This window comes from Helianthus annuus, chromosome 10, assembly GCF_002127325.2.
Source record: "Helianthus annuus cultivar XRQ/B chromosome 10, HanXRQr2.0-SUNRISE, whole genome shotgun sequence".
Lineage (NCBI taxonomy): Eukaryota > Viridiplantae > Streptophyta > Magnoliopsida > Asterales > Asteraceae > Helianthus > Helianthus annuus.
In genome coordinates this window covers 9,788,999-9,861,087 of record NC_035442.2, presented here as the reverse complement: position 1 = coordinate 9,861,087, position 72,089 = coordinate 9,788,999, and the positions used below count along the sequence as shown (strand labels likewise).

General features: G+C 36.9%; 1 protein-coding gene and 5 long non-coding RNA genes across 8 annotated transcripts; 3 read left to right on the top strand and 3 right to left on the bottom strand.

Moving 5' to 3' along the window:
- Positions 1-1,224: 1,224 nt before the first annotated feature.
- On the bottom strand, positions 1,225-9,781 carry LOC110883953 (WD repeat-containing protein WDS homolog). Its single transcript, XM_022131618.2, has 5 exons — positions 9,579-9,781; positions 6,036-6,775; positions 5,762-5,863; positions 2,198-2,833; positions 1,225-1,612 (listed from the first exon to the last, which is right to left on the bottom strand). The coding sequence occupies exons 2-5, from the start codon at positions 6,675-6,677 to the stop codon at positions 1,433-1,435; spliced, it is 1,560 nt and encodes a 519-aa protein (XP_021987310.1). The 5' UTR covers positions 6,678-6,775; positions 9,579-9,781; the 3' UTR covers positions 1,225-1,432.
- Positions 9,782-20,778: 10,997 nt separating this feature from the next.
- Positions 20,779-22,660, top strand: LOC110880691. Its single transcript, XR_002559414.2, has 3 exons — positions 20,779-20,895; positions 21,609-21,693; positions 22,465-22,660. It is a non-coding gene; the product is annotated as an uncharacterized LOC110880691 (long non-coding RNA).
- Positions 22,661-44,619: 21,959 nt separating this feature from the next.
- LOC110880692 lies at positions 44,620-45,315 on the top strand. Its single transcript, XR_002559415.2, has 3 exons — positions 44,620-44,703; positions 45,190-45,213; positions 45,250-45,315. It is a non-coding gene; the product is annotated as an uncharacterized LOC110880692 (long non-coding RNA).
- A 2,211-nt stretch (positions 45,316-47,526) lies between these two features.
- On the bottom strand, positions 47,527-47,737 carry LOC110880694. Its single transcript, XR_002559416.2, has 2 exons — positions 47,644-47,737; positions 47,527-47,556 (listed from the first exon to the last, which is right to left on the bottom strand). It is a non-coding gene; the product is annotated as an uncharacterized LOC110880694 (long non-coding RNA).
- An 11,361-nt stretch (positions 47,738-59,098) lies between these two features.
- Positions 59,099-60,604, top strand: LOC110880696. The gene is made up of 4 exons (XR_002559419.2): positions 59,099-59,302; positions 59,404-59,601; positions 60,054-60,137; positions 60,357-60,604. It is a non-coding gene; the product is annotated as an uncharacterized LOC110880696 (long non-coding RNA).
- Positions 60,605-62,797: 2,193 nt separating this feature from the next.
- Positions 62,798-70,841, bottom strand: LOC110880697. Of its 3 annotated transcripts, XR_002559420.2 has the most exons (4): positions 70,704-70,841; positions 70,157-70,222; positions 63,578-63,643; positions 62,798-62,945 (listed from the first exon to the last, which is right to left on the bottom strand). It is a non-coding gene; the product is annotated as an uncharacterized LOC110880697 (long non-coding RNA). The 3 variants fall into 3 exon arrangements; XR_002559421.2 differs by lacking the exons at positions 70,157-70,222; positions 70,704-70,841 and adding an exon at positions 64,125-64,262; XR_002559422.2 differs by lacking the exons at positions 62,798-62,945; positions 63,578-63,643 and adding an exon at positions 69,377-69,524.
- Positions 70,842-72,089: the final 1,248 nt, after the last annotated feature.

Genomic DNA, 72,089 nt, shown 5'->3' with positions numbered 1-72,089 from the left:
GGGAATGAAGAAAAGGATGTTTGGTTGGTCAATGGAATGGAATCACCCATTCTAAAAGGCATTCCATTACCTCAAAATCATTCCTTCCACCCCCCATGTTTTTTTTCCATTCCATTCCCTCTTGCACCATTCATCAACAACACCACAACCCACCACCTTCGCCAAAACCCACCACCACCACCACCCACTACCGAGGCCATCGCCGCCACCCGCCACCACCAGCACCCACCACCGAGGCCATCGCCGCCACCCGCCACCACCTCACCCGACAGCTACCGCCGCCGCCGCCACCCACTCGTCACCGTTATCGCCCACAATCGTGACCAACCGCCAACGCCACTCGCCGCAACCGCCCACCACCATCGTCAACGCCACCACCACCGTCACCACCAACCGCCGTCGTCGCCACCACCCACTGCCACCTCTGCTGCCACCCACCACCAACAGCCACCTTGCCGCCACCACCACTCGTCGTCACCGCCACTCGCCGCCACCACCACCACCACCACCCATCGCCACCACCGACACCCACCACCGCCACCTATAACCACCCACAATTACTACCACTGACCACCACCACCACCACCACTTATTTTATTACTCCGTTTTTTTTTTTTTTTTTTTTTTTTTTTTTTTTTTTTTGCCTACCGAACAATACACAATAATAATTCATTTCATTCACACATGGTAACCAAACAAGACATGGAATGGTAATGGTCCATTGCATTCCATCGTCCATTCCATTACCTCGTTCATTCAATTCCTTCGTCCATTCCATTACCCCATACCAAACAGACGCTCGGCCTAAAGAATGCCGGAGCAACCTACCAGAGGGCTATGACGGCCATCTTCCATGAGATGATGTATAGACTATGTGGATGACATAGTAGTCAAATCCAAGACAAGGGTCAATCACATAGAAGTCCCCCCGATTAGTCTTCGAGAGGTAAAATCAAACTCATGGGTTGGTTAAGCTGAGTGAACTGCCTAGGCGGTTGACTAGGCCTTTGCCTTGGCATATAGCCATGTTGGCCTTGATTTGGTGGAGACGGGCGAACCCGCTGAGACTGTGGTAAGGTTAGGGTAGTGATTTTGAATGATGGATAAGAAGTGAATGACATGGCGCCGATGTGGAGGATCATGGTGACCATGAGGGTCATGACCACACCCTATAGCCTTAGTCGAAAACAACATAAAAATCATATAAATCAAAATCAACATATATACAGAAATAACTGAACTTACATTCACATAAACTACTCATATAAGAAAATATCAACCCTACAAAATCAAAAACTTATTTATTAAACTATAAAACAAACAAAAAGATGCAACAAACTATGAACCAAAATGCAAGAAGTCAAAACAGATTGCTGCACAAATACTATGTATCAACAAAAAACATAAAGAAAACAAAACATGTTTTGACCAACTATAATCCTTTGCTACATGCCTTCTCTGACTGCGGGCCCCATATGCGAATCGTTTGATCATCGCTGGCAGATGCTAGCATTTGATGTCTCTTGGGGTTCCAGCTCACACAGTTTACCGTCATTGAATGGCCGGAAAGCACCTCGACTGGATCAGAAATACGCCTATTCCAAATATAAACCTGCAGGTCGGGCAAGGGGTCAAACGGTCAATGCAGGTAATTCGGATTTGACCGAAAAGGCAAAAACACTTTTGTGTCCAAAAGGTTTAAAATGCCATTTTCGTCCCTGAGGTTTGGCCAGTTTTGCGACTTTCGTCCAAAGGTTTATTTTTCCGCGTATGGATCCAAAAGGTTTGAAATCTTGCCATTTTCATCCGGCTAGTTAACTCCATCCATTTTTCTTCGTTAAGTCAGGGCTATTTCCGTCTTTATTGTTAACTTAAAGGGCAATTCGGTCTTTCACTTTATGTACAAGCATTTAGCATAATGTACAAGTATTCAAAAGACCGAATTGCCCTTTAAGTTAACAAAAAAGACGAAAATACCCATGACTTAACAAAGAAAAATGAATGGAGTTAACAAGCCAGATGAAAATGGCAAGATTTCAAACCTTTTGGATCCAGATGCGAAAAAACAAACCTTTGGGCCAAAGTTGCAAAACTGGCCAAACCTCAGGGACGAAAATGGCATTTTACTCAAAAATAAATTTCGGAGGTTTTATGCGAATCCGACATGCGGGGGTGGGGGTAGGGTACAGAGGCATACCTGTGAATTCTCACTGCCACTAGCAATAAACATCCCATTCGCGCCACCAAAGCAAGAACGTATCACATACTTATGTTGCCGATGCCCTTTATACCTCAACGGTTTTTCAAAGCACCCTTCAACATCCCACATATGAATCTCTTGACTGTTTAAACTAACAATCAGATATTTACTATCTCCCGAAACCGAAAGAGACGTTATCGGATGCTCTTCGGAAATAACCCGTTCGGTATTCATGCCCACGTTTAATATCCGAATATCACGATCTGAAAAGATACTAATCAAATACTCTCCGTTCGGGGTAACCGCGATATCCGAAATTTTCGGCATCCTTATTCCTCTCCACGCCTTTATCTCATTCCCTTCACAATCCCACATGCATATGCCCTTTTTCGGGTCGGAACTACCGCAAACGAGTCGGTTTGAGTCCGGGAACCACGCACAAGAGCTGACTAGGAACCCGTTGTCGCCAAACGTGTGCTTACATGTACCGGTTTCTACGTCCCAAAGCCTAAGGACTTCTGAGTTGCCACATGTCAATAGCATTGTGTCATCTGGGCTCCATGCTACGAAAGAAACGGGATTTTGGTGACTTTTTAATGTATGTTCTAGAACCAATTTGGAATCTTCTAGTACCTGCATCAACAAAATTTCAATCATACGGTTTAATAAACGAGGTACTTTCGTGTTTTCTGCTTACTTGTTTCCTTAAATGCATAACTATAAGGACTTCCCACATGATTAAAAATATAAACAATTTGACTATATATATTTAAGAACATAATCCCTGCGTAAGAAAAGTTGACCCCTCTCCAAGATGATATCATAAAGGTTAAAGAGAAACGATATGTCAGACCTTTGTATTAATATTAAATTATGGATAGATAATTAGATATTAGTCTTCAAATTAACAGAAGTATTTTAATTAGGCAGGAGTTTCATATTGAGATTAAGAGGAGGGTGTGCAGTTATTTTAATTAGTTTCAATATATTTGATTATCATGATTCAATAAATAGGGGTTAGGAGTTAGGAATATTATGTATTCAGATTCATTTAATTAAAAAATACAGAAAATCAATCTGCTGTTCGTTTGTTTTCATTACAATACTAACAATCAGCGGCGCGGGTACATTGCAAACATCGAATGGATTAGTCCAAGCGTTATGTAATGCATTAACCAAATGAAAATTTCAAAGTTGAGGTGTAAAAATGGAGTAATAGCACAAGGTGTAAAAACGTAAAGTTTAAAACTTGACGGGGAGGTGCAAGGAATAAAAATGCAAAGTTTGAAACTAGAGGGGTTGGTGGCGTTAAAAATGGAGTAACAGTCTGTGCAGGGAGTAAAAATGCAAAGTTTAAAACTTGAGGGGTTGGTGGCGTTAAATATAGAGTAACAGTCTGTGCAAGGAGTAAAAACGCAAACTTTAAAAGTTGAGGGGGTTGGTGACGGAATTCAAACTTGAGGGTTAAAAGGCAAATTTCAAAGGTTGAGGGGGTGTAAAATGAAGTAATAGTGCATGGGTTAAAAATGAAAATTTTAAAAGTTGTTATAAAATTGTAAAATGGAGTAATTATCTAGGGGTTAAAATCGTAATTTTCAAAAGTTGAAGGGTGTAAATACAAAGTAATACTATAGAGGTTAAAATTGAAAGTTTTTAAAATGAAGGGTGTTGGTGGTAAATTCCACCGACGTGTTTTAAGAGATACAAGAATTTGCACTTGGGTCCTATCACAATGTAGTCAAGATTTAAAGTATAATGAAATTTCAGTTTTCCTAAATCAGATCAAGAGACTGCTCATGTTTAAACATCAAATAATCACGGTTAACCGAATTAAAATTTCGTAAAGGAGATTTAAGTTATAACATGGATGTCTACTCATTGGTTGTAAACTTGTAATGTTGTATTAGGGTTGAAAATATTCAAAATATATGAACAAGTTTCTGCAGTGTGTCAGATTGGTCGTTAGTGTCGAACCGAACACATATGTCTCACCTGAATCGGCAGTTGGAGGCACTCAAGCCACTATGAGATTAAGTGCCCAACTCCCTTGTTGTGCATACTTAAGAAGTTTAAATTTCCTGAACAATTGAACAACAATCAGTTTCCTAAAACTGGTACATGAAAAAAGATAATATGAAACAATATATTATGCATTCATATTTTATCCCAGTTTTGGAGAACTTGATTACAGTCATTTATTTACCGGTTATACGTCATGTGGGCCAATAACACAAGAGCAACAAGAAGTTGTAAGTAATAGTTGAAGTAGATATTATATGCTTGTTTCAAACTACTGTTTTGGAGATATGGAATAAAAGAATTCAAGACGAAAAGAAGTGGCATTTCCATTTATGCATATATTCATTCAGGATTTCATGTAATTATCTATATAATATATATAATCAAATTTAATGCTTTTCAGAACACATTTACTGTTAAATGAGAAATACTTGTTTTGAATTCCAGAAGATAAGCTGCCCTAAAGCTTATACTGTTGACAGTTTTACGGTCAAGAAGACGATTGATATTTTGGGATTAATTAGTTTTTTAACATGATTCATTAAGTAACAATAAGATTTAACGATATGAGAAGAACGTGTTATATCTATCAGTACACTTGTTTTGTTCCTGATTCTCTAGAGGTAGTTTAAAATTAGAGTAAATTACTTTTTGAGTCCCTTTGTTTTAGTGATTTTAACCACTTGAGTCCAAAATCAAAAAGTTCAACGTCCTGAGTCCCTAACCGTTCATTTTATAACGTTTAGAGTCCAATTTTGTTCATTTTATAACGTTTTGGGTCCAGTTTTATTAAAAAAAATTGGACTCAAAGGGTTAAAATTTGGACTCAAAAGGACTGAAATGGTTATAAAAAAAAAGCGTTTAGGGACTCGGAACGTTAAACATTTTGATTTTGGACTCAAATGGTTAAAACCACTAGTTATAAAAAAAAGAGCGTTTAGGGACTCAGAACGTTAAACATTTTGATTTTGGACTCAAATGGTTAAAACCACTAAAACACAAGGACTCAAAAATTAATTTACTCTTCAAATAAATAATCCATAATTCTCAACTGACATGAGAAGAACCGGATTCCATTAAGAAACCCCGTTAAACAAATGCTGCAGATACCAGGTCTAGAACTCTAGATAGCATGTTGATAATATTGCAGGTTCTCTTAGAACAAACATTTACCAACGTGTTACGTGTCAGTATAACATATAAGCAACTTGCGTCAGTAAACATGGATAGTAATTAGTATTTAACATCCATCATTCACTCATTCTTCATAAGCACAAAGGTATCACACGATGGAACGATGAAAGCCCCCCTATAATACAACATACAATAGTATAACCAAACAGGTAAGTCAAGTATCAAAAGAGGACGATTGGTAGTTTCCATGATATCAACAAAAAGTACACGTGGAATGTTCTCCGCACAGTCAAACAACTGATTATAATGAGCAAATACGAGATTTTGTTTGTTTTTCCTTGTTTCTATTTTTAACATATAATTCAACAATTGTCCACATATCAATTTTGTCAAGGATGTAATATTTACCTTCCATATAATGGCTGTACAATCACTTGATGAAGATGCTAAATAGTTCCCATTGTTAGAGAACTGAACAAACCACACTTCATTCTTGTGGGCAGACAAAATCTGAAACATTTGCAAAGAAAAATTAATTCACACACACAAGTTAATACTAAATATCCCCTGATTAAATTTACATAATATTTGGGACAATCTATCATGTGAGACCATTTAAAAATAATTAAACAATATAAATTTTTATCATATAACAAGTGGTTTATAGATTGAACTTACACACCTGGACAGTTTCCGTCGGGAGTTGATCCCGACCACATCGATGATCCTTATAGATTGATACTGGATCAAGAGAATTGTGGTAGATGCAAGAATTAACTTGAGATGCAGCCACCGTTTCAACCAAGTGTTCCAATCGTTTATCAGGCACGGTGATAGGTGGTGGAATCACTTGTTCCAATTCATTTATAAGATATTTTCTCAATTCTTGAAAACCGTTGTCGTCATGAACTTTATTCGTACCGAGTGAAAGCAGACCAAAAGCAAGCATGTGCACTTTCTCTCTGCCCACTTTCAATTTTGAAATCTGTTTACGCAAAAGGGATAAAGCTAAAGAATCGTCGCCTTGGCCCAAACACTCCACAAAGTACTGTTTAGAAACAAGAAATAACGCAGTGTCCCTTTGTTCATCTGTCAGTTCTTTTATCCCGTAAAGGTTATCGATACAACCCTCCCAATCAGCACCAACGACCAACGATTCAAGCAGCTTAAATTCAGAAGATTTGTACGAAATCCCGGATTCTGACTCCAAACAACTTGCAGATTTGTCATAGCCTAACGAATACAGACACTGAATAAGAATCCTTACAAATTCATGTTTTTTTATTACTCCTTTAGAACCAATCATTGTCGTTGAATTCTCCATTAATGAACAAATTCTTTCTATTGTCCAAGATTCTCATACCACCCACTTGCCACTAACCAAAACACGTAGCAACTCAACTGCCATTATGATAATAAAAACTGCATAAAAAATAAAACAACCTATGAGAGATTTATTTAATATCTATATTAGGTAACATGCAAATAGCTCATATTTTGTAATTATATGACAAAATTTAAGATTGAGTTAAATACCATTTTAGTCCCTGTGGTTTGGGCCATTTTGCCAGTTTAGTCCAAATGTTTCATTTTTCGCATGTGGATCCAAAAAGGTTTCACCGTTGCCATTTTAGTCCACCGGGTTAACTTCATCCATTTTTTTGTTAACGAGAAGGGCAATTCAGTCATTTTATATGTAATTTTGTTAACTAGTAGGGCAATTTGGCCATATAAAATGACCGAATTGCCCTTCTCGTTAACAGAAAAAATGGATGAAGTTAACCCAGTGGACTAAAATGGCAACGGTGAAACCTTTTTGGACCCATAGGCGAAAAATGAAACCTTTGGACTAAACTGGCAAAATGGCCCAAACCACAGGGACTAAAATGGCATTTAACTCTTTAGGATTATAATTTTACGAAAAAGGTTACCAAAAGATTGTTTGTTCGTCAGCGATATTGGAATGTATATCAGGCTACGGTTTCTAGTCATAGTTATTAAAGGCGGTAGGCGCACTCAAGGCGCATAGGCCTCGCCTGGGGCTTAGGCGCAAAGCGCAAAAAAAGCGAGGGCCTAAGAAAAATAAAGCGCATAATGAAAAAGAATTAAAAATATATTATGTATTAGAAAAAGAATATTATTCTTCAAACAAAATAAACAAAATCTATTATATAACACTTTATATCATCTATTTAGTACCAAAAGTTCTAAAATATTAGTGTATTAGGGTAGACAAGTAGTTTTCCATAGATAAAAGTAGAAATCTGGCTAGAATCTTGTCAGAATTTAGAGAATTTGGACGGAATGTGTGCCTGAACCGACAACTCAAGAATTAAAGCGCAATTTCCTCGACTTAAAGCGCAACTGCCTCGCCTCGCCTGAAAAATGGGCCTAGGCGCAAGAGGCGATGGCTTTTAACAACTATGTTTCTAGTATGAGCCTACATGCCCATTAGGTTTATTGAATTTCCTGGTAATGTCTATTAATGGTAAAAGTAGCATATCCAGTCATGCAATTCAGTGTTTCATATTTTTACAAACAATAATCGGTTAAACGGAGTTTTCATCTTCGGTTATATTTCTCTGAATTCTACAAACATTTCGCATCAGAATCAAACAAATATTTGGTAACATAAAGCTAGGTTAACCTAAATCCATAACTTTTGGAACGATACACTTAACTTTGAATACGAAAACATAATATTAGATTTTAATAAAACAAAACGATCATCATGGAGATATGGTACACATGTTGAATCCAGAAGATTCTGACTGAAGCAATAATACATGTTGAATCAAATATATTCTGATTAAAACAATAATTCCCCTCAGGGGCGGAACTTATGTATATTGAGCCGTAGCACGGGCTACGGCTCAACCTTTTATTGGTAGTGTAAAATAATTTTTTTTTTCGGTTTTTATACCAAGAATACCCTTGAATAACTACGAGGACACCCCTAAAAAAAGTTTGTAAGCTCAAATCATTTGAAAATAATAAGCCCAGATCCCAATTGCCCAATATGTTAGCCCAAATCAATTGAAGATCATAAATAATAAGCCCAATTGCCCAATATGTTAGCCCAAAATAATAAAAGATTGTAAATAATTGCCCAATTGCCCTGAAGTTTTAATGCACGGCAAGGCACAACTACGAGGATACCAATCAATTGAAAAGTCTGTGGCTCGTGACTCGCTCGAAAAAAGTTCGAAAAAAGCTCGGTTCGAAGTCAGCTCGGTTTTAAACGAGCTGAAACGAGCAGGCTCGGCTCGGTTTGTAAACGAGCCAAGCCCGAGCCAAGGTAGGTTCGATTCGTGGCTCGCTCGATAGTTGGCTCGTTAGCTCGCTCGTTCAAATTAAACTCAAATTATATATGTTTGTGTATTCTAATATATTTAAGAAATGTTTAATTAGTAACATGGTTATTTTTTTATCGAAAGAAATAGATTGTTAAGCTATAGTCATAATTAATAATATTGATTTAAAAAATTATATATATATTAGGGTAAGTAACATAGAATCTTTTCTTATTCGTTTATATATAGTTTGCACAAAATTACTATTCTATTAGCCTAAATAATGTTCTATTGATTGTTTTTTGGTTTTATGTATATCATTATGTGTAAAAAAATACAAAAATATAATTTTTTAAAGAAATGAGCCGGCTCAACGAGCCACGAGTTGGCTCGAGCTTTTGACAAGCCGAGCCTGAGCACAACTTTCCAACTCTCTAAGAAAAATAAGCTGGCTCGGCTCGATTCGATTTTCAAATGAGCCGAGTCTGAGCCCACCCTGGTTCGGTTCGGCTCGGCTCGTTTATTGTCGTTTTTTTAATATTGTAAGATTGCATGGTGAAATTTTTTTTTGGGATACCCCTGAGTTAATGTTCTAGTTCCGCCACTGATTCCCCTAACACATACACATTATTCATGTGTCAACATCCTATAAGGCTATAATCAGCTACTGTAAAATCTACTTACATTATAAATTTAATATTTCAATCACTGAGGATATAAATCATATAGTCAACCAGCTGAAATTCATCCTGATACAGTTATAAGATTGAAATCAATAGATAGCGTTGACCTAATGTTCGTTCCTACTTACGTTAATCAATTCTACTAAAAATTCAAACAATCACCGAAAAAACGAACCGATAAATTGACAATAAATACATCGATCAATGAAACGAATGATAACACGTGAAAATTGAATTGATTTGAGGTACCTTTGGTCGATTGAATTGCGATTAACGTGCGAAATTGCGGATTATCGGTGAATTCAATGTCGCGATAGCTGAATCAGTGAAATTAGTGAAACCCTAGGTGAAATTGGGTGACGAAAATCCGGTGGATTAAGGTGAGATCGGTGACTGAGAGCGTGGAGACGGAGGTTAATCTGAATTTTGTTTGTAACCTTTCATTTTTCAGATGCGTTTTAATTTATTTTATTTGGATAATTTTCGGTGACAACTGACAAGGACGTATAACGTTTTTAACTTACGCTCATTCCCTCATTAACTTAACGAGGGATAAGAAAAGAAAGTAAAAGTGAGAAAGGAAAGGACGAGAAAGGAAAATAAAAGATGTCTTTCCCATCATTTCCCCTCAAATCGGAAAGAAAGAAAAACTAAAGAATTTAGCCTAGTTTTCCTTTCATTTCCTATATTTTCCTTCCTTAAAGGAAACTCGGGAACACGACATGTTTTATTTTCCTTTATTTTCCTCTCTTAAATGAATCTTAAATGAAACTCTGGAACACAAAATATTTTTACTTTCTTTTTGTTTCTTTTCCTTTCCTCTATTACTAAACTCTGGAACACAATGTTAGTGATACAGGGGGTGTTTGGCCCAGTTCTTTTATTTAATAAGCTATTTTTAAGTGTTTGAATTAGCTTATATTCTACAAGTTGATAATTAATAATTAATCTTTAGTTGTTTGTTAAGTTATTTTGTATTATAGGAAGGGGTATAATATCATTATGTGTAATGAGTAAAAAACCATCTTCTTCAAATAAGCTAAAAAACCATGTTCCCATAAGCTTCTTGGAATTAGCTTATATAAGCTAATAAGCATAAGCTTAAAAAGCTAAACCAAACACCTATTGGTGCTTATTTTGTTAAAATAAGCTAAAAAGGCTATAAGTTTACATAAAAAAGCTAGGCCAAACACCCCCTAAGACCACCCGTAGTTGGGCGGTATTTTTGAAAAAAATTGAAAAAAAAAGCCCCCCCCCCCTCCCATTACACTAAGCGTTTTGGGGCATTATTTTTGAAAAAAAAATTGCCCAAGCGTTATATGTAAAACGCCTACAATGGTTTGTGGAATGGTTGACTGGGTTTGACCCACCAATGAGAAACTAGTATGTTTTTTTTAATGATTGGAAGGGGCATTATTTGGGCATTATTCCCACTACGCCACTTTTGCAATAACGCCCCATGCTGACTGGACTGCCACGTGTCGAATAATGCCCCATGGTGGGGGCATTATTTGGCACTACACATGGTCTAAGACCGCCCGTAGTGGGGCGTTTTTTTTTTTAAAATTCAAAAATAACGCTCCAAAACGCCCCGCCTACCATTACGGTAGGCGTTTTTGGGTGTTATTCTCGAGAAAATTTGTTGCCGGCGTTTTAATTAAAACGCTTGTTCCATTCTTGACCAACCAATCAACAACCACAACGGCTAGTTAACGGCTAGCTGATTTATTTATTTATTTATTTTAAACCTTTTTCCCATATGTATATATATATATATACAAACACAATCAAAACTCATTCATTTTCAACCAAAACTCTCAAAAACTCTCTAAAAAAATACAACTATTTTATAAAAAACTTGATGGATTCTCCTAGTTCTTCATCCATGGTAAATTTTTACTACAACGAGTATTTTGCGGATGGCGATGGTTCGACCGATGAAGAGCTTGAGCAAGAGGCGGTTACGAGTGCTTGTCAACTAGCGGTGAGATATGTCAAGCATTCTCGTCGCCCCCAAGCAGAAAAAAATAAAAGAGGTTATATTGAACGAGACCGACGCGCGGCACACAATCGTTTGATGAAAGATTATTTTGATGAGGCGCCGACATTTTCGAACGAATTTTTTAGGCGTCGTTTCCGAATGAGTAAGCGGTTGTTTCTACGCATAGTCAACGACTTGGAAGCCAACTACGTTTATTTTAAACAAAAACCGGATGCGAGAGGAGCACTTGGATTTACCGGTATCCAAAAGTGTACGTCGGTGTTACGAATCCTTGCTTATGGTAACACTACCGACATCAACGACGAGTATCTAAAAATGGCGGAGAAAACAACACGAGACAGCTTGGAGCATTTTTGTCGCGGTACAATTCTTATACTTTACTTTTATTTTTTTTTTAAACGACGACTATGTTTACAATTATTTTTTTTTTGAAGCTTATGTTTGTCTATATTTTTTTATAAAGGTATAATTAATGTGTACGGTGCGCGTTATCTTAGAACGCCCACATGGGACGACCTTCAAAAGATCTACGAGGTACATAATGTTGAGCATGGTTTGCCTGGTATGATCGGGAGCATAGATTGCATGCATTGGCGTTGGGATAACTGCCCGATTGCATGGCGAGGCCAACACACACGTGGTGACCAAAAAGAACCCACTATTATTCTTCAGGCGGTTGCTTCACAGGACCTTTGGGTTTGGTCGGCTTATTTTGGCGTGGTCGGGTCATGCAATGATATCAATGTTTTTGAACAATCTCCCTTGTTAGAGAAGTGGATTTCTGGCAAAGCTCCAAAAGCGTCGTTTTACGCAAATGGAAACTACTACCCTCATGGATATTATTTGAGCGACGGAATTTATCCCAGGTATTCGATTTTCGTGAAGACGTATAGTGATCCTATTGATGAAAAAAGAGCATACTTTAAAAAGGTTCAAGAGTCTTCACGAAAAGACATTGAGAGATGCTTTGGGGTTCTTAAACAACGCTGGCAATATTTGAGAAATCCTTGTCGTGCATGGAGCAAGCAAAAAATGAGAGATGCTATGTACGCTTGTATAATCATGCACAACATGATTTTGGAAGACGAAGGAAAGGCGATATGCCAGAATTATGTGCCAGAAGCCGTTGAAGAGGAGCATCCACATGCGACAATGGAAGAAAGAGTGAATAATGCGCGAGAGTTGCGTTACGAACCGTACCATTCCCAGCTAATGGTTGATTTGGTACACCATGCATGGTCGGTTCGGTATGTACCACCTGAGGGAGAGGAAGAAACGGAGGACGAGGAAGATGAAGTTGGCGAGGGTGAAGAAAGCGAAGACGAAAACTAGTGTTTTTTTTTTGTTTTTTTTTAATTTAATCGGATATTTTTTTTTATTTCTAGTATTGTATTTTTTTTTTAATTTAATGAAGTATTTAAAGTTAAAAAAAAATAATTGTGAAATGATTAAATGGGGGTTATTGACATAATGCCCCACTACGCTACTTTTGCTATAATGCCCCAACGCTGACTAGGATGCTACGTGTCGGATAATGCCCCATGGTGGGGGCATTATGTTGGTTCACCACTACACATGGTCTAAGTATGACTATTTTATGTTTCAACCTGCATAATATTGATTCATATAGGGTTGATTTCGTGGTGAAACTGGAATTGGAATTTGCGAAGGAATTAAATATTTATTTCAAATTTAGGTTTTTTTGTTTTATAGAATAATATAGGATTTGAATGAAATTGGAACGTGGTATTTAAGTGTTTATAAATTATATATCTAGGTCTAAGCCAGCCCATTTTTACAATTCAATAACATAACTAGGATAAAGACCCGCGTGCGTTGCGTCGCGGGGCTTTTTGAGTTGAACACATAATATGATGCTAAAGAACCATAGCAAAAAGCACACATATTTATAAATTTCAGTTCGCGCAAACTGTAATCAAGTGCAGGTCAATGAAATGGGCTAGATCAAAAAATATTAATGTTACAAAATCATAACAAAAACTAAGAATAAATTTATAAACTGTAGGGTTCTTGCAAATAGGGATGAGCTCGGTACCGACCGGTACCGAAAATTCCCAAAAGTGGGTACCGGTACCGAAAATTCCCAAAAGTGGGTACCGGTACCGAATATACCCAGTACGGTACGGTTCGGTAGCGGTATTTGAGGGTAAAAACCGGTAAATACTGGTACCGTACTGTATCGGTACCGAAATATCTCAAAAGTCAGTACCGAATCGGTACCAAAAGTGTACCCGGTTCGGTAAATTCGGTACCGGTACCGGTTCGGTACATAGTAGAAAATCATCTTACAAAGCATAATGCACACAATACAACTCCTATTGCACAACATTGTTGAAAAATGATAGTATATAAATATGTAGTTATATGTTATTAACGGACGATGTAGTATGATGCAATAGGAGTTGCATCTAGTAACTTTGGAGTAGTTATAACTTATAAGCATGGTTTTTAACCAAGATCAGAGGCGGATCCAGCCCACTCAGGAACCCAATGTGTTAGGAAAAAACGGAAAAAATTAGTGAGAACTTCGTAGAATTTAGAAAAAATTAGTGAGAATTAAAGAGAATTTACCAAAAGAAACACATTAGAATAAAATTCTGCATCCGCCACTGCCAAAGACCGGACTAGTTAACTCAAGAACCGAAGATCACACCAGCTAGATCGGAACCAAACACCTTGTCGGTTTGGTTCAAAGAAATTTTATAAGTGTTCTTACTTTGAATAATCGCAACAAAAAAGGGGTTTGTAGTTAAATTCAACCTAAATATTATGAATGTGTCTTAAATTGTTTTGGCATTAGACCTTTGGAGTTTGAGGTCTCCCTGGAAGCAACATTTTTTATCCTTTAGGATAGAGGTAAGACTTGTTTACATCTCACTTGACTCTATGAATAGGTTGACTATTTGTGAGATTATAATGGATATGGTGGTGGTTGTATAAATTTGTGAATGTTATGGTTGTTGTAATGGTTGATTACTTGATTGTTTGTTTTGTAAAATGGGTGTATGAGCTTTCGGTTTTACCTTCTTCTTTTTATAATTGAACAACACTTGTCCAACTTTAACTCTTCCCTCTGCAGAACACAGAGAATCATCAAAGTGATGATCTCATAACAAATCTAACATGAAAACTATAAGTTCACGAATGAGACATGTGAGAGAGTGTGAAAAACATTTTGTGAATGACCAGATTGTGAAGGCCTTCGCATATATATATTAGCTGCAATCCTAAGTCCATTAGCCTGCTCCAAAGCCCAACAATCAGCTGCAAGCCCAAGAATGCCAGCCCATTCCAACCAGCCACCATTAGGCCCAATAAAATGTATTTCCTTACAAAATAAAAAAGAAAACATATAAAAAATATAATTTCCTACGTATACAAAAAGAAGCTAGGGGAATAGTGTCACGCAGCTCATATAAAAAAAAAAAGAAGTTAGGGAAATAGTGTCTCGCAGCTGCGTGGCACTTCTCTATTCGACCAACCGTTTTATTATTTTATGTTCGTTTTAAAATTACGGTTTCATCCTTAATTTAAAATAAAATTACGTTTTTGCCCCCACTTCAAAATAAAATTTTGTTTTTGTCCCTCGCTCAAAATTACGATTTTGCTCTCGGTTCAAAATTTTGATTTTATCCCCAGATTTCAATTACAATTTTGGCCCCAGCTCAAAAAAAATTTTTGCTTTTGCCCCAAACTAAAAATGACGATTTTGCATTTTCACCCCGTTTCAAAAATTACGATTTCGCCTTTAGTTTCAAATTATGTTTTTGCCCGGTTCAAAATAAAAGTATGCTTTTGTCCTTTTCCCTCAGTTAAAAATTTTGATTTTGCCCCAGTTCAAATAAAAAATATAGTTTTGTCCCCAGCTTAAAATTACGACTTTGCCCTTAGTGCAAAGTGATATTACGATTTTGTCTCTGGTTCAAATTTATACCATTGCCATCACTTTAACTTTTGGCAAATTACGATTTGACCCAAGTCAACAAATAGAACTTTGCCCTCAGTTCAAATTACAATATTGCTATCGTTTTAATTTTTTTAGCAAAACTATAAAAGTGTTTTTTAATTGGTTGTCTGGATTTAATTTTTTTCCATGTCAAGGAGCTGCCTAACAACCGCTCATTAATCCTGACAAACTAAAGTTTTGCCCTGAGCTCAGAACTACGGTCTTGTCATCGTTTTAGTTTTTTTTCCTAATAAAACTATAATAGTGTTTTTTTAATTCATTGATAATTATTCGGCCATCGCCCCGCAACGCGGGCGGGGCATCAACTAGTTCTTATACAAACCGGATTAAAATAATCCCGCGAAAAAAAGATAACATATAAAAATAATAATTATTATACAAACCGGATCTATACTATATAATAAAAGAAACCTGATTTGGGACACGTGTCATTCAATGAGGGCATCAATAATTTAGAGATAAATTTTAAATTTTAAATTAAAAAGATTTAAATATTATATTAGAATTTTATTTTGATTTGAAATTATTAAACAAAAACCCATAAAATTAATAACCATGTGTATACGAAATATCTACAAAAGTAAATTGCAGTGTCGAAGTTTGATAATCATAAAAAACAATTAGTTATTTATATTATCTGATTAAGTGTAATCTTAATAAATAACTTTAGTGTTAAAAACTTTTTAAATTTTTAATGCAAGTATATTATTATAATCTTAATAAATAAATTTGATATTAAAAACCTCTTATAATTTTAATACAAGTATTTCATTACTGGGTTAGACCCCGTGTATTACACGGGTTGAATAAATGTAAATTTATATATTAAATAATAAAAACTTATATCTTTATGAACCTTGTATATTGTACGGGTTAAATAAATGTAATTTTATACATCAAATAATAAAAAAGTTATATCTTTAAAAACCATGTGTATTACAGAGATCAAATAAATGTAATTTTGTATACAAAATACTAAAAACGTCGTATCTTTTTACTCTTCATATGCTATGCATATTATCTATGTCACATAGAAAACATCATGTTTTTTAGATAAGTTTACCATGTCAAATAAGTAATATGCATATTATCTATGTCACATAGAAAACATCATGTATTTTTAGATAAGTTAGATATATGTGTTTTAAAACAAGGCAAACTCTTTACATACATATTTTTTCCTATTGTAACTAAGATGTAGAGGTCTGTGAAATGTATCTTCACATTCGGAATGTCATAACTTTGTTTTTTTAAATTTAGACTTACTTAGTTGTCGTATGGTGTCTCACGTCTTTATTTTTATTTTTTCACTTATATATATGTTTTATTGGTTCAATTGTACATGTAAAGTATTACACTATACATAGTATTTTCTCAACTATAGTTAATTGGTTTTATTGATTCAATTTTTGTCTATTCATTTACATTACTTTTATCTGTCTAAAAGTCTCTTTTCAGACCTTTCAAATGGTATGGGACATATTACATTATCAATAGTTTTTATTGGTTTCCTTACTAATTGTGATAAAAGTAATTATTTCGTACAATTCATATTGGTTTATAGCTTTGAATACGAGCATACCTTATATTAATGTTAATGATAGTGAAAGTGAGGAAACTATATTTGGATGGTAGAAAATATAATATTATGCCAACATTAACCCGTCAGAATAATCTATTATCAGATAAAATCAGACACGTTACCTTTGAACAAGAAAATGTCACAATAAATATTAGTAGTGGTACAAAATTTTAAGTTCCTATGACAAATCCTAAAACAAATAATAGATCATATTATTATGAATGGCTATACAGACTTCAATATTTATTTCGTATTTGGTCTGCATATTACTCTATATTATATATACTTAGATCATATTATGAACATATTTTTTTTTATTTCACATTATAATTATGATTCACCCCGTGTATTACAGGGGCAATAACCTAGTTAAAATATATGACATTTTAACACTTTGACTAAGGATACCGGATTAAAATATATGACATTTTAACACTTTGACTAAGGATGGTAATGGGTCTGGGTCGGGTTCGGGTAGGGTATTGGTAATCCCATACTTATACGGTTATACCCGTTTGTAAAATCGTGTCCCATACCCAACCCAATACCCGTTGGGTAATTACCTGTCAGGTATCTGGTATACCCGTAGATATCGGGTATACCCATTAATTTGTTAAAATATTTACATTGGGGTTTCCAGATACATTTTTTTTACAATTATAATTATTATATACTAGGTTAGAACCCCGTGTATTACACGGATTGAATAAATGCAATTTTATACCAAATAATAAAAAATATGTCTTTAAAAATCTCGTTTATTACACGGGTTGAATAAATGCAATTTTATATATCAAATAATAAAACAATATATATTTAAAAATCTCGCTTATTACATTGGTTGAATAAATGTAATTTTATATATTAAATAATAAAAAAGTTATATCTTTAAGAACCCCGTGTATTGTACGGGTTGAGTAAATTTAATTTAATATATTAAATAATAAAAAAGTTACATTTTTAAGAACCTCGTCGAGCTAAGGAGCGAGACTAAGTTCGACCGTTAGGGAGACTAAAGCGGGAGGCTGGGTTATACGGATTGAACACATGTAATTTTATATACCAAACAATAAAAAGTTATATATTTATAAATCCTATGTATTATATGTATTGAATAAATCTAATTTTATATACTACATAATAAAAAAAGTTATATTTTTAAAACCCCGATTATTACACGAGTTACATAAATGTAATTTTGTATAGTAAAAAATAAAAATGTCATATCTTTAAAAAACCTCATTTATTACACGGGTTGAAAGAATCTAATAAAATTTATATCTTAAAAAAAACTAACCGATATACTCGATATATGATGGATGGGGTGATTGTTCTTATAAATGTCACGTAAACATAGTGATTACCGTATTTGAGTATTTGAGTTGAGAATTGAATACGAAAATATAAGTATAGAACCAATAAACACCTTTTAAACATTTTTGAAATAGATTCTACCCTTAACTATTTTAGTTTAATAAAATAAATAAATCATTTAAATTAACTGAGTTAGGGATAAATGACATAACTTGCAAGGGTTTGCAAACATCGAGTACGTTTTCTGTAATTATTGAAGACAAAGAACACAATTTGCAATAAGTGACATACATAAAGGATGATTTTTGTAATTTACTCTATTTTAAAATATTATATATATTATCTCCTATATGAATTGTTTAAATTTATATTAAATTTAATTGTATAATTATCTTTTAATTGATATTAATTATCTATAAAAATAGATGGCTTCAATGAATGACAAGTGTCCAAAACTTGGTTTCTTTTATTATAGTAGATAGATTTAATTTATACAACAACTATTATAAATTAAAAACGTACATTACATAATATAAGTTTTATCATAAATAAATAATAACTTTATAATACTTATCTATATATATAATATATGAATAAAATGTGGGACACGTGTCCTCTCTCCTGGTGCAACCATTTTGATGTTTTGGCGGGAAAATGAGGGAAAACACGTATTTTGGCATTTGGATCCCGCACTGGGTATCCATACCCGTATTTTTGACCAGAGTATATAATGAATGATAAAACCCTAGATCTTCTAAAAAACAACTCCTACATCAATATATTTTCACTAAAAACAAATACTTTTCTCTCTCCTTTTCAATTAAATAATATTATCATTACATTTTTCTCTCTCCTTCACTCACAACCACTTTCAATATATATTAAAAAAATTATAGTGGGTGAACAGTGTCCCCTCAAATATACAGATGAACAGTAACATTTTCTCTCTCATCCACTCACAACCACTTTTTATACCCTTTATAATATAAAAACCCCCCTCACATATTTTGATGGATAGAATGTGAATGCTCTAATCACTCATTTTTCACACCGTCATCCCCAAAACCAAGATTTCCTGTGTAGATCATACCTTCTTGATTCATGAACCTCTTAAGCAACTAAATAACCCTAATTTTCATAGCTTAAGCTTGCATCTTCGATCTCTAATCGCAACGATCGTAATCTTGGTTTTTTGACTGTCACCGCCACGTTTTACAAACCATAGATATCAACACAGGTGCTTCTTCATTAATTGTTATTCTAACACTTCATTTTCATTTTGATTTTTAAGATTTCATTGATTTTAGATATCAATGTTTCTTCATTTTTTTTTCCAGATTCAGCATTTGTTTGAAGGTTTATCCGACCCGTTGATTTTCTCTCACATCTTAGTTCTTCCAGGCATGTTGATTTTGTATTTGATATGGATTTTATACCTTCATTCGATTCTTCTTGCTCTCAAACCCTAGATTGTATCTTCCCCTTCATGTTTCCTAAATGTGAGTTTTTCTTCTTTTTTCAATCAAACCCTAATTTCTAATCGCCTCCTGCATGTACTCTAGCCGTTTTACTCTTGGATCGAAGAAAAATTGGAAAATGTTTCAGTCATGCCAAATCGACAAGGAGCTAATTGGTAGAATAGTGGGCTAATTGAATCCACGAAGCTTACACTGTAAGTTTGTAACTAAATGGTTTCTAACTTTTGATTGTAAACAAACAATTGGCTGTACGAATTGTAGCTTAGGGTTTCGTTTTAAGACAATACGACAATAAACATTGTTGATAATCGATTTTATTGAACAGAATTATCACTTTGGAATATGGATTTCATTGTTAGGGTTTCAGATGATGTCGATTAATCAGTTCAGGTTCCTTTATATTAGATTGTATTAAAATGTGAATATTATGTTATACAGTTTCCGTTTTTCTTTTGTGGGATTATTTAAGATATGAAATTAGGTACTTGATATTGTTGAAAGAAATGCAAACGTAGATGAAATATATAAAAGACTTGGTGAGCTCTTGATGTTAAGGACTTGATAAGTATAATGACAAAAATTACATAACTAGAAAAATTATTGATGAAAGTTCTTTAAAATATTGACATACTTGCTGACATGATTTTTACATAATTGTAGAACTGGCACAATCGACGGTACGATGGTACATGGAAGGATGAAGGTGTTCTTCGATTAACAATCAGGTTTGATGTCTACCCTCATGTCTTTGTCAATTAAAGTCTGATTAGTCTTTTTACTAATTGAATTCATGAATATGTCACATTCGTCATCCGTTAGGTTCTGTATGGTGATGTTGTTTTGCATGGAATCTGTAAACCTGATTATTAAAGGTGTTTATGTGATGCGATTGAAGAATGGATTAGGTAGGATGTGGTTGAAGAATCTGTAAATCTGATTACCACAGGTGTTTATGATGTTGTTTCATTTGAATTCTTGAATATCTCACATTCAGTCATTGCTTTTTTGCATTGGTGTTGGCTGTTTAGTTTTTGGGTCTAGAAAACTTGGTTTGAAAGAGTCATTTTTCACAGTTTCATTTTTCATAGCAGGTTCTTAGCTTGATTATATCTTGTGATTTAAGGTAACATTATTGCTTGGCTAATTATTCCTCTTCTTCAATCATCGCCACCACAAACCTAGCTTCAAAAGATTGTCTTCAAGTAAGTTTATGGTTCTGACTTGTTGTTACGTACGTTTGATTTTGTAATTTTCATCTTCACCTTCAAAAATCTTGGTTTAGTTGATGTTAGGTTATGTGTAGACTAGAGTTAAAACAACAAACGTGAAGATGTAGACGAATTGTTTATACAAAATTTCTTTCAAAGAAGAACTTAAAATCAAATAAGGTTGGATTTGCTTCGGAGGTTGTTGAGGTGGTAAACAACTCTGACCCACGAAAATTAGGCGGGTTTGCTGTGAAATTGATTTTTCATGTGTATATTGTTTTCCTTTTACTTGAGGTGTATTTGATTCATATAACATTATCAGTTTTTCTGTCGAAGTTTACAATCGAATTGATTTTTTGACAGATGGTTTTGATGTATTATCTCTTAACAAATCAGTAAGGAAGCGACTGTGTTTCCATGGACTGACGTGTGTTAGAAAAGTCCAAGTTCATAGCCACCATGGCACCAGGAAAAAAATATAAAACAATTTTGCTGAAAAAGTTAGTTTTGTTAATAAACCATGAAATAAATCGGCAAAAAAGTCCTTTATACCCTCTGTTAAATTTGCTTGATCTGAAATATATTTGGTTCTTATCACACTAAGGGCTATTTTGGTACATGATTGTTGCGATTCTTGATTTTTCTTTATTATTTCCTCTGTAATCACGATAGTACATCATTGGCAGTGGTTTCGTTGTTCAATCTAGGTTGCACAGGATCTGTCATGTTCCTTCATGCCACCAATTTCATGTTCCACCCTTTCGCTCATCAAATTGCTATTCAATTTCTCAGGTTTACACTTATTCCCTACTCATTTCCTTTTTAATGTTTGATTTTTATTGGTGAATGTTTATTAAAGCTTATTGACTAATTTTGAACTCATGTGACTTATTCATTGGAAATTCGGAACTGAGCATGTATGAAGTTTAAGAATATCACTTGATGAAAATCAGATCTTAGATAAAGGCTCTTTTTAACAGTCCTTTTAGTCATGTTTTGTTTTTTTTTACCGTGAAAACGAATCTTTATTGCCACTCAAAAATCCATCCTTAGCAAGAAACTATGGGGCATCCCATACAAAATGAAAGGATACAACAACCAAAAACAAAAAAAAAAACAAAACAAACAGTACAAGACCCAGATCAAAGATCTAAACATCTACTTTGCTGAATTGTTTCCAGTTATCTCATAGCTCAAACAACCTTTGGGACGTCAAGTGCCAAGATTGTTTGAATACGAAAAAGTCATGTTTTGTTTAGCATTGAATTTCAAATAAGTTAGGATAAGTATGGTTTATTTATTTTAATGTGTCGTACTCCTAATTGGGTTAGGATTGGAGTTATTATAAATAGTCTGCTAGGGGCAGGGCTATTGTTTATGTTTTTTTTTTCGGTTTATTCATATTATGAAAGTGTCAATAAAAATTGAAGGAAATTAGGTGAAAAGGAAAAGTGCTCTTTGATGTTCAGTAAAATGGTAAACGATACTGGGGTGTCACGCATGGGTTAGCTGAGATTATGCCCGTTCTCATGCATTTTGATCTTAAACACAATGCTCATGCAGATGCAAATGTGAAGAACACTTTTAAATACATGATCAACAATCGCTTCTCGAGTGGGAATTACTCGCGTGATGAAGAGAGGAAAAGTGATGACCTTTTGTATTGGTGTCATGGAGCACCTGGAGTAGCCCTCATATTAGTCAAAGCTGCTGAGGTACTAAAAGGTGTCATCTTTGAGGGGATTATCCATCTTTTTTATCGTAAGTTTCCATAAAGCTACCCGAAACACTACTTGCAACTGATACAATAATAATCAGGTTGTGTTTCATTGCCCTTTTAACACTTTTAATTATACGCTGGGCTACTAAGTGCATCACTTCCATTGGCTATTAAGTGCTGGAGAAATGCTGCTAAACAGAACCGGTATGTTCAATTTCAACTAATTAATCGTACCCGTTTATACTTTTAATAATTTCTTATTTAATACAATAAAGATGAAACATATATTGAATCCGCCCTTGAACGGGTTGGCTTACGTGGTATGGTATCTACTACTTCTAATAAAACAAAATAATCTTAAGCCACATGTCACTAACTTAAGCCAATCATTGCCACGTGGCAATGTGATATTCCTGCTCGATTGATTTTGAGCGGCAATTCTTCTACTATCTTTTCCCTCACACGCTATTCTTTCATCCGCTTCAAACCCTAATAGTCATCTACTCTATGGCGATTTTTCAGAAAACCTAAATCTCATCCCGTCGCTTTTGAACATCGAATTAGGGTTTTTGACGAATACTTTCTTCTCCGCCGACGGTGCATATCTTCAAAATAATCTTCAAATCAAGGTTAGATCATCGTTCGTATGTTTGATTTTGATTGTTTTTATATTTGATTTTGTTCGTTCGTATGTAGGTTTCTGTCACTCGATTCCTTACAATCACCAACCATATTTCTCAGCCGTAATAGACATTGGGATTTTCAACGTTGGCGATTTCATCAGAGGATTTTATTTACATCGGTCTTATCTTGATCCTGGTATGTTTATCTGAATTGTTCAATTGTTTTTTCAATCCAAAATTTCTATAGATGTTGTTGATTTCATCCAGCAATTTTTTGAGAATTTTTTACTAAATGTTTGGCGTATTGATTTTACTTGACAGTCGGATATGTAAATGACACATAAAAAACGAGTATCAAATACTATGTAATGCATAATTAGTTGTTTAGTATGTTGTTCCACCCCTGCTCAAAAGTGATCTTGATATTTTATGATTTGCCAATTGAAGGCTGTTATTTGAATGCTATTGAACTGTTTAGTATGCTGTTGGAGCACAAAAAAACATTAAATATTAGAGGGTTTTTTTATTAAATGTTTCATGAATCAGTTTATCCTTTATGATTTGCAAATTAAGGGTTATTTTTTACTGTTATGGGAACTGTTTGCTATTTTCTTGGGAGCCAAAAAAAAAGCAATTTTCAAAGGATTTTTTTACTGGTGTCACTCTTCGATAGTGTTTGATGAACCAGTATCACTTGACTGTCTGATGCGCAAATAGCACATGAGAACGCGTATTTTATGTGACACCTACGCTTAGTACGTGGGTCCGCCCTTGATCAAAAGGGGTCTTTTTTCTTTAGGATAATAATATCATGGACAAATTCTCAATGATTTCTCAGCCTGTTTTTCGTCCTAGAAGATTCAAAGGATGACGTGCGTCAGTCAGAATATATCATCTAATTTTTTAGCTAATCGGAGTTCTGATACCTTTAAGTATTATCGGCCATGATACAAGTTTCTATTATACACTTTTTACACCTATTAAAGTGTCCTTTGGAAGGTAGAATATTTGCAGGGGAACAAAAATTAAAAGCGAAAGATGTTGTTTGGATAGTTTTATGAACAAACATCTTGCATGCTCACATAAATTCTAAAGATTATTCTTTGTACCATTTCAGGTTTGAGATTAAAGGCCTACAATGAATAACCGTACGACAAAAACTCAACAACTGCAAGAATAAATAGGTAAGGTTTGTTTTGTGACACTTTATAGGTGACAAATTGGGTGGGTTGGGTAAAGAAACAATATGTGTTTGGGTCAAAGTGGATAACTTTTTAGTGCCGGTCAAACGGGTCATGTTAGTCCGACCCGTATAATTTGTGCTTTGACTTTTTACAAATGAAAAATAATATTAACAGTTATTTTCCTGAAGAGTAAATTACGTTTTTGGCCCCCGTGGTTATATCAGGTTTACTATATTAGCCCAAAATAAGAATTTTTAACATATCTGCCCCTATGGTCTTTATAACTAATCATTTTGGCCCCTAAGTCTAGAGATCATAGGGGCCAAAATGGTTAGTTATAGAGACCATGAGGGCTAAAATGGTTAGACTTAGGGGCCAAAATGGTTAGTTATAGAGACCATAAGGGCAGATATGTTAAAAATACTTATTTTGGGCTAAAATATTAAAAGTGATATAACCACAGGGGCCAAAAGCGTAATTTACTCTTTCCTGAATAATCAATGTCCTTTGTAAGATATTTGATAATAATATCAACCCCAAAAATCATACATTACAATCTATTTGCAATCCATACAGATTAATTATTAATTTATTATCATGCTGTGCTGATTAGATCAAGTTTGATGTTGCTCATGGTACTACCATTTGTAAGAAGCTACGCATTCTCGATTATGTTTTTGTAGCATATTGCTTTGTGTAAATTATTAGATAGCGTTTTACTCAGAAGGTTCAAATGACGATTACCTTTTCAAGATTGTCTTGCTTGGTGACTGATGTGTGTCGGTGTATATATAATTTAGATGTATAATTAAGCCCTTTTTACACCTTTAGCCAAGTTTTAAATTTATAAAACACGATATTTACTAACACTAAACACACATATGGGCAAGTGCACCCATCGTGGACGTAGTATAGTGTTGGTAAGATACCGAGGTCGTCCAAGGACACAAGAGCTTTTAATACCGGTTTATCCTCAACGTCTAATCTAATCAAAAAGTAAGAAAAATGTTTTTAAACTAAGAAAATAAAAACTAACTAAATGCTGAAAAATAAAATAAAAATAGATAGACAAGATGAATCACTTGGATCCGACTCGTGTATTAGTATAACCTTTGATTATTTTCGCACTTTTGCACTTGTTTAAGAGATTATCTTAGTTATTGTAGTAGGCCCCTCTTTTGAAGGCGACGTTACCCTCAACCCAGTAGTTTGAGTCAGCAAGGATACAATCCTAAAGGGTCGGATTATTGGAAGATAATGAATTAAGTTATTAATGCAAATTATGGTAGGCCCCGCTTTTGGCGGTGACGTTACCCTCGGCTAAGTAGTCTGAGTCAGCAGGGATACAGTCCTAAATAGCCGGGTTATAGTATTAATAGTAGTTAACTTATGAGGGGGTCAAAGAGTTTGGATCCCCGCCATCCAATACCTATGGGCATTGAAGGAGATCCTACTAAATTTGACCCAGGTCCCAAGCAGGACCTCTAAACGCTGAACAAGGGAAAGACCCTTACCAAACCGTTCCCTTAACCCCCGACCAGGTAGCCAACATACCTCCATATAGACCGTGGAGATATGAATGGTGAAAATCTTTTATTTTATATAGACAGTAAAATAATGCCAAGACACCACGGACAAACGATAAGGAAAGATCACCTTCAACATAAGTAACTAGTTATTAAAGTCATTAATACAAAACCAAATAAAAAGTGCAAAAGATTAAAAATAAAAAGTATTATACTAAACACTTGTCTTCACCAAGTGATGTAAGAGACTTAGGCAAACATGGCCTTGATTGTCAAGAACTCTTACGATCAATCTTGGATCCCGAGACGACTCACACACTCTATGATGGACAATGGATGATGGTGGTGGATGATGGTGTTATGGTGGTGGTGGGTGGTGGATGAGGTGTGAGAGAGGTGGTGTGCCAAGGGATGAGATGGAATGAAACCAAGCACCCCTATTTATAGGCTGAACAAAAGGCTGGGCACGGCCCCGTGTCCGCTGGACACGCCCCCGTGCCCGTCTGACACTCTCTCTCCTCATTAATTGTAATTCGCAATTACAATTAATGCGCCTGCTGTACTTTCACCACGCCCCCGTGCTCACTGGACACGGCCCCGTGGTGGGCAATGGAAGCTTCTACCAGTTTTTCTTTTATGCTGCTTCTTGGGCACGGCCCCGTGCTGGCTGAGCACGGGGCGTGTTCAGGCTTCTGTTTTCTCTTCTTTGCTTTGGAGGATGCCGTTGAGGGTCCGGGCAGTCTTCTTTTATTCCTTTCCTTGTATTTATGCTAGAATTAGTTGTCTTTTTGCTTCTTTTGTGAGTTTGAGCTCATTTCATCCTGAAAATACAAAAGGAAGACAAAAACACTCTTTTTCCAACATTAGTACTTAAAAAGGGTTAGTTTTATGCCTTAATTGATGTGATTTATATGTTGCATTTTACACACATCAAATACCCTCACACTTGAATTTTTGCTTGTCCTCAAGCAAAACTCTTTAAAATGTGGCTTACACTCCCAAATGGAATAGGTAGAAGAGAAAGTTTTTGGCTTGTCATAGAGTGTCGGGAATCCAAGATCTTTTTAGGTTTTATTTTTATTTATTCACAATTTTATTCGTTATGATTTATTGAGAACGTTTCATAGGATAAATTACTTATTTGGGCATAACATACCTTTTTTAAAATTCTATTTATATACAAGTTCACATACCTCACGGGATAAATCACTCAACACTCGGCCGTAGGTGTATTTTTAGTGAATCACTCGAGAGCGGCATGGAACTCACACCTTCCATAGGCTTGCCAAGCAATCAATCCCCCTCCTTTTTAACTTTTTACCTTTGTAAATATCAAGAGGACTTTTTGGGTGAAGGGTTAGGCTTGGGCTAAAGGTGGGTGGTTGGGTTAGTGGTTAGTAAAAGGGCGAAAAGCGTAAAAAGCGTAGGTTTTCGAAAAAAAATTTTAGTGACTTTTTATTTTGAAGTATTCCTCCAAACAAGCTTTTGTTTGTATAGCTTTGTTTGTTTTTAACTTCATCATATATATATATATATATATATATATATATATATATATATATATATATATATTTAGTCACATAAAAGAACGAGCTTGCGAAAAACCGAGCTTTGTTACTAAAATAAGGGGTGAAAAATAAAAAGGTTTTTGGTGGGTAAAAAGGGTTTTAGGGTAATGAAATGAAAGGTTTAGGCTCAAAGGGGTTAACTAGGGGGATTTTGGGTAGGTGGTAAAAAAAATTGAAAAATAATGGTGTAGAAAGAAAAATGGTTAGTCCTAATGCCTCCATCATTTACTTACTTGGGTTTAAGTTGGTAAGGACCGGGAATGAATTGTCGTGGCAAGTTCTAGAGTTGTAAGAACCAAGCGGCTATTCACACAAGAAACGAAAAATGAGCATTTAGTCTAAAGATGTAAATTTGTATGCTCAATAAAGGCTCAAAACTCACTTTTGTGGGAATGGGTTTTTAATGTGATCAAGTATATATAATTAAATTTTAACTAGACTTCTTATGCCGTTTCGTAATTTTCTTATGTTGGTTCTTGTATCACGACGCTTTCGGTTGTAAATTTTATAAAAATATAACCTTATTGATCTTGTGATTCCTAACTTAAACTTTAGACAAGTAAAAAATGAAAGGATTTTTGAAAAAAATTTGGGGTGTTTAGCGGTTCCAATAGAGTTTTGTGTAAGGCTTGTTGTTAGGACTTGCAAAATTTCAAAGTGTTAGCTTCCCCCCCCCACACTTAAATTACACATTGTCCTCAATGTGTCCCAAAAATAAATTTTTAGGTTGATTGGATGTGTGGTGTGGTGTTAAAAAGCAAAGATTTATGTTACTGGCAGTCTGAACACGGCCCCGTGTCCACTGGACACGACCCCGTGGCGAACTGCCAGCATTGAAAACTTACAGAAGATGAACACGGGGGCGTGTCGGCTGGACACGGCCCCGTGTCTGGCAAATAATTGCAGGTCAGTAACCAAACAACAGGTCTGGGAGATGAACACGGGGGCGTGTTGGCTGGACACGTCCCCGTGTGGACAGTCTGTGAGCCTGAAAAACAGGTTTCGTCTCCCGGTTTCTCCATTTTGGGGCCTGTAAGTGCTAAGGTTTAGCACTCTAACCCTTGCATTGTACCTGTTTCATCACTTAATACCACACCAAGCAAACATAAAACATCCTACATTACCACAGTTAATTGTCTCCAAACATAAAGTAGAAAAATAAAACGGAAATAAAAATTAGTCAAGGAAAGTAAATTGTTCAACAAGTGGCACGCAGGCCATAAATTGTTCGGTAAAAAAGGGTACTTAAACCTGTGGGCTCACCATTAACCCGCCCCTTATCTCTTCAAACGTCCATGTCTTCACCGCTATCATCACCTCCATCCCCATGCCCTGCCATGTACTCCCGGATGCTACCGATATCATCTTGTATATCGTTGATGTTGCGCTCAATAGCTCCAACCCGGTGGTATGTGTTGTTGGCGAGGTTGTAGGTGTTCCTGGTACACATGAGGTTTTCCTGCAAAAGATCATGTAAGCTTTGAAAGTTAGGAAAACCGCCTCCTTGTGAGGAGGATTGACCCGGATCACCATGGGGTTGGTACTGGTAGTGGGGAGGTGGTGCGTGGAGAACTAGGGCCTCTTGTGGGTTCCATGCATAGCCTTGTGTCCTTTGGAAGCTCACCGTCCCGTCTTCCGCCTCATAAAGTAAGTTCATGGCTCGGCAAATGTGGTAGTCAACTCGTCCCGACCATGGACTCCTTTCAAAGGACCTTGGAATTCTCGTGAAATGCTTGAAAAGACGGTACACCCATCCCCCGAAGAAGATAGGCGTTGGAGCGTGAGCAAGGCGATTGAGGTGCATGTTTCGTAACAAGAGATATGGAACATCGAGATGCTTCTGGTTGTGGATGCAGTGAAGGACAACCAAATCTTTCAACCCTACAACGCCACTACTGTCGTGACGCTGGTTTAGCGAGTAGGTGAGGAGCCTGTGAATGTAGCGGTAAAGCGGGTCCCTCAGTTTGGTACTCTTGGTGCTACTAGGGTTGTAGATTCCTTCACCGATCTGAGCCCATGCGGCTTGACGTTCATTTACATCCAAGTCTCGTAATCCCCCGGTATTATCCTCATTCCCCGATTCCTCTTCCCCGTACAGTCCTATTATAGCTCCAAACTGTGCCATGGAGATCGAGTACCTTGTCCCGCCACACCGAAATGCAACCCCTTCATTGTCGAACGGGTCACACCTCGAGGTGAAATTGAAAGTACTGTAGAACTCCATGGTGCATTGATGCACTGACCGAAGCCGAGTGTTCAATGCAACTGCTAGTGGTCCTGTCACGATGTTGTTGAATCGGTCTAGCTGGTTCACCATGGTCAACAGGTCCGTGCATGCTCGCCTAGGATACTCCTCGGGTCTTGTTTGGAGTGTCTCATATCGTGCCCTAGCTTCGAGTTCGCTTGCGTTGAACCTTGTGAACTTTGACATCTGAAAGAATACACCAAAAGTTAGTACGAAACTAGGATATTTGGAGCGAAACTGCAAACAGTGGGCTGGACACGGCCCCGTGTTCAGTGGACACGGCCCCTTGTCCAGGCGTCTGTAACCCAAAAACTTCATTTTTCGTCCCAGTTTCGAAAACCTGAAAAATTTTAGCCCAATAGCAGCGGTTTCCCCCGAAAATGAAACCCTAAGTGTCGTTTTTCCCAAAACAAACCTTTTACCCTTCCAATTTTGTCTTTTTCGGTTCAAAAACAAGGGTTTGGGGTTTTTGTGGGAAATCGAACGAATCTATCAACAATACATGTTTATTTACTTTCTACTACACCAATCTAAACTACTACTAACAGATTGCATCAAAAATTTGAAGTTCGATCCGGATGAACACGAAGAACCCTAGATTTTTCCCCAATTTTTGATGTTTTAACTACATGCAAGTAACTAATCTAACTACTAAAGATGATAGAATCATACCTTGATGTTGTTAAACGTGGTAGTGACGTCGGAAATCTGCAGAAAATCGCCTGGAACCAGAGCGTTTTCGGCAATACGGGGCGTGTGGAATGAGGTAACTGTTATGAAAAGAGGGTTTTATCCCGACAGTTGCCTCGACACGGCCCCGTGCCGAGCAAAGTTTCTTGAAATTTTTTTTTTGTGCTCGTGTGCATGCCCCTTTTTTTCCGAAAATGGTTAGAAGACTTACCGGTTTTTTGACGTACACTTGCCTGTTCGTAACATGTCGGGTACGAGTTTATTCGTTAACCGTTTGAAGTGAGATCTCCTCTTCCTCATCCTCAATGGATCCTCGGTAGAGTTTTAGCCGTTGGCCATTGACCTTAAATGGTATCCCATTTCGAGTTTTAATTTCTACTGCACCGTGCGGAAAAACATGGGTGACGGAAAAAGGTCCTGACCATCTAGATTTTAGCTTACCAGGAAATAATCGAAGTCGTGAATTAAACAATAGAACCTGATCTCCTACCCGAAATTCATTAGACTTAATATATTTATCATGTAAATTTTTCATTCTTTCCTTATAAATTTCGGAGTTAGAATATGCATAATTCCTTAGTTCGTCTAATTCATTCATTTGACAGAATCGATTTTTACCGGCAGTTTCTAAATCTAAGTTCACATTTTTTATTACCCAGTAGGCTTTGTGAGCTATTTCTACTGGCAAGTGACAACTTTTTCCATAGACGAGCTTATATGGGGTTGTGCCTATAGTGGTTTTATAGGCGGTTCGAAAGGCCCATAAAGCATCGTCTAATTTGTCGGCCCATTCCTTTTTATTTAGTCCTACGGTTTTTTCAAGTATTCGTTTTAAACCTCGATTAGTCACTTCGGCTTGCCCATTTGTTTGAGGGTGATATGCTGTTGAGACCCGGTGATAGACTCCATATCTTGTTAATATTTTTTCTAGTTGATGATTGCAAAAATGGGTTCCTCTATCACTTATCAAAGCTTTTGGTGTCCCGAAGCGAGAAAACAATTTTTTTCAGAAATTTTACCACTACTCTTCCATCATTTGTTGGAAGAGCCTCGGCCTCCGCCCATTTAGACATGTAATCGACTGCCACAAGTATATATTTGTTTCCTTTTGACGGCGGGAAAGGTCCCATGAAATCGAGTCCCCACACATCAAAGATTTCACAAACGAGAATGCCATTTTGAGGCATTTCGTTTTTGGTAGAAATATTACCTGATCTTTGGCAGGCATCGCATGTCTTTACAAGGTTTTGTGCATCCTTGTAAATGGTTGGCCAATAAAACCCTGAATCAAATACCTTTCGTGCGGTACTTGCGGCACCATGATGTCCTCCGTATGGACCTTCATGACAATGACGGAGAATTCTTCGTGCTTCTTTACCATGGACACACCTTCGGATGAGCTGGTCGGTACACATTTTGAAAAGATAGGGGTCTTCCCAAAAGTAATGCTTTACATCAGCAAAGAATTTCTTTCTTTGATGATGTGGCCATCCTTTGGTGACTATACCGCTAGCTAGGTAATTAGCATAGTCGGCATACCATGGTTCTTGTCTACACTCCATCATCTCCAAGGATTCTTTCGGAAATTTTTCATTGATTTGCTCGTCCCTGGTTGTTTCCAAAGCTGGGTCTTCTAGGCGCGAGAGATGATCTGCAGCAGTGTTTTCTGCTCCTCTTCTGTCCTTGATTTCGATGTCGAATTCTTGGAGGAGTAGAATCCATCTGATCAAACGGGGTTTTGCGTCTTGTTTCTTGAAGAGGTACCTGATGGCTGCATGGTCTGTATAGACTACAGTTTTAGAAAGAACAAGGTAAGAACAGAATTTATCAAAAGCAAATACTACTGCTAGTAATTCTTTTTCTGTAGTTGTATAATTTTCTTGTGCATCATTAAGCGTTTTACTAGCATAATAGATTGGGTGAAAATGCTTTTCTTTTCTTTGTCCCAAGACTGCTCCAACAGCAAAGTCACTTGCATCACACATGATTTCGAAAGGAAATTTCCAATCGGGCGCTATCATGATGGGTGCATTGACTAGCATTTCTTTGAGGGTTAGAAATGCTTGATTGCATTCCTTGTCAAAGATGAAGGGTGCATCTTTTTCAAGTAATTTTGTTAGAGGTCTTGAAATTTTTGAAAAGTCCTTGATAAACCTTCTATAAAATCCGGCATGTCCTAAGAAACTTCTGATTGCTCTTACGGAGGATGGTGGAGGTAATCGAGAAATAGTTTCTATTTTTGCTCGATCAACTTCCATTCCTTCGCTTGAGATTTTGTGACCGAGTACTATTCCCTCTGTTACCATGAAATGGCATTTTTCCCAGTTAAGGGCGAGGTTAGTTTCCTCACATCGGGATAGCATTCGTTCAAGATTATCGAGGCATTGGTCATATGAATCTCCAAAGATGGAAAAGTCGTCCATGAAGACTTCCATTGTCTTTTCTATCATATCATGGAAAATGGCCACCATACAACGTTGGAATGTTGCGGGCGCATTACATAGACCGAATGGCATGCGTCGATATGCGAAAGTTCCGTAGGGACATGTGAAAGTTGTTTTCTCTTGGTCTTCTGGTGCTATCGGTATTTGAAAGTAACCTGAAAAACCATCTAAGAAACAATAAAATTTATGACCGGATAGTCGTTCTAACATTTGATCAATGAAGGGTAAAGGAAAGTGGTCTTTCCTTGTTGCTTCATTTAATCGCCTATAATCTATACAAACTCTCCATCCTGTGACGGTTCTCGTTGGTATTAATTCATTTTTCTCATTAGTTATTACCGTCATACCTCCTTTCTTTGGGACTACTTGGACGGGACTTACCCACGGACTATCGGAGATAGGGTAGATTAGTCCGGCGTCAAGCAGCTTGATGACTTCATTTTTAACCACTTCTTGAACATTGGGATTCACTCTTCGTTGTGGTTGAATTACTGTTTTGTAGTCATCATTCATTAAAATTTTGTGCGTGCACATGGAAGGGCTTATTCCTTTAATATCTACAAGCTTCCAAGCGATCGCGTTTTTGTGTTTTTTAAGCAGATTAACTAACTTCTCTTTTTCTATGTTACTTAATTTGGAAGAAATAATTACAGGTAAACTACCATCCTTGCCTAGGAAAGCATATTCCAAACCTTTAGGAAGTTCTTTGAGCTCAATGGGCGGGTCTTTAGAAGACGCCGTATTTTGTGGCTCATCTAGATTAAGAACCTTAAAGGTTTGTTCTATAGCTATCTCTTCCTCGACAAAGTGGTCATCTTCTTTAGTTGTATCGGGTGGTTCAGCTTCATCTTCAATTAGGGGGTCATTATTGCCAAAAGGATATTTCATTGAACGCTCAAGATCTATGCTCCTTTTGAATGCCCCTAATTGAAGAGGTAGATTGTTGAATTTCCGGTTTTTCAATGCTTTATGAGTTTGTACAAAAGGTTTTCCCAAGACTAGAGGGGCGTCATCAAGGATGACGAAGTCGGTTGGGATTACCAATTGATTTGTGTGAACCAAAACATCTTCAACTACACCGATTGATCTTATCACTTTTCGATCGGATAGAAAAATGGGTATTTGAAGTGGAGTAAAATCACTAATACTTAATTTTTCAAAAATGTAGTTAGGCATTATGTTAACACAAAGATCTTTATCAATGGTGATATTACTAATAAATGAATTTTGAAAGAAACATGGAACCGGTGTAATGCTAATTTCAAAAGGGTCTTCTTTTATTAGCGAAGTTTGATCATTAGTTAACTTAACACTTACTAATTCTTTGATTTTAGCACTAGTGTTTAACTCTTTTAAAAACTTGGCATGAGGGGTTACTAAACAATGATTTTCGAGAGTAGGTGACAAGAGATTAATTTCTTCAAAATTAGACTCTTCTTAAATTTTAACATTATTGGACTCACCTTTTTCGTTGTTTAACTCATGTGTCGGTTTTTCACTTTCTTGTTCTTCCATTTTTACATTTTCAACTATCTCTACGTTATTATTACAATTTAATTCTTCTCTTGCGCGGGATTCCTCTTCCCTTGCGCGAGATTCATTCATGTAACGTTCGATAGTTTTAATGTGTTCTAATATCCTATTGGTCACTTCGGTGAGAGAAAAAGAATTTGGATCCTCAAAGCTTGAATCCGGTTGTTCGATCCTTGGCTCCTCATAGTACTCATATGAAGTAGATGGTTCACACCATTGTTCTTCATTGTAAGTATATGATGGATAAGGGTCGAAACTTTGTTCTTCATAGTACTCATATGAGGTCGGTTGTTCACGCCATGGTTCCTCATAATAAGAGTATGAAGGTGGTGGCTCATATCTTGAATCTTCAAAGTATAAGTATGAAGGCTCATACCCTGGTTCATCAAAATATGAGTATGAGGGAGGAGGTTCATACCTTTGGTCTTCATAGGGTGTGTATGAAGTTGATGGCTCGTACCTGGGCTCCTCATAATAATTGTATGAATCGGATGGTTGATATGAAGTATTATATTGAACCGAGCGTGCGTTACGACAATTAATGCAATAATTACCCCTATAATCATCCTCATCATAGGTGTAGTTGTTGTAGGATCGTATGCTGACCCAAACGAGTCGTTCAGAGGCTTTCTCCTTGGTTTCAGGTGCGGAATAACAAGAAACTAAGGTAGAAACAGCAGGCAAATCACTTTAACTTCTTGTTTTACTGATATCAAACGTTTACAGCTCAAATCTCGCACCGGCAGCACTTCGGCACGATTTCTACGCAACGTTACAACTGAGATCGCTCTTGAGGTATATATAGACAGCTGGAACCGCTTATTGGACAGGCCCAATAAGCGGCCCACACATGTAGTTCGAGCGGTCCATACAAGTTACCACTCGAGCGGTCCGTACACGTCCATACGAGCGACCCTAACATCTAATTTGACTCTATAAGCGATCCAACATGTCTAACTCTATACAATTACTCAATTTCTCGTATATTGTGCCCATATCTAACATCTAAGACTTATGACTCGATACAAGACGTAATCAGCAGATGTAGTGCACCAACAGACTCCCCCTCAGATGTTGATGGAGTCGACTATCGAGTCACAACACTACTGTATCTTCAGATCTTCAGCCTTGATCAGTCTTTGGGCTTCTCTTTCTTTATCGTTCTAACATTCAAAGACTCGAACGAAGATGTAGTCGACAGACAACTGCACCAACAGACTCCCCCTTGAATGTTGACGGAATCTTTAGTGAGAGTCTTCAATCATTCACAGCATCTCAATCTTGTTCAATCTTCTTCAGGAACTCAGCCTGGAATCACATGCCTGGATCTTTCTTTGGCTCTAACTTTCATCAGACTCCCCCTATCATCATGCTGGGATCTCTGTCTGGAACTCGTTATCACCATTGAGATCAACTCCTGGCTTTCTCTGTTTAAGCTCTCCTCTGGTTCTGATGTGTCTCCTGGCTATTTGTAGCAACAGGATCAGAAACCTGCAAAACTCAACCAAACTTTTACAAAACAACACAATTTGTAATTCAACTTAATGAATCAGCAAATCATATACGAAAAATTATGAAGATCAAACTGTAGGTTACCATTCAACTTAATCATCAAGTTAATGAACCAATTTTGCATTTCAAATCTTCACAATTTAACACTCTCCCAAACCACAAGTTCAACATGTTTAGCACTTGAAATATTGAAAATCAGCTCTTCACACTCTGTTGTCGAAAATCTTTTTGTAGTTTTCAAATATCAAACAAAAATACAATATTTTTGGATTTTTGAATTGAATGAAATACAGAAATGAACACTATTTTTGAGAGATTGTGCAAGAGGATCATATCGGATTTTGAGACATATCACCAACACCGTTGATCTTGATTAAACAGCAAATGTTAAAAACAAATTTACTTCTGATTGCCAGTATTGTTGTCCACTTAAACTTCTACACAAATTTTCAATTGATTCAAGATATGTATTTAATGTTTTAGCACTTAAACTTATTTGAGTGTCCCACCTCTTGAATATACTCCCGTATCCAGATCTCAATATTCTGATTTACAGGTAAGTATACTACGAATGATATCTGTATATAAATTAGGGGATAAAATGCGAAAACTGAGGGATCTCAGGTCAGAACTTCCGTTCAGCAGAGAGATATCAGTTTCGACTTGGCAGTGTGTCCCCTTTAGAGGATCTTTTCAGCTACAACAACTGATCATCAATTTTATTGTCTAATCAGCTGAGGGCTTTATGCTGTGTTTCAAGCATTTTATAGCAAGTATTAGCCAGGGACTAGGTCAGAACTTCCGTTCAGCAGAAGTCCTGGAATAATACCCCAGACATCATTTGAGTATAAGAATCTAGTATTTCAAAATAAGAAACCTTTCAAACGAGATTTCAGGGGTTACCTATATATCCAAGTAGTGTTCCCCACAAAATAAGCAAGTTTGAATTTATGTTTATATCTCGAATACAATTTACTAACTGTGTGAAGTCTACTGACACATCATTAGTAAGACTTGTTTTAAAACATTTTTTGTCTTTACAAGTCTCTAGCATGCTGTGATAGTCCACCGATGTACTATCATCTCCTCTTTTTGCAACAAAACTCATTTTCATTTTTCAATTTTTTTAAATTTTTTCAAAAATTTCTTACTCCCCCTAAAATCAAAATATGTTTCAATTTTGATTTTCTGAGGAAAAAAAAATGAAAACAAACTATACAAGAAATTTGACAACCTTATGTGAATTACCTCAATTCACCATTCTTGTGCAAAACAATCAGAACTCCCCCTCACAACAAACTATTTTCCCATTGTGATTTCAAAACACTTAAGTTTGTTTCAATCAAAATAGTTTTTCCGGAAAAATTAGTTTGTGTTCAAACCATTTGTAGGTTCGGAGTTATCTCATCATCTTGTTTTCTTCAAACATTATAAAGATTTATCATTCCCAGTTTTACCATAAATCATCTTGTAGAAAATCAAGTACAACTTAATGTCCCTGATTTACCACATTTGAGGCGAAAAATCACCAAAGTGAAATTTCTCAAGAAAAATGCCGATTCATGATCCACGATACCATCTTGGGATCTCCGGCAAGTCAGGTTTTTCATTTAAACAGATTCACCCAAGCCTGACGATCCTTGGGTGATTTCGAATTCTTGTTCAACAATGGTGGAAAATTTGCATCATCCATTGCTAAACCTGAATTCTCCTTTTTTACCTCAACCAAAGGCTCCTCTGGTTTTAACGAACCAGAATCATTGCCTGAATGTGGCTTGTCTGACTTTAATGAGTCAGATTCATCGCCGACATGTGGCTCCTTTGTTTTCGATGAAACAGATTCATCGCCTGAAGGTGGCTTGTCTGACTTCGGCACATCAGATTCATTGCCGACCTTTTCCTTCTTCTTCTCCTCTTTTGTCCCCAGATTTGTATCTGATGAATTCTTTTTGCTTGTCTTTTCAACTGAGGGAGTAGATTCATCAGAACTGTTATTCAGTTTGTTCCGTAAACCCGAGGACAAAATCTTCTCAAGATATTCTCTTGCCTTCTTTCTCTTTTTCCTCAGTCTGTCTTTCTGCCCCTGTGAAAGTTTAACTTTCTTTTCCTGAATTGACTGTTCTTGAACTTTAGGTTTCAGAACCTTCTGTTCCTGGAGCTTGACTTTGACTGGAATCTTTGCCGATTTCTGAGAATTAGCCCTCAATCTTTCATTAGATTTCCTTGGGCAATCTCTGGCAATGTGACCTTTGATGTTGCAGTTAAAGCACCTCCTGGTCTCAAAACTCCAATACTGGCAGTTAACAGCAATATGCCCCTGATATCCGCAGCTGTAGCACACCCTGTTATCATACCAGTTATCATTTTCACACCAAACGCTCAGATCATAGCATTGTCTGGCTTGGTGATAATCCTTCCTCAAGTTTTCTGGTTTTGACGCTTTAGCACTGTGGTCCGACCTGCACCACTTATTACCAAAAATTTTTGAGTTTTCGTTTTTCAATTTTTGTACTTTTTGATTGCGATTGGATGATCGATCTGATGAGCTTTTATTATCTTTTTGAACAATTTTCAAATTTTTACCTTTTTGTTTTTATTCTACAATCTTCTTAACAGGTTTCTGCTTTGAACATTCACCTATTTCAGTAGATTGCAAAACAGTATTTTTGAATTTTTCTTTTAATTCTAAAAATAATTTTTGTTTTTCAATTTTTTCATTTTCATCATCAGATTTCTCATCACAATCTTCAACTTTGACATTGTCAAAGTTTGTGACATTGTCACTTATTGGAACAGAATTGATTGGTTTTGGACAAGGAAACTTCAAACTGTCTGATGAAGTCACAAAACCTATCAATTTCTTTTCAAGTTCATCAATCTTAATTCTTGAATTTTCAGCTTCTTTTTCAAGCTGAGAAATTCGTTCAAGATGAAATTTGATTGAATTTTCATTTTCAATCTTCAAATTTTCAAGAACAGATGTTTTGTTTTCCATAAGAATCACTCAACAGACCACAACTGAGCCTCGGGACCAGAAAATAAAAATAAAGACGGAAACAGAAGCTGGACACGGCCCCGTGTTGGGTGAACACGGCCCCGTGTTCAGGGTCTGTATCTGGGCGTTTTAATTAAAGTTACTGGTCACGTTGAGCACGGGGGCGTGTTCAGCGAGCACGGCCCCGTGGTCAGACTCTGTATCTGGGTATCTAACTAAAAATATGCAGCACGGGGGCGTGTTCAGCGAGCACGGCCCCGTGTTCAGGCTACTGTAAATGCAAACTAAACTAAAATGCAGAAAAATGTGCGCGCGTTTTGAAAAGGTTTTGAAAAACTGATTAGGCCATCGATTTTAAGCTTTCTTAAAATCCTTGTGTCCCCGGCAACGGCGCCAAAAACTTGATGTGTGTCGGTGTATATATAATTTAGATGTATAATTAAGCCCTTTTTACACCTTTAGCCAAGTTTTAAATTTATAAAACACGATATTTACTAACACTAAACACACATATGGGCAAGTGCACCCATCGTGGACGTAGTATAGTGTTGGTAAGATACCGAGGTCGTCCAAGGACACAAGAGCTTTTAATACCGGTTTATCCTCAACGTCTAATCAAATCAAAAAGTGAGAAAAATGTTTTTAAACTAAGAAAATAAAAACTAACTAAATGCTGAAAAATAAAATAAAAACAGATAGACAAGATGAATCACTTGGATCCGACTCGTGTATTAGTATAACCTTTGATTATTTTCGCACTTTTGCACTTGTTTAAGAGATTATCTTAGTTATTGTAGTAGGCCCCTCTTTTGAAGGCGACGTTACCCTCAACCCAGTAGTTTGAGTCAGCAAGGATACAATCCTAAAGGGTCGGATTATTGGAAGATAATGAATTAAGTTATTAATGCAAATTATGGTAGGCCCCGCTTTTGGCGGTGACGTTACCCTCGGCTAAGTAGTCTGAGTCAGCAGGGATACAGTCCTAAATAGCCGGGTTATAGTATTAATAGTAGTTAACTTATGAGGGGGTCAAAGAGTTTGGATCCCCGCCATCCAATACCTATGGGCATTGAAGGAGATCCTACTAAATTTGACCCAGGTCCCAAGCAGGACCTCTAAACGCTGAACAAGGGCAAGACCCTTACCAAACCGTTCCCTTAACCCCCGACCAGGTAGCCAACATACCTCCATATAGACCGTGGAGATATGAATGGTGAAAATCTTTTATTTTATATAGACAGTAAAATAATGCCAAGACACCACAGACAAACGATAAGGAAAGATCACCTTCAACATAAGTAACTAGTTATTAAAGTCATTAATACAAAACCAAATAAAAAGTGCAAAAGATTAAAAATAAAAAGTATTATACTAAACACTTGTCTTCACCAAGTGATGTAAGAGACTTAGGCAAACATGGCCTTGATTTTCAAGAACTCTTACGATCAATCTTGGATCCCGAGACGACTCACACACTCTATGATGGACAATGGATGATGGTGGTGGATGATGGTGTTATGGTGGTGGTGGGTGGTGGATGAGGTGTGAGAGAGGTGGTGTGCCAAGGGATGAGATAGAATGAAACCAAGCACCCCTATTTATAGGCTGAACAGAAGGCTGGGCACGGCCCCGTGTCCGCTGGACACGCCCCTGTGCCCGTCTGACACTCTCTCTCCTCATTAATTGTAATTCGCAATTACAATTAATGCGCCTGCTGTACTTTCACCACGCCCCCGTGCTCACTGGACACGGCCCCATGGTGGGCAATGGAAGCTTCTACCAGTTTGTCTTTTATGCTGCTTCTTGGGCACGGCCCCGTGCTGGCTGAGCACGGGGCGTGTTCAGGCTTCTGTTTTCTCTTCTTTGCTTTGGAGGATGCCGTTGAGGGTCCGGGCAGTCTTCTTTTATTCCTTTCCTTGTATTTATGCTAGAATTAGTTGTCTTTTTGCTTCTTTTGTGAATTTGAGCTCATTTCATCCTGAAAATACAAAAGGAAGACAAAAACACTCTTTTTCCAACATTAGTACTTAAAAAGGCTTAGTTTTATGCCTTAATTGATGTGATTTATATGTTGCATTTTACACACATCAGTGACTCGGGTGTTGGAAAGTCAAACTTGCTTGCTAGATTTGCTAGAAACGAGTTTTACTCAAATTCAAAGTGAACCATAGGAGTAGAATTTCAGACCCAGAAAATGGAAGTTAATGGGAAGGAATTAAGGCGCAAATATGGGATACGGCTGGTCAAGAACGTTTTAGAGTAGTTACATTGGCGTATTATCGAGGGGCTGTTGGGGCTCTTGTGGTTTATGATGTTAGCAGACGACAGACGTTTGATAGCGCTGGCAGGTGGCTTAATGAACTTCACAGTGAGTATTGTCATGTCCTTTTTTTAGGTCAAAGAATTATGCATTTTGACTTTTTTGGTCACACAAGTCAACCAGTTTAAGAAAATACTGTCTTTAGTTTTGGTCAACCAGTTTTGGTCTAATTTCTGTTTAGGGTAACGATCATTTCGTTTTGCCATGAAAAAGGCCAATAATCTTTCAAATATTTCGATAACAACCCTTTAAAAACACTAATTTGAAATAATACATACAAGTTATAAGCAGATGACTTGTGTATCTTTGACCATGTTGCCTTTATATGTTACTTGATTCATTAACTTTATTGTTTACAGAACTTTGATAATGTTGGAAGTCGTTGCTGAGAACAAAAATGTGAACATAATGATTGTGGGAGCCTTCAATGAATCGTTATGGTGCAGATGAAGTTCTTCCTAAGGTTAGGAATGCACCGACTAAAAAAGGTCACAACTTAAACTATGTAAATTATAGTCAAATCTACTACTTCTAATAAAGCAAAACAATCTTTGCCATGTGGCATTTGGTTAGACCACTTTTTTTTTTTTGCTTTTTCCGCCAAAACCATCCTCCTTAGCTTCTTTAATACGCTTCACTCCACTCCAAAACCCTAATACCCATCTCCTGCATCCGGTTCTTCCTTCTTCATCGATTGATCTTCGAAAAACATAGGTATGTTATTTTTCTTTTCCCTCTTTGATTTTTCTTTATCATTGTTAAACACTATCTATTTCTTCCTTAGACCCTAGATATCATCTATCGATCTTTAATATGTTATTTGTAATCTCCTAAACCCTAGATTTCTTCATCTTCAATCGCGAGTGGAAGCAACCATTAGGTATTACATCTTTGTTTGATACATGTTAATCTGTTTCTTAATCTATTATAATTCACTCATTTGTTATAAATTAATTCGGTTTTTGGTCTTTGTAGGATTTCGACTAACCTTTCATGTATTCATCGACTCATCTGTAAGATTTTGAAGGTTCTGCTTTTAACACCGTTTTGTTGCATATATATAATTTCACCAGTTTAATTTTATTTTTGGTCTTTGTAGGATTTTGACTAACCATTCTTATCGATTCATCTGTAACCATTCCAAGTTATGTATTTCATTTGGATCCAACAGGTGCTCTCTAACCTTAAAATTGATTGGCCTTTCCTCAATATGAAGATTTTTATTTGTGTGTTTTTATGTAGGGCTCGGGGCGCTTAATCTATCTGAACGATTGAGGGAGAAAGCTGTTGAAGAGGTTATAAGTTTCTAGCCTAATACTATGCTAATTGGAAGATTTAATTATTGGATTAATTTTATTTTGTTGTATATATAACATATGGACTTGACTTTGGTAGTATATTAGAAGTCTGACACTATTTTTGCATAACCAGTTCCAGAAGTTTGTATTTTAGCAGGGGAAATGTTCAGGTACACAGTGTTTTTAAGAGTTATTCAGTTAAGTTAATTTATGTTGCAAGGCTGATGTTTAAAAGATTTATCTTTCTAGATTTATTTTGTTTATTCATGTTGCAAGCTGCATTATCGAATTTTGTTGTTATTTTGGGCTGTAGTGGAACTCAAAATATTATATTGATCAGTTCATGTTTGCCCTTTTATTGCAGAAACCTAAAATTTGGTACATTTTGAAAGTTGATGCATGATTGCAACAAAGCATTAGTGAAAAAATCATCAAATGAGTTTCCAGAATCAAGGTAATAGATACTTTAGTGTTCTTGATTTTGATTTTACAATATTGTTTTGGTAAGTATTATTATATGTTCTTTGAATAAAAAAGGTTTTTTGATGAAAATAGCTTTTCCTAAACATTACGATAAGTAGATATATATAACTGTAACATATGACACATCCTTTTTTGGTTAACTGTTTCTTGGCTTTTTAAGGCATTACATATGATTACATATTGATGATATAGTTAGCCTTACGTATTTGCTGAGATGCAAATTAGAGAGACAACATCATATGAAATGACATCCAGGTTAAAAGTGTGCTTGATCCTTGTGAGTATGTTAATGTGAGTTTGGGAGGTGACTCAATGCAACAAGATCAAGATACGGAAGCTCATAGTGAGGTAGAGTACCCAATATATAAATTGTGGTTAATATATGACTGACCCACTACATGGATCCAAGGGTCAAAAGTTTTGATTCAAGTGTCCAATACATGACTGATTCACTATATGGATCCATCTATTATAGTCATAATTTCTCTTTTTGAAGTCTATTTGCAATCTATAATTATTATAATTTTATTATATAAAATAATCATTATACAACTGTTTTTGGTAACAAAGGGTTATGTGGTGTACCTTCTTTACCCGACTGTCCCTTTTCAGTGGCCTATGACATGCTGGTAAAATTGCAGTCGGGATATCACGTGGTGTTGTGTTTTTATCGGTGTTCATAATTGTATTTATCTATAAAAGAAGACAACGTGGCGATTAGAACTTTGCTCTTCCGCACAAGTTAGTGTCTTAAGTTGAATTTCTATGACTCTCATGGTCTCTGTATTTGAGAAATGGTCTCTTTTGACATGTAACTTTTTTCAACTGTTGTTGCAAAGAAAACATAATATTAGACACGAAAGTCATTAATAGCTCTTGAAATGGCGGGCCAACAAGCCATAAAGTTAGAGTTCAACAATTTTTATACAATATTAATATGTATGTTTTTATGTTATTGTGGTGTATTCCAATCGATATTGTTAGGCTGGCTTGAGTTGAAGATTTACTAATTGTGGTTATCAAAACAGCTGAACAAGAGGTTAAGTGGTAGATGGGTGTTCGTGTTAAATGGTCTAAGTCACACAATAGGTATGTTTTGCTATAAAGTTTGACCATACAATTTATATATTTTTAGTCTATATTATAATGTTTTAATGCAGGAAAGACATTACAGTTTTGTCCTTAAAAGTGATTGCGTGTTTGTTTGACTCTCTAGTCAAGCGAACCACTTCGTAAAAGCAAAAGTTGTTTATAAAATTAATGAATAAAGCTTCAAAAATCTCTTATTTATTTATTACTTATATTTTTTTTAAATCTTTATAACCTTTATAAGCTTTCATATCTTTTTTATATTGTCATGCTATCTATACTTACCAAAAATAAATATATAATCTGTTTTATATGGAATTTTGAATTGGGAGTCTTATGTATACATTTTATAATGATATTAAGTTGTTTCTATTGATTCAGGAATTTGCATGAAGTTTGGACAGAGAAGATATAGTTTTGTGGCATCTGAATGTTCCTCCATATAGAAGGTTTTGCCAAGTTTTTGTTTTTTAAATTTTTACATATTTATTTGGATAACTTATACTTTGGTTTTTTTTTTCGGGTTATAGAAAAGATTTGGGAAATGCTTAAGAGGGAACACTCACCAAAAGGTATGTTATTTAAAGAATTTAATAGGATGACTTATTTTTCTCTTTGTACATATCTTTCTAGAAAATGTTGGATTTATTATTTCATGGAGATTGTGGTTTGGTTTAGTTCATGTTTGTTTTCTTGTGATTTTATTTTCCAAACTTCAAAACTTGAATAAGTATTCTAAAAGGGTGCATTCACCCAAACTTAAGGTTTTGGTATAGTAATAACCTAAGAACATATCTACTTTGCTTCGTATTGTTATGAATCACAGTTTTTTTAGTAGGTTAATTTTTATGTATACAATGCAAGTCTTGGTGAAGATGTACTTATAGTTATGGATCATGTTTTAAGTTGGTTTTATGGATCATATTTTAAGTTGTTTTTGTTCTTGACATATGCAACTTGATAGGTTTAAGTGCAAGTGATGCTTAAGAAGAAAAATTAGGTCGTTTATATCTGTATAATGCCATTAATTTCTGTTGATAGATGTATATTGGCTGTAGATTGGAGGCTGCTGGCATCTTCAGGTTATCCTCTTCAATTTATATTCTTTTTTTTTTCAGCCATCAAAGTAACTCAATGCATTAACCCGAGATAACAAAACGACTCTTGACCTATCTGAATTGCTTCCTTATATACTCTTCAGCTATAAAAATGGAGGTATTTTGTTAAACTAAAGTTTTTTTAATTATATTTTACCATTTGAATTTTAAAAAATTACCCATTCTCATTTAGAGTGTAAAATGAGTATGACGTGGTCATTTTTCTATAAACATCACCAGTTGACCAAGGATCTTGCCATTCCAATTCCACGGACCCAATTAAGTACTGCTAACACCATCTTAATAAATTCAGTATGGCCTTAAATACAATCCTTAGTTTTAAGAGTATTGATTTATATATACTGTTCAACAGCAACCTGATCAAGAGAGCTTTTCGAGATGCAACAATAGAGAAAAAACTAGAGAAACTTAAAATTAGTATGATTGAGAAAGACCTAGATGAGCTAGCACGTATGACGCATGAACTAAAACTGAAGCAAGAAACTCCTGACCTGCTAGAAGTTCTGAAAACTATTCTAAGCATCTTCCTGCAAGACACTCCTAAAAAACCTACTCAGATACCCATGGAGGTAACTTATCTTCTAATTTAATATCCGAAGAAGGTCATATTTCCATATAAGAGAAACAAATTTTGGTTTGATCTATTTTTTTATAACCAACTATTTTTTGCCCAGAAAGTTAGAGCTTTCAACTAATTAATAAAAACCCTTAAAGCCATAGAAAATGATTTAAGGTTATTCACTTACTCATATAGGTTACCTTGCTAAAATATGACGTCATAATAGTAACTTTAACCCCAGTTGAGTTTTTTTTTTTTTTTTTTTTTTTTTTTTTTTTTTTTTTTTTTTTTGAAGTGGCACCTTGAAACTGGTTTACCATCATTAAGTGAATCGAAGTTTTTGGAACTTGGGTTTTTTTCCTAGAAAGAGTGGGGTACGTAAAAATAGAATTATATCTAAGTTGGAAACCTTTTTATGCAACTTGGCCTTCCAAGAGCACTATGTGTCGACCTTATGACGATGACGATGACGATTTTTTTTACTGTTTTAGGTTGGAGATATGAATGGAGTAAAAGTCTTGCGGCATGATCTGTTCACAAATGATGCTCTACTTTAGCTTTAGTTTCAACAATTTATAATGGTAATTTTTTAGTAATAGTGATATTATCCTCGCAGATGTGTTTTTCTTGGCATCACATAATAAACATGGCTTAGAAGGGTACAATAGAAGGACAATCTCATGCATGTGGGACGCCTTATGATAAGTATAACATTGTAGGGTTTGTAAGCAAATTTTCAAAGGTTAATATACGCAATGATATTGGTAATTTCTATTGTTATTTTTAGTTTATAAATCTCTAATACAACCTTTTTGTATACAGTGTGCTTGGCGATAGCTAAAGACAGAAGAGAATATTAAAGGGAAAGTCAACCACATGAAGAAAGGAAAGATATTAGCTTTGTTCGAGAATTTAGTGAAAATGGTATAGATGAAGATGTTTACCATTTAAAATTTGGTTTTTTAGCTAATAATGAATAGATATATAAGTGTAATCATTTTAGCTATTTAATATCTCTTACTACTTTTGCATGATCTCATATTTTTTTTACTCAATAGTTTATAATTGTAACTTAGTTTCAATTTTCTAACATTTTCATGTACTCTCTAACATTTTCCTTAATATTTCAATTTATATAAATTATAATTTTTTACTTCACAATTTTAAAGGATTTAGTTTAATGCTGCTTTTTGACTAACCATTCTATAACAGTAAAAGGGATTTATAGCAAATCAAGTGTTGGAGGGTAGCCAACCAGTTGATATCTCTAAGAACCCGTTTGAGTTGTTCTTACACTGAAGTAAGAATCTATTTTTTTTTTCAAATTAATTTCATGTATATTTTTAATAATCTAGCAATAGAGCTTTAAATTCTAAGTCGTCCTGATTGGAATTGATAATGTCAGAGGATGAATGCGATAGTGGAGTTAAAGAAGACATCATGAAAACATCATGAAGGTTTAGTTGACAAAAACTTAATTTGTAACGGACATTATGTAGATGTACTATTGGGACGTGCTCAACTGTCTCAAAATATTAGACTTAACAAATCACACTTTAACGCTACTACGTTTAAATTATTTTATGTGTTTAGTTGGTGTTTAGCCACCCGCGAAGCTCGCGGGGTCTTAGGCTAGTTCATTTATCAAAGATAAAAGAAGGCATACATTGATTTATGTGGTGTACATGCGTCCTTTTTTCTTCCGTGAGCTCATTTTGAAGTCTATTGGTGGCAATTTTGCTTAAAACCTAACCAGTGGGAGAAAAATAGATATAGTTAATATGCATATACGATCAATTGAGATCGAAATTGAAGTGTTTGGAGATAAAATTGACCTTGCGAGAGGAAACGGAGGAGGCGGTCATGGTGGAGGAGATGATGCCTTTGGTTTGTACCGGAGAGATTGTATTGTTGGTACAATATTATTTTATATGATCATGATGTGAAATTTCCTTAAATTAATTTTTTTAATGGTGAGTCGTTTGCAAATATAATTATGATGGTGCAGTATAATACTCTAATTCATAGCCGAGAGCACCGGTCTATGGTTGCACAACTGATAAAACCGAAGAAATACTGCTCGATAGGAATGAAATTGCACAAGAACATGGTAAGGAGAATTTTGGGACTATATGAATTTAAAAAACAATAATCGTATACTTTCTTTTATAACTTTTTGTAAATTCTTTACTTGCAAGGTAAGTTCATGTGGGCTTTTCATACCCGATACGCAAGATTATAATATATGTTTCATTTTTAGATGATTGTGAATAATATTTTTCGCTCTTTTCATTCCATGTTACTTTTTTAAACTTGATTCTTCTTTTATAGGTTTCATTTCGCTACAGTTCAAGCCCCACCAGACTGCGCTGCTGGAGCTGCATGTCTTGCTGCAAGGTCCTTAAATATGGATTTTATTTCATGTCAAAATAAAGGGCAAGAGTTGTACAAACCACCATTTGTGCTCAGGGGTATTTATATCATTCTTGCCTAAATTTAACTGGATGGCGGAGTTGGGCGAGTTGGGTAACGGGTCAGGTTAATACCCTAAACATTTTTTTGGTCACTTTTTGTTCTTTTAAATATAAAAATATTGTTTGATTCAGGGAGCAAAAGTTGTAAGTGGTAAGAGGAATAACCTAGGGTTTAATTTTTTTGAGCCTACAGTTATAAGTGATGTCAAGAATGAGATGCTCATATCAAGGTAATCTCAAAACTTTTTATCGTCGTTTTTACGGTATTTGGGTGGCTATAATATTTTGTTGTAGGTAATTTGATACTATTTTTAGACTCAAGAGGTGGTAAAAGAGATAGATTGGGTTTGGGCAAAAATAGTAATTTTTATGTGCGGTTCAAAATGTGTCAGGTCAGGTGCTAATCATGACCCGTTCTTTAGAAAGATGGGTTGACTTAGATAACTTTTGTTTAGTAAATATGTTGATTTGGGTCTATTCAAATTATACAATAGATCAACATGGATCACTTTGACGTAGAATGGGCCCAAATGGGCCAGCACCACCCACTGCCACCACCTACTTGTCTAAGGCTCTAAGCCGCCACAACTGCCATCACAGTTACCTGCACCCTTGCTGACCTGCTGTCACCTCTACCTATCGATCACCACTATCCGCCATACAAAAACATATAAAGTGGGATAACCCACTTTTATACCTTTTCTAAAACCTATTATTATACCTTTTTTCTAAAACGAGCTCATTTTATTCGTAATTCTTTTGGTCCAAACCAAGGCGGTACTTTTTAACACAATCATTTAATTTTTTATATTTTTTTATAATGCTAGCTTTAAGTAGTTTTTTTTGGTAAATTGGAAATGTCCACATTTCGACTAACCAAAACCGAACTAAACTCTCTCCAAAAAATAAGTTAACTGAAACCAAACGGATTGGAATCCAAAAAAACCAAACTTTTCGGTTTAGTTTTAGTTTTACACAAAAACCGACCCGTAAATGATACTTTCCAACTGTTGTATTCACATCTTTCTATTTAAATTCAGGGTTGGACTCTTACAGTAGCCGGGATTACTATAGCTCTTTGCGCTGCACCATTCACTGCCTTCTTGAATTCAATCGCAGTTGTTGTTTGGCCTATGTGACACCTGTGTCACTTCAACCATCAAACAAATGCCAAACCAAGGAAATATTGTATTTCATGCTTGGGATTTGTATAAATATGTGTACGCTTTGCACATATCAATTCTTGTTCAATTTCATACTCTACAACGCTTTCTGGAGAATTATACGCAAACTGGTGCATAAACGTACTCAGTTTAATGCGACAAATACTCCGGGAGACCATCATACACTTAACATACCTTAAATAACCTTTACATAACTTAGAAATAAGTTTTGAAGGCTTTGGTATGGCAAAAACAAGTTAATTCGCTTACAGGGACTAAACTTGACAAACTGCGAAAGTATGCCAATTTGAACTGTAACGAACATTCCGGAACATGTCCATAAGTTAAACATACCAAATATATATCCTTTACATAGCTTAGAAATAGGCTTTGAGGGGTTTGGTATGCTAAAACAAACTTTTGGAACATTCAGGGACTAAAAGTGTCAAAAAGTGCACAAGTTTGCACTTTCGCGCATAACTTACGTTCTGAATACATCCGGACATCCAAAAATTTATGTAAGCATCCTAATATTATGCCTTAGTGTTTGGCATGAGAAAAATCCATTCGTCGCGTCATTTGGATCGTCTTTCGCGCTTATGCGCATTCCGTCGTAATTAAGCGAACATCGCGATCGTACGACCAAACGAACCGACATCCGGAATATTTTTGAGCATATTTCAAGTCCCCTACACTTTAACTTCATCTTAGAGCCTTGAAATGAGGTTAACGGGGCTTAAACGTGCCAAAAATGGGCCAAAATACGTGTTTCTGAAGTGCAGGGACCAAAAATGAAATTTCTGATCTGTGGACCTTAGGCGGGGCGCGTAAGGATTGTCCAAATCCTTACGCGGGGCGCGTGGGACTATCAGACAGATTCAATGTATGCATTTAATGCAGTTGGCTCTTCGGATCGCGAAAGGGTCGAAGGCCTTTTCACCCAAATGAAAGGCCAAGGGGCAAATTCACTGAATCTAGCATGGGACACGTGTACGCACGAGATCAAAGCACGTTATTCGATAAAACGATCCTAACGGTTCCACCTTTCCTATAAATACCCCCCCCCCTTTTGTGTAAAAACCCACAAATCAGATCTAATGCTCTAAGTTGATGCTTATGCTTCATACCTGAGCTATTGGATCTTGATTAGCACTCGGGGACCCTCCGTAAGTCTTCTTTCGCTCTTTTATTCGCTTTTCGAGTCCGAAAGTCAACGTTTTGTTGACTTTCTGCATTGACCAGCTTATGGTCGATGCGAAGTTCATGGAACTTCATAACGTGAGCGTGATCACGATGGTCATGGTCCGTAGTGACCATACCTACTGATCACCACGCTATCTAGGCTCGGTGACGAGTCGTAGTTTCGGCCAAAATGTGCATTCTTGCATATTTTGTAACCAAACTACTCGTGGGCATCAAAGCCGTTTGTTTTGATGTCAAACCTGTTTCTAAACTTAGTTAAGCATGTTCTAACATGCTTAGCTCGTCACTTATAGTTTAGTGCTTATATAGGGTCGTAAGGTAAGCGATCTAAACCATCGCTTATGCTTTCGAACCCGACCCTTTTGGTCGGTTATTAGGATCCGACCAAACATATTAGGTGACCATAGCTATAACCTTCCGAGGTTATACCTTGTGGTCACGATGTTAGGCGTTCCGAGCGCGTTCTACGCGAACGACGCGTTAGGGTAGCATAAGCTACCTAAACGGGTCGTGATGGACCGTAAGCACTTAGATTAGGTTTCATTTTAGTATGTAGGCTTTGCTAAGCCATATTACACGAGTCTCCATACTCGTTTGGTTTACGAACCCGCGTACTGTCCGATCCTTCCGATTTGGTCCAGTATATTAACATAAGCTACCTATTAGGTGCCGTTGATATTCCGTGATCTTTAGCATTATCCGGTTATTATACAAGGAATCCAAAGCAATCTCAGGTGAGTACATAGTTCCCCTCTTCTACTGTTTTCAACTGTTTTGGGGTGAAGCATGTGTACCTATCTGTTATTTTCATGATTTCAAAGTATAATTGATTATACATATCTTTTTACAAACTGATTGATTATCTATGGTTTAAACACTGATTTCTCAAAGATTACAAAAGTAATCGTTGGAATAGTACTTATTTTGTTCACCAGACCGATTGGTAGTATGATATAGCGCTATAGGACTAGACACCCCATTCCTGTTGTCATGGAATGTCTGAAACCAATTTGTTTCTCCATCCAAATAGGGATTTCCTTTGTGGTATCCTTATAGTCTCAAAGGTGTAGTTTGATGCACCAGGTCTGAATGAATTCTTAAATCGCACCTTTAAAGTATATTTTGATATACTCCCAAAAAGTATAGTTTGATATACTCTCAGGTGTGGTATTGTACAGAACCAACATATATTTTGTAATCATCCAAAGCATATTGTGATCTGTTACTCACATAACTAAAACATAGTTTAATATGTTATTTATCACATCCAAAGCATATACTGATATGTTAGTTACAAAACTAAAACATGGTTTAATGTGTTATTTATAAATCCAAAGTATACTTGTAATATACTACTGAAAACTATTATTTTGAACAACTAAAGTATATTTAGTATACTATCTATCAAACAATTTAGTTTTGGTTAGTGTTTAGATAACGGAACGAGTGTAATGTGATGAAAACATGGTAGATACGCCGCTGGTACTTCTTATATATAAGTGTTTTCATTGCATTACATACCGTGGCGTTATTTAGTACACTTGGGTTAACAATATTGGAACTGAAATATATTTTAATATATTACTTATTCAACTCTCTTAAAGCCAAGGTATATTTTATATATACCATAAACGTTTTATTAAAACATTGTTTTTCAAACAACTTAACTTATACAAACTCATTTTACATGGTTATTCAGTTAACCATACATTGCTCTCTTAATTATACATATCATCTGATCCTATCGTTTTTCAAATGATTTACAAGACAAAGCAAGTTACAAGGTTCATGACTAAACATTTTCTTAAGCATAAGTCATGAATCCCCTTTTTTTACAAAACCTATGTATCTCACAGGCATTTTTATGCTGACGTACCTATTTTTACACATGTTTCAGGTGCTGTCTTGAGATGATTGTTGATACATGCTACATTTAGGATGGACTCGTGCCTTAGCAACTTTAAAACTTGGAAGTTCATAGTAGTACTTATGTGATTGTAATAGAACAACGAGTTCATTTAATCAATAAAACTATATTTAAATTTCCATGTGTTATGAAACAATGATTCTGTTACAACACTCCCCGACGTTTCCGCCACGTTTTGTTGTTACACGTGGTCGGGGTGTGACAGAAAAGTTGGTATCAGAGCTCATGGTTATAGGGAATTAGGTTATTAGTAATGCTTTGACCTAGTCTATAACCTTCCTAGGACCCTAACGCGAGTTTACTTGCGTTTAGTCATAAAACAACACCGTCACCTATCCTTAGGCGGCGACCGCAACAAGAACATAAATTTCAAAACCACTTTGAAAACTAATCATCTGTTCTAGGATGATTGATTACTAGGTTTTGAACCCTCTGTTATAAGGTTTTGAACCCCTTTGAATTTTCAAAACTCTCGTCAAAGTTGGTCTAAATATTGTGAACACATGCAAACTGGAAGGGTGGGTGCCTGTACCCTGAGTTTTCTGTCTAAGGCTAGAGTGTTCGTACAAATCCACATAATCGGACCAGTCACTCTTACCTGGGAACTCTTGGGGTGAGTGTCCACTTATAGGCGAGCATGTCTTCGCGATACATTATTTTTGACCTATTTGCTTTGATTAATCACCAGGTCGTGTGTTGCTTTGTAGTAACAGACAGACGGCCACTATCCTTGCTTTCATCAGATTTGTTCCATCTCATTCTTTTCGTCTAATTCTCTCACTCGTTTCCTCTCATGTTTCCTCTTTTAGAATGCCTCCTCGACGCGACAATCAGATGGCGAATGCCGAACTGGCGGAAATCATCGCGCAACAAATGGCTGCTGCCTTCCCAATTCTTTATGCTCAAATAACTCAAGCCATCAACAACAACAATGCTCCATGCAATTTCAAGATTTTTAACTCAGCTAAACCGCTCAAGTTCAATGGTTCTGAGGGAGCAACTGGTCTTCTTCAATGGTTCGAGAGCATTGAGAACACTTTCCGTCACGTTCAGTGTCCTGAAAATCGCAAGGTCGAGTTTTCTTCGAGTGTGTTTCAGAAGAGGGCTCTTACATGGTGGAATGGGGTTATGAGAGACCGTGGTGCAGAGGTTGCATTAGCACAGACTTGGGCCGAGCTTAGGGCTCTTATGATGAAGGAGTTCTGTCCTCGTCATGAGCTTAGGGCTCTAGAAAGGGAATTTGATGATTTAAAGCAAGACAGTGGGGAACATCGAGCCTATACTGATCGCTATGAGGAATTGAGCTTTTTATGCCCTACTATGGTTACGCCTCTTGATAAGGCGATTGAGAAATACATTGATGGGCTTCCTGACGTAGTTCAGGACATCGTTACTGGCAGCAACCCTACTACTGTCAGACAAGCCATTGAATTGGCTGCCACTCTGACTGAATCCCAAATCAGGAAGCACAAGCTGTTTCGGAAGGGCGACTTAAGACCATCTGACAAGACTGCTCATGTGGAAACAAAGGAAGAAAGTGCTGAGGTGCCCAAGAAGAAAAAGCGCAAAGCCTCTCAAAGCTACGCTGTAACTGCTCAAGACAAACAAGTTGCACCAAACCAGCCAACACAACCTCGTAAAAGACAAAACTATGTTGGTACTGCACCGTTGTGCAACAAATGCAACCGTCATCATCTAGAGCAAGAGCAGTGTCACAAATGTACCCACTGTGGGCGGTTGGGACATTTGATCAATGTTTGTCGTTATGCAAATCAAGCTGCTGCAAACCCTGCTGCTGTTCAAGCACGGTTCCCTCCAGGGTCATGTTATAACTGTGGTGACCTTACCCACTACAGGAACAATTGCCCAAGGCTTGTTAACATACCTCCAGCGCATGGACGAGTGTTCAACATCAATGAGGCAAACATGAACAATGATGCAGCAGTGAACAATTAGTGTTTTGTATTACCTTAGTTGCTATCTTTTGACACTTCAAGACAATTCCGTTGTTACATAAATAAAGATTTGTTGTTTTTATTTCTGCAAAATTTATGCGTTTGTGTGAATGCTTGATGCAACTTTATGATGTCAACCCAAAGACAAACTACTCGTATGGTTCTGTCATATTATGATCACTTGTGATCTCCCCAAGAACCTTAAACTCTCGTTTCTTTTAAGAAACAAAGTCAAACACTTATTGAGAATCCCTCTATCTTTATAGATAGATCTTCATAAATCGTTAAAGTGCCAAATGAAATCCATAGGTTGGATTCCTAGTGTGCCTTAATATCCATACCTAAGGATAACAAAATAAAGAATCAAGTTAACTAAATTTGTGCTTATGTATTTTCTTACATGTTTTGTGGTTGTATGTGATCCATCCAAATCCTCATAGAATCTTTCATATCTTCATACGAGAGATTCATAATGGGATATCCAAAGATACTATCTTAAACCCTTAATGGATTTCAACAGTGTAGTTAAGTCCCTCGGGTTATAAAGTATTATTCTATAATTGGACCTCTTGAAAGGTCTGCTTAAACAGATTGATTTTGAAAATCTGATTAGAAATATCATGTGATGATATAAAAAAAAAATGATCCCTTAAGCGGTCTGTTTAAAGAGATCGTACGACGGTCTAGTTAAGAAGATCATGTGTTGATCTAGTTAAAAAGATCGTTCGTTGATCGAATTAAAAGGATCCTTTGGTGGTCTAGTCAAATCGCTTCATATTTATTCAAGTAATTTTTCCTACGGATTATGAAATGGACTGTGCGGACTGTGCAAGGAATTACGTAATTATGGAGGCCTACATAATTATGGAATTCAGTGCACAGGAACCACAGGAAGTTTCATCATGTGTTAAGACCTAGTGACAAGAATAATGATACGGGAGAAGTCTCGGACCTCGACCAATGTCATTTATTCTCACACTCCCCCAATTCTGATCTCAATCACACACCAAGTTTTCCTATGATAAGCCTTCATAAGAAACGTTCGTCAATCAGTAGTTCAAAATTTCATGTTTTACTATTTCAAGGAATTCACTCTGAGGGTTAACAAATTCGCTAAAGAATCCTTACATGGCCCAGGGTTTTACCTAAGGGTTCAATGGATCTATTATAAGGCGAAACCTTCACAGCTGTCCTCACGAGTTTCCTCTAGAATTAAATTTCGGGACGAAATTTCCTAAAGTAGGGGAGACTGTGACACCTGTGTCACTTCAACCATCAAACAAATGCCAAACCAAGGAAATATTGTATTTCATGCTTGGGATTTGTATAAATATGTGTACGCTTTGCACATATCAATTCTTGTTCAATTTCATACTCTACAACGCTTTCTGGAGAATTATACGCAAACTGGTGCATAAACGTACTCAGTTTAATGCGAAAAATACTCCGGGAGACCATCATACACTTAACATACCTTAAATAACCTTTACATAACTTAGAAATAAGTTTTGAAGGCTTTGGTATGGCAAAAACAAGTTAATTCGCTTACAGGGACTAAACTTGACAAACTGCGAAAGTATGCCAATTTGAACTGTAACGAACATTCCGGAACATGTCCATAAGTTAAACATACCAAATATATATCCTTTACATAGCTTAGAAATAGGCTTTGAGGGGTTTGGTATGCTAAAACAAACTTTTGGAACATTCAGGGACTAAAAGTGTCAAAAAGTGCACAAGTTTGCACTTTCGCGCATAACTTACGTTCTGAATACATCCGGACATCCAAAAATTTATGTAAGCATCCTAATATTATGCCTTAGTGTTTGGCATGAGAAAAATCCATTCGTCGCGTCATTTGGATCGTCTTTCGCGCTTATGCGCATTCCGTCGTAATTAAGCGAACATCGCGATCGTACGACCAAACGAACCGACATCCGGAATATTTTTGAGCATATTTCAAGTCCCCTACACTTTAACTTCATCTTAGAGCCTTGAAATGAGGTTAACGGGGCTTAAACGTGCCAAAAATGGGCCAAAATACGTGTTTCTGAAGTGCAGGGACCAAAAATGAAATTTCTGATCTGTGGACCTTAGGCGGGGCGCGTAAGGATTGTCCAAATCCTTACGCGGGGCGCGTGGGACTATCAGACAGATTCAATGTATGCATTTAATGCAGTTGGCTCTTCGGATCGCGAAAGGGTCGAAGGCCTTTTCACCCAAATGAAAGGCCAAGGGGCAAATTCACTGAATCTAGCATGGGACACGTGTACGCACGAGATCAAAGCACGTTATTCGATAAAACGATCCTAACGGTTCCACCTTTCCTATAAATACCCCCCCCCCCTTTTGTGTAAAAACCCACAAATCAGATCTAATGCTCTAAGTTGATGCTTATGCTTCATACCTGAGCTATTGGATCTTGATTAGCACTCGGGGACCCTCCGTAAGTCTTCTTTCGCTCTTTTATTCGCTTTTCGAGTCCGAAAGTCAACGTTTTGTTGACTTTCTGCATTGACCAGCTTATGGTCGATGCGAAGTTCATGGAACTTCATAACGTGAGCGTGATCACGATGGTCATGGTCCGTAGTGACCATACCTACTGATCACCACGCTATCTAGGCTCGGTGACGAGTCGTAGTTTCGGCCAAAATGTGCATTCTTGCATATTTTGTAACCAAACTACTCGTGGGCATCAAAGCCGTTTGTTTTGATGTCAAACCTGTTTCTAAACTTAGTTAAGCATGTTCTAACATGCTTAGCTCGTCACTTATAGTTTAGTGCTTATATAGGGTCGTAAGGTAAGCGATCTAAACCATCGCTTATGCTTTCGAACCCGACCCTTTTGGTCGGTCATTAGGATCCGACCAAACATATTAGGTGACCATAGCTATAACCTTCCGAGGTTATACCTTGTGGTCACGATGTTAGGCGTTCCGAGCGCGTTCTACGCGAACGACGCGTTAGGGTAGCATAAGCTACCTAAACGGGTCGTGATGGACCGTAAGCACTTAGATTAGGTTTCATTTTAGTATGTAGGCTTTGCTAAGCCATATTACACGAGTCTCCATACTCGTTTGGTTTACGAACCCGCGTACTGTCCGATCCTTCCGATTTGGTCCAGTATATTAACATAAGCTACCTATTAGGTGCCGTTGATATTCCGTGATCTTTAGCATTATCCGGTTATTATACAAGGAATCCAAAGCAATCTCAGGTGAGTACATAGTTCCCCTCTTCTACTGTTTTCAACTGTTTTGGGGTGAAGCATGTGTACCTATCTGTTATTTTCATGATTTCAAAGTATAATTGATTATACATATCTTTTTACAAACTGATTGATTATCTATGGTTTAAACACTGATTTCTCAAAGATTACAAAAGTAATCGTTGGAATAGTACTTATTTTGTTCACCAGACCGATTGGTAGTATGATATAGCGCTATAGGACTAGACACCCCATTCCTGTTGTCATGGAATGTCTGAAACCAATTTGTTTCTCCATCCAAATAGGGATTTCCTTTGTGGTATCCTTATAGTCTCAAAGGTGTAGTTTGATGCACCAGGTCTGAATGAATTCTTAAATCGCACCTTTAAAGTATATTTTGATATACTCCCAAAAAGTATAGTTTGATATACTCTCAGGTGTGGTATTGTACAGAACCAACATATATTTTGTAATCATCCAAAGCATATTGTGATCTGTTACTCACATAACTAAAACATAGTTTAATATGTTATTTATCACATCCAAAGCATATACTGATATGTTAGTTACAAAACTAAAACATGGTTTAATGTGTTATTTATAAATCCAAAGTATACTTGTAATATACTACTGAAAACTATTATTTTGAACAACTAAAGTATATTTAGTATACTATCTATCAAACAATTTAGTTTTGGTTAGTGTTTAGATAACGGAACGAGTGTAATGTGATGAAAACATGGTAGATACGCCGCTGGTACTTCTTATATATAAGTGTTTTCATTGCATTACATACCGTGGCGTTATTTAGTACACTTGGGTTAACAATATTGGAACTGAAATATATTTTAATATATTACTTATTCAACTCTCTTAAAGCCAAGGTATATTTTATATATACCATAAACGTTTTATTAAAACATTGTTTTTCAAACAACTTAACTTATACAAACTCATTTTACATGGTTATTCAGTTAACCATACATTGCTCTCTTAATTATACATATCATCTGATCCTATCGTTTTTCAAATGATTTACAAGACAAAGCAAGTTACAAGGTTCATGACTAAACATTTTCTTAAGCATAAGTCATGAATCCCCTTTTTTTACAAAACCTATGTATCTCACAGGCATTTTTATGCTGACGTACCTATTTTTACACATGTTTCAGGTGCTGTCTTGAGATGATTGTTGATACATGCTACATTTAGGATGGACTCGTGCCTTAGCAACTTTAAAACTTGGAAGTTCATAGTAGTACTTATGTGATTGTAATAGAACAACGAGTTCATTTAATCAATAAAACTATATTTAAATTTCCATGTGTTATGAAACAATGATTCTGTTACAACACTCCCCGACGTTTCCGCCACGTTTTGTTGTTACACGTGGTCGGGGTGTGACAGCCTACTTATGTAGCAGTCGCTATCTCAGAGACTGTTGGGAAGGTTTGTTTATCTATTTCCTTGAAACTATTGATTCATTTCCTTAACTTCGTTTTGTAGGTGGTAACATATTCTATTCAAACTGATTTTAACCCATTTGGGTAAATTCATTGATAAGGTATGTTGTTTATTGATCTCTCTTTGATTGGTCAGAGGATGCTTTTCAGTAATCAAAAGATCTTATTAATTGATCTTTGCTTAAAATGTATCGTTTTGCAGGTGGTAACATATTATATTCAAACTGATAGTGTGGAATCTCAAAATGTTTCGACTTCTGGACCAGATATGAATAGGTTATCAAGCACATCTTCACTTCCTTCAGGTGATGATGATCTGCGAAACGATATACAGTCAATGAAAGTTCAACGAGCTCGTACTCCGCCCATTGATGCAGTTGCTCCTTATGACAAAGTCAAGGTAATTCAATGTTGTCGTACTACTTTAGTTCTTCATGTTTTTCATTTTATATCTTGATTTTAAAAAAGCACGTCTTTGTACATATGCAGATTTTGTGCGTCAGGAGGTTGTACAAATAGCTTATAGAGGTTATATATATCAAATCATATGTATATTAGCGGATATTATATATATCCGCAAGTTTATATATAATATCCGCTAATAATGTAGAGGTTATTTTTATATTTAAATTTTGGGCACGTGATGATAGAAAGTTAGAAACATATGAGAATTATAAGAATAGCTATACAAGAATATTGCGCCTTGCGTACATGATGCCTTCGCCTTGCCCCTCGGCTTCAAGAACCATATTGCCTCAGTGCACCTCTCGATTTTTAAAACCACATTTAAATTACGTATTCATGTTTATTTGATACGCGGAAAACTGTGTCTGGGTTGAAGGTGTGATGCAGTTGAGGAAGGTCCCCGAATGAGCAACGCCTCTCTTCCCAAAGGAAGAGGAAAGACACACTTTTCTTGAACAGATCCGGGCCAAGGTACAAATTTAAGTTGCTTCATGTTGTTTTCTATTTTACATAATTTTTACATTTTATTAGGAAAAAATAGATATTTGTTTTGACCCATATCACAGTTACCTGAAAAAATATATATTTGTTTTTGGACTAAAATGTTTCGTATCGATACACCCTGGTCTGTTTTGACCCGTATCAAAATTATTAAAAATAATTGACTGAATAACACTTGTGTTTGGGCAGTCCTCCAACTTGAAGCCAACTATCAAAAGCAGGCCCATTGTTATTCGGGGCCCCATGACGAACTTGAGGGTAGCTGCCATTTTAGAAAAAGCAAATGCAATTCGTCAGGCATTTGATGGAAGTGATGATGATGAAGATGACAATGATAGTTGGAGCGACTCATGAGAACATATAATTGATGCTATATCATCATATCTTATCTTGTGTAAATGTTTGTCCTTTTCATCTTGTATACCTGTTTGTCCTTTTCATGGATGTTACTTGGGCTGTATCATTAGGTGCAAATATGTAATTTATCATTTACTTTTTTGGGTTTAGATTATGTTATGTATATAGGTGTTTTAATGAATGATACATGTTATAATTTAAACCATTATAATAACTTAACCTTGGCCATTTGCTTAACAGGCCCTAACATTTATTTGATTGTGTTGTATATTCACAACTTGATAAACACACATGCAATGCGGCTGCCACAAACGCTACATGGCATGGACGTTGCGCAACGCAGCCATGTCTCTGGGTGTTAAATTACGTATAAATAAAGTGTTGGAATAAACGTAAAGTTTCAAAATATACCAGTTTATGGAAAAAAATTTTGTGGCCAAATTATAATATAAAAAAGCTTAGTGATTCAATTAAGAAAAGTTAACACTATACCATTAACAAAGTGGGCTTTTAAATAACCATATCATGTAATATAATGTAATGTTATTAAGAAGCAAAGCAAATTGTATGCTTTAGTTTAGTATTAGTGCCAATGTTATTTGATCATGCATGTGGTCATTTGAGTCTTTGAAGTTTATTTTCCTTATTGTATGATTTTTTAACTTCTTTGCTTCAGATGATGAGGAGAAATATGTTGTTGAATTAAACAATTTGTGCAATCCAAAAATTTATGGGCAATAGGCCCCTTTGGCTATTCATCCACCATGGCGTGTCTTTTTTGACGTATGAGTTTCGAAAACATTTTTATACAGAGATCTCTTTATGAATTAAAAGGGAATTAGCTTTACATGTAAACTTTGAATACATATGGAGGCAAAGTTGGGATACCTATGAAACCGAACTAAAAATTTGTGGTGGAGAAGGGAGAGGATACTTTAGAGGTTCAAAGTGTTATTTATGTATTTTTGTTTATTGTAAATTAATTTTTTCCTAACCCGGGATGTTCCCGGGTGATAGCCTAGTACACTTATATGTATATACTTCATAACATACAAAGTATAAATACTATTATCAAATATATATATATATATATATATATATACTAAAAGAAAATTTATTTTTTTACATTATGAACATACTAAAATAAATCACTAATAGACAAAGGTTAATGGAAAATAAAAATATAAATTAAAAAATCCGGGTATATGATCGGGTATATAGTTCGGGTAAACGGGCATGTGGTTTCGGGAAATCGGGTCGGGTATCACCTAATCCCATACCCGACCCATACCCGCGAAAATTTTTAAAACTAATCCCATACCCGGCCCATTACCCGTCGGGTATCAGGTTTACCCATCCCATTTGTCTCGGGCTTCGGGTATACCCGTCGGGCTCGAGTATTTTTGTCATCCCTACATACCCGGTCCATTACTGTAACAACCCGCACCTTCGTGCGTTGTTACTACTCGATACACTCGTTACGCCTAGCACCCGAGATTCGGATCATAATGTAACTATATCAGATATATCGCTAAATCGAAGTATAATCGAATAATTACGCATATTCTATCGCTATTACAAATCTATTTTCATAAATTATAACACTCAGGATGATGTTGAGTGAGGGCTTAATCTACCCTCCTCGATAACCGTGAGGTGTCAAAACGTAAACAAACAACGCTAACAAAGACTATCGGGAGAGTACCATGTCTCTAGCCATTGTGACGATGACGGCAATACGGGCAAAGTAGTACCCCGATAATCATTGTGGCACATCACATCGAAGAACGCACTCGAAGGCACGCGTAACTCGATCATCGCACCGGATATTGGATATATATAGATGCGTATATGCGGCCCTTTTGTGATTAATTATAATAAATAAATAAATAATAATATAAATATATGAAACGTGGCCCAAACTATCGTAACGCACCAAAAACGAGGATCGAAAGGCTTTCGTACGGATGGGCCAGCCAAACGGCTGGCCAGTCGATCGAACGGACCAGCCGAACGGCTGGGCCGCCCGATTGAACGGGCCAGCCGATCGGCTGGGCCGGCCGATCGGATAGGCCAGCCGATCAGTTGGGCCGGCCGATCGAGCGGGCCAACCGATCCAGCCCACTTCTTCTCCTTTACCCTCCTCCCTTGCCTATAAACACCCCTCATTCATGTAACACTCTACTTAAAATAAGTCATATTTTAACCAACTAGATAAGAAAGACCATAGTCATTTAAAACGTTTAGTACATAAGTATTTGAAAACTACCACTAAACTTTAAGGACACATAAGTAATTCTTTCATTACAAAAGTTTTCACAAAATGAACTCCTAAAACAAAAGTGAAGATCATCTTCTTGAAAGTGTTCGGTTCATAAGCCTTGAGTTGATCACCATCCGCTTGATTGACTTACTTGGAATCTGGAAATTTAACAAAATACCAAGGTTAGAATCCCTCAAATTTCACATAATAAAATGTGCGTTTAAATCGGGTTCAAAAATATGAACCTAAACAAAACTTAACATTTCTAGCCGGTCTCCACCGTAAATTACGGTGGTCACCGTAATTTACGGTGAGAGCTGGATGTTTAAGGTTCTACCGTAAGGCAGTAGAAAACTGCCGTAATGAATTGACCTCCACCGTAAATTACGGTGGTACCGTAATTTACGGTGGCTTCTGCATTTTCCTCCTACTTGCTGTTTTGACCCGTTTGTACCGATTTCTGCACTGTTCGGCCATCTAAGTGCAGCACGGAGTATTCCTTCGCAACAAGTACGACCCATTTCGGATCCCTTGCTTCAACACACACGCTCCCATTACCGGTTTGCGTGATTCTACTATTCTTCCCATTACCCCATACCCGGGTTTATGGACTACGGATGAGGTACTTCCGTTACCCGGTTTGTACCCATCAATTATTTACTCATTTGGGGTTGCCATTATGAAATCCATCATTTTAGACAACCAAACCAACACGATTCTAAATTGTTTAAACTAGCAACCAATATAAGAAATCTATATCATCATCATTATAGTAGCGTCAACTACGTACCTTAAAGCTTTCCCTTTAAGCGAGCGTCCGTACCGGCTTGACTCCCCGACGCCTCACTCGTATTGCCTAAAAACATACAAGCCAATTATCATTAGAACCATTCGGCTCATAACTAAGCTTGTTACTTTACCAACACCACATTAGTGTCGATTAGTGTCTTTTAGGCATTTTATCAAACATCTTGTGTGCATGTTTCCTTACAATTTGTAACTAAGCTTAACATTCATCATTTAGCCATGATAAACATCAACATAGGCAATTTTGCTAAATCATTACACCAATAATCTCTGAATTTTGTTCATAAAGCTTGAATTACTCTAGGACACATCCAAATCCTAATGTTTCATACCTTTCTACAAAACCCACATATCACCTCTAATGGTGATCATGAATTTTGCAATGATTAAACCAAATTTCAGCAAGGAATCTACTAGAGTTCATCCTTATACACTATTTCAATTAAAACAAACATCATGCATGACCAGATTTGAATCCTATGATTTTATCCAAAATCTAAGGTAGAACCAAGTCATGAAATTTTACATACCTTACGATCCCTTAGTCAAGGTGATCACAAATCTATATTCAGATTTCAATTTGGACTCGATTTGCACCTTCAATTGATGAATTTTGGTGAATTTTAGGGTTTGAGGGAAATCCCCTCTTGTTTCCTGGTTCTGGTCGATCAAACACACACTTAGGTGTGTGTTTGGTGTGTTATTTTACTAGTAATAAATTAAGTTCCAGAATTGACACATTTGGTCCCTCAATTTAACATGGGTTATAAAACAAAGGTTTTTGGTCATGTTATGTTAAGACCTCTACTAACTAGGTTATCTTTCCTAGTCTTTTACCTTAACTTACTACTAGTATTTTTATTAAAGTATAACATTAATATTTTTCGGGGTGTTACAAGTCCACCCCCCTTAAAGAGGGTTTCGTCCCCGAAACCTGTTTATGTATATGACAGAAGTTCTTATACGTACCGAAAAGTGTAGGGTGTAGTCGTTTCATTTCCTCTTCAGACTCCCAAGTGGTGTCCGATCCTTTTCGGTGTTCCCAATTAACTTTTACTTGATAGACCATCTTGTTCCTTAAGCTTTTCACCTTACGGTCTAGAATCGCAATAGGTTTCACCGCATAATTGAGACTATTATCTATCTCGATGTCGTCATAACGAATATACGCGGTTTCATCAGCTAGACATTTCCGGAGATGTGATACATGGAACGTACTATGTATCCCACTCAATTCTGGGGGCAATTCGAGACGGTAAGCCACCCTACCGACTCGCTCGATGATTTTGAAGGGCCCGATAAACCTTGGGCTTAACTTCCCCCTTTTTCTAAACCGGATTATTCCTTTCCATGGTGATACCTTCAACATAACCTTATCACCAACTTGGAACTCAATCGGTCTTTTTCGTTTGTCCGCATACGCCTTTTGTCGATTTTGGGCCGCCCTTAGGTGGGCTCGGACTATATCGATCTTTTGGTTCGTGAGTCCGATTACATCTTTATGTTCAAGTTCACGCGGACCAACCTCACCCCAACATACCGGAGTTCGACACTTCCTTCCGTATAGCAATTCATACGGAGCCATGCCGATGCTTGCGTGGTAACTGTTATTATATGAGAATTCAACCAACGGTAGGTGAATATCCCAACTACCCCCGAAGTCAATTATGCACGCCCGTAACATATCTCCCAACGTTTGTATTGTTCTTTCACTTTGACCATCCGTTTGAGGATGGTACGCGGTGCTAAGAAACAATTTGGTTCCCATTTGTTTTTGGAAATCGCGCCAAAAATTTGAAGTGAACCGGGTATCCCTATCGGACACGATGGATATCGGCACTCCGTGGCGTGCTATTATCTCATTAGTGTACACTTCTGACATCTTCTCTGACGTATAAGTTTCTCGGATAGGGATGAAATGGGCACTTTTGGTTAGTCTATCCACAACTACCCAAATGGCATCGAAACCACGGCTAGTTCTGGGCAGCTTGGTTAGCAGGTCCATTGTAATTTGTTCCCACTTCCAAACCGGAATATCTAATGGTTGCAACTTGCCGTAAGGTTTTTGATGCTCCGCTTTGACTTGTAAGCAAGTCAAACATTTCTCCACGTATTTAGCCACATCCCTTTTCATCCCCGGCCACCAATAGTTTTGCTTCAAGTCCCTATACATCTTAGTTGCCCCGGGATGGATCGAATAGCGAGACTTATGTGCCTCGTCAAGCAAAAGACTCTTAACACCACAGGTGTTTGGGACCCAAATCCGATCATTTCGGCATTTCATCCCATTACTTCCTTCCGTAAGGTCTTTTACCATCCCTTTTATGCGTTCTTTCTTCCAATTTTCTTCCCTTAACGCTTCGGTTTGGGCTTCTCGAATTCGGTCGAGCAAGCCTGAAGTTACTACTAACTGCATAGATCGTATTCGTATTGGAACGCATTCGTCCTTTCGGCTAAGGGCATCCGCCACCACATTAGCCTTTCCGGGGTGGTAGTGGATCTCGCAGTCGTAGTCCTTCACCACTTCTAACCAGCGTCTCTGCCTCATATTTAACTCTTTTTGATCGAAAAAGTACTTCAAACTTTTATGGTCAGTGAAAATAGTACTTTTCACACCATACAAGTAATGCCTCCAGATTTTCAAGGCAAAGACCACGGCTGCCAACTCGAGATCATGAGTTGGGTACTTTGTTTCATGCGGCTTAAGTTGCCTAGAGGCGTAGGCGATCACCCTTCCCCTTTGCATTAGTACGCACCCAAGGCCTAGGTGCGATGCATCCGAGTAGACTACCATATCCTCCGTACCATCCGGTAAAGTCAACACCGGTGCACAGGTTAATTTTTCCTTTAATGTCTGAAATGCCTTTTCTTGGTCGCTTCCCCAGACGAACTTCTCATTCTTGCGGGTCAATTTGGTCAACGGCGTTGCGATCTTGGAGAAATCCTGAATGAATCTCCGATAGTAACCTGCCAACCCCAAGAAACTCCTAATCTCGGATGGATTCTTTGGAGGGTTCCATTTTGACACCGCTTCCACCTTCGACGGATCCACCAATATTCCTTTGGCACTTATGACGTGCCCTAGGAATTGCACCTCTCGTAACCAGAAGGCGCATTTTGAGAATTTAGCATACAATCTTTCCCGCCTTAATACTTCCAATACTTCCCGTAAATGGTCAGCGTGCTCCGCCTCGTTTCTTGAATAAACGAGGATGTCGTCTATGAAAACAATCACTGACCTATCGAGCATCGGCTTGCATACCCGGTTCATGAGATCCATGAAGGCCGCGGGCGCATTCGTTAATCCGAACGACATTACGAGAAACTCGAAGTGTCCGTATCGTGTCCGGAATGCCGTTTTTGGTACATCACTCTCCTTCACCCTCAATTGGTGGTAACCCGATCTCAAATCGATTTTTGAAAACCAGCTAGCGCCTTGTAATTGATCGAATAAATCGTCAATTCTCGGGAGTGGGTATCGATTCTTTACCGTGAGTTTATTTAACTCCTGGTAATCAATACACATCCGCATGCTCCCGTCTTTCTTCTTTACAAATAGCACGGGAGCCCCCCAAGGAGACACGCTAGGCCGGATGAATCCCTTCTCTAGTAAATCTTGCAACTGAGACATTAACTCTTGCAGTTCTGAAGGTGCCAACCTATACGGTGCCTTAGCAACCGGTTTAGCACCCGGGGTTAGTTCAATCCCGAACTCTATTTCTCGCTCTGGTGGTATTCCCGGGAGATCCTCGGGAAAGACATCTTTAAAATCACGCACCACAGGTACGTCTTCAATTTTGGGCATTTCTTTTTCGACGTCCCGCACATAAGTTAGATATGCCTTACACCCGTGTAATATACACTTGCGGGCTTCTACTATTGAGCATATCACGGGATTACAAGCCTTCTCCCCATAAATGATGACACGCCTTCCGCTCGGAGACGTTTGGTGTATCTCCTTACGTAAGCATATCACCTTAGCATGGTAGCGGGATAGCCAATCCATTCCGACGACCACTTGAAATTCACCCATGGACATGGGTATTAAATCAATGGAGTATTCCTCATCATCGATATTCAATTTGCATTCCCGACATACATCACAAACAAGAAAACATTTGTTATTACCTACTTCTACTTCCATTGGCATAGGTAATTTTGTTAATGTAAACATGGGGTTTTGAATAAATCTATGTGAAATAAAAGACTTATTCGCACCTGTATCAAATAAAACACGTGCGGGGATCGAATTTATAGTAAAGATACCTGTAACCACGTCGGGTTCCATTTTTGCTTCCGCAGCAGTGATTTGGAACGACCTTGCCTTAGCCTTTGGGGTCTCATCCCTAGAGTCGGCACTCTCCTTCTTTCCCACCAATTCCGGACATTCTGACTTTTTATGACCCGGTTGGTAACATTTATAGCACACCGTTACTTTGTCGGGGCAATTTGCAACCCCATGCCCTATCTTGCCACATGCCACGCAAGGTTTGTTCTTGAAATAGCATTCACCTTTATGAGTGCGTCCACATGTTTTGCAACTCGGAGATCCTCCTTTTGCACTTCCTTTCTTCGAAGATTCAGCTACCTTCGGCTTCTTTGTGGGACTCGGGTTTTCATCCAAGGCCCTCCTTTCACCTCTTTCAACTTGCCTTTTCAGTTCAATCTCACGTTCCCGCGCCGCATTGATTATATCGGTAAGGCTTTCATAATGTGAGGGAGTCATGAACTCCCTATATTCAGCCCTAAGCATGGTGTGATAATAATAAATTTTCTGTTCTTCAGTTTTGACCAAGTCATCACAAAACTTGAGCTTATCCATGAACATTCCCGTAATCTTATCGACGGTTTCACCCTTTTGCCTCAATTGCATGAATTCTTCCTTTATCTTATTTATCACCGCCTTGGGGCTGTGATGTTTGAGGAATGGTACTTTGAAAGCTTCCCAAGTCATCGCCCTTATTGTTTCAACACCCCTTTCGTTTCTGAGGTTGTCCCACCAATCCTTGGCTTGGCCTCTAAGTTGGCCAGTTCCATACGCCACGAAGTCACTTTCATCACAATGCGTTCGTTCGAAAACACCTTCAATATCGCTTATCCACCTTTGACAAGCAATTGGATCTACCTCTCCATTGAAAACCGGGGGCTTGCACGCCATAAACTTGTTGTAAGAACAACCCTTCTTTTCCTTAGCCTTGCCCCTATCACTGGTAAGATCTTCTCTTAGTTCACCAATTCTTTCTTCCATAGTCGAAAGTAAGGTGTTTTGCATTCTTTCCACAAATCTTGGTAGACTGACTTCGATGGCCCTACCAACTTCCTCGGCAATCTTCTCTTTCAACTCGTCGGTAGTGAGGGTTAGAACATTGTTACTAGCACCTCCCGACATCTTCTTACTGAAATGTTAAAATGATCCGTTAAATAATCTTGTTCAATCGCTCTCATGCTCTTACATGAGACTTCGTACTTATTTTCCGGCCAAGTATATAACTTTGCCTTATCATCTATACTAAGTGTACTTCCCGGGTTCGAGTATATCACTATACTCCTCCCATACACAATAAATCGTTACCCTTTTTAATCTTTTTAAATTTAATTTACTTTAAGTAAATTCTTACCGGATGTTGATCAAGCCTTGAACCGAACACAATTCTCTTTAACCTTAGCTCTGAATACCAACATGTAACACTCTACTTAAAATAAGTCATATTTTAACCAACTAGATAAGAAAGACCATAGTCATTTAAAACGTTTAGTACATAAGTATTTGAAAACTACCACTAAACTTTAAGGACACATAAGTAATTCTTTCATTACAAAAGTTTTCACAAAATGAACTCCTAAAACAAAAGTGAAGATCATCTTCTTGAAAGTGTTCGGTTCATAAGCCTTGAGTTGATCACCATCCGCTTGATTGACTTACTTGGAATCTGGAAATTTAACAAAATACCAAGGTTAGAATCCCTCAAATTTCACATAATAAAATGTGCGTTTAAATCGGGTTCAAAAATATGAACCTAAACAAAACTTAACATTTCTAGCCGGTCTCCACCGTAAATTACGGTGGTCACCGTAATTTACGGTGAGAGCTGGATGTTTAAGGTTCTACCGTAAGGCAGTAGAAAACTGCCGTAATGAATTGACCTCCACCGTAAATTACGGTGGTACCGTAATTTACGGTGGCTTCTGCATTTTCCTCCTACTTGCTGTTTTGACCCGTTTGTACCGATTTCTGCACTGTTCGGCCATCTAAGTGCAGCACGGAGTATTCCTTCGCAACAAGTACGACCCATTTCGGATCCCTTGCTTCAACACACACGCTCCCATTACCGGTTTGCGTGATTCTACTATTCTTCCCATTACCCCATACCCGGGTTTATGGACTACGGATGAGGTACTTCCGTTACCCGGTTTGTACCCATCAATTATTTACTCATTTGGGGTTGCCATTATGAAATCCATCATTTTAGACAACCAAACCAACACGATTCTAAATTGTTTAAACTAGCAACCAATATAAGAAATCTATATCATCATCATTATAGTAGCGTCAACTACGTACCTTAAAGCTTTCCCTTTAAGCGAGCGTCCGTACCGGCTTGACTCCCCGACGCCTCACTCGTATTGCCTAAAAACATACAAGCCAATTATCATTAGAACCATTCGGCTCATAACTAAGCTTGTTACTTTACCAACACCACATTAGTGTCGATTAGTGTCTTTTAGGCATTTTATCAAACATCTTGTGTGCATGTTTCCTTACAATTTGTAACTAAGCTTAACATTCATCATTTAGCCATGATAAACATCAACATAGGCAATTTTGCTAAATCATTACACCAATAATCTCTGAATTTTGTTCATAAAGCTTGAATTACTCTAGGACACATCCAAATCCTAATGTTTCATACCTTTCTACAAAACCCACATATCACCTCTAATGGTGATCATGAATTTTGCAATGATTAAACCAAATTTCAGCAAGGAATCTACTAGAGTTCATCCTTATACACTATTTCAATTAAAACAAACATCATGCATGACCAGATTTGAATCCTATGATTTTATCCAAAATCTAAGGTAGAACCAAGTCATGAAATTTTACATACCTTACGATCCCTTAGTCAAGGTGATCACAAATCTATATTCAGATTTCAATTTGGACTCGATTTGCACCTTCAATTGATGAATTTTGGTGAATTTTAGGGTTTGAGGGAAATCCCCTCTTGTTTCCTGGTTCTGGTCGATCAAACACACACTTAGGTGTGTGTTTGGTGTGTTATTTTACTAGTAATAAATTAAGTTCCAGAATTGACACATTTGGTCCCTCAATTTAACATGGGTTATAAAACAAAGGTTTTTGGTCATGTTATGTTAAGACTCTACTAACTAGGTTATCTTTCCTAGTCTTTTACCTTAACTTACTACTAGTATTTTTATTAAAGTATAACATTAATATTTTTCGGGGTGTTACAAGTCACCCCAAACACTTGTTGTTACTGCTGCTGCTCGACCAAGACGTTCCAGCCCCTTAATCTCTCGATTCCTCGCGATTCTTGTAAGTTTTTAACCCAAATCTTGTACTTCCTTGATCTATATGCATTCTTTCATCTTTCTACCTTTCGATTTTCGACTTTTAACCGTGAAATCAACGGATTTGGAGTGTTCTAGGGTGATGTCACCATGGAGTTCTTCAAGAGTGATGTCATCCCATGAAGAACAACTCAGATCCGAATGGTTTCCATACGATTTTACATAAATCTCGCCTAAATCTATGTTTTCCAATCAAGAAGTTATGGATTTGAGATGTTCTAGAGTGATGTCATCATGAAGTTCTTATAAACTTCAAGTGTTGGCCTCATTCCACCAAGAACAACTCAGATCTAAGAAATTCCGCAAGAATAATCAAGGTTTTCACATCAGATCTATACTTAAAAACGGTAGAACCAGAGCTCATACTGACCTTCTACTCATTTTTAGTGTCGTGTTGGTCAAAGATCTGATTCTTAACGATGAGACAACCAATTTCGGGTTAAACACGGAAAAAACCACCAAGAACGGCCGGTTCTGATGGAACGGGGTGATTTCCGGCCGTTAGAACAAGTCGGAATTGATGGGATTTCAGCTGTTCAACACGTTACAACAAAACGTCTCGACCAAAACCATCGAAAGCATGTAAAATTGTCGAAAACAGCAGAACGGGCCAGTCGAACGAACAACCCATTCGATCAAACAGGTCATTCGATCGAACAACCCATTCGATCGAATAGCCCATTCGATCGAATAGCCCATTCGATCGAACAGGTCATTCGATCGAACAGCCCATTCGATCAAAAAGCCCATTCGATCGAACAGCCCATTCGATCGAACAGCCCTTCCGATCGAACAGCCCATTCGATCGAACAGCCCATTCGATCGAACCGTCCATCCGACCAAACCTTGGGAACTTCATTATCGTTTAACACGTAGTCCAATACTCATGTAATCAGTCTGAA

Excerpts from the sequence above, each read along its gene's own strand:
- LOC110883953 (XM_022131618.2), bottom strand. The coding sequence starts at position 6,677 with ATGGAGAATTCAACGACAATGATTGGTTCTAAAGGAGTAATAAAAAAA. Across the intron at positions 2,834-5,761 it reads GTACAGCCATTATATGGAAG|GTACTAGAAGATTCCAAATT; the intron begins GTAAATATTACA and ends TTGTTGATGCAG. Across the intron at positions 1,613-2,197 it reads GTGGCAGTGAGAATTCACAG|GTTTATATTTGGAATAGGCG; the intron begins GTATGCCTCTGT and ends CCCGACCTGCAG.